Source organism: Coniosporium apollinis, assembly GCF_000281105.1.
Source record: "Coniosporium apollinis CBS 100218 chromosome Unknown supercont1.54, whole genome shotgun sequence".
Taxonomy (NCBI): domain Eukaryota; kingdom Fungi; phylum Ascomycota; class Dothideomycetes; genus Coniosporium; species Coniosporium apollinis.
In genome coordinates this window covers 1-66,986 of record NW_006913316.1, presented here as the reverse complement: position 1 = coordinate 66,986, position 66,986 = coordinate 1, and the positions used below count along the sequence as shown (strand labels likewise).

At 52.5% G+C, this 66,986-nt stretch overlaps 21 protein-coding genes across 21 annotated transcripts; 10 read left to right on the top strand and 11 right to left on the bottom strand.

The window, feature by feature from the left end:
- Positions 1–6,710: 6,710 nt before the first annotated feature.
- On the top strand, positions 6,711–7,594 carry W97_08308 (uncharacterized protein; the record flags this gene model as incomplete). The annotated part of the gene is made up of 4 exons (XM_007786249.1): positions 6,711–6,896; positions 6,947–7,270; positions 7,330–7,435; positions 7,494–7,594. 4 exons carry the CDS (start codon positions 6,711–6,713, stop codon positions 7,592–7,594), a joined length of 717 nt encoding a protein of 238 aa, XP_007784439.1.
- Positions 7,595–10,099: 2,505 nt separating this feature from the next.
- On the top strand, positions 10,100–12,401 carry W97_08307 (glutamate-cysteine ligase; the record flags this gene model as incomplete). The annotated part of the gene is made up of 7 exons (XM_007786248.1): positions 10,100–10,110; positions 10,163–10,235; positions 10,287–10,352; positions 10,404–10,552; positions 10,600–10,725; positions 10,779–11,361; positions 11,415–12,401. The coding sequence occupies 7 exons, from the start codon at positions 10,100–10,102 to the stop codon at positions 12,399–12,401; spliced, it is 1,995 nt and encodes a 664-aa protein (XP_007784438.1).
- A 918-nt stretch (positions 12,402–13,319) lies between these two features.
- Positions 13,320–15,257, top strand: W97_08306 (uncharacterized protein; the record flags this gene model as incomplete). The annotated part of the gene is made up of 4 exons (XM_007786247.1): positions 13,320–13,452; positions 13,658–14,404; positions 14,467–15,054; positions 15,121–15,257. The coding sequence occupies 4 exons, from the start codon at positions 13,320–13,322 to the stop codon at positions 15,255–15,257; spliced, it is 1,605 nt and encodes a 534-aa protein (XP_007784437.1).
- Positions 15,258–19,037: 3,780 nt separating this feature from the next.
- W97_08305 (uncharacterized protein) lies at positions 19,038–19,661 on the bottom strand (the record flags this gene model as incomplete). The annotated part of the gene is made up of 2 exons (XM_007786246.1): positions 19,038–19,463; positions 19,560–19,661. The coding sequence occupies 2 exons, from the start codon at positions 19,659–19,661 to the stop codon at positions 19,038–19,040; spliced, it is 528 nt and encodes a 175-aa protein (XP_007784436.1).
- Positions 19,662–20,772: 1,111 nt separating this feature from the next.
- Positions 20,773–21,243, top strand: W97_08304 (uncharacterized protein; the record flags this gene model as incomplete). Its single annotated transcript, XM_007786245.1, has 2 exons — positions 20,773–21,002; positions 21,102–21,243. The coding sequence occupies 2 exons, from the start codon at positions 20,773–20,775 to the stop codon at positions 21,241–21,243; spliced, it is 372 nt and encodes a 123-aa protein (XP_007784435.1).
- A 660-nt stretch (positions 21,244–21,903) lies between these two features.
- W97_08303 (uncharacterized protein) lies at positions 21,904–23,389 on the top strand (the record flags this gene model as incomplete). Its single annotated transcript, XM_007786244.1, has 5 exons — positions 21,904–22,086; positions 22,139–22,282; positions 22,344–22,397; positions 22,463–22,757; positions 22,818–23,389. The coding sequence occupies 5 exons, from the start codon at positions 21,904–21,906 to the stop codon at positions 23,387–23,389; spliced, it is 1,248 nt and encodes a 415-aa protein (XP_007784434.1).
- Positions 23,390–24,880: 1,491 nt separating this feature from the next.
- Positions 24,881–26,419, top strand: W97_08302 (uncharacterized protein; the record flags this gene model as incomplete). Its single annotated transcript, XM_007786243.1, has 2 exons — positions 24,881–25,171; positions 25,226–26,419. 2 exons carry the CDS (start codon positions 24,881–24,883, stop codon positions 26,417–26,419), a joined length of 1,485 nt encoding a protein of 494 aa, XP_007784433.1.
- Positions 26,420–27,018: 599 nt separating this feature from the next.
- W97_08301 (uncharacterized protein) lies at positions 27,019–29,058 on the bottom strand (the record flags this gene model as incomplete). The annotated part of the gene is made up of 1 exon (XM_007786242.1): positions 27,019–29,058. The coding sequence occupies one exon, from the start codon at positions 29,056–29,058 to the stop codon at positions 27,019–27,021; it is 2,040 nt and encodes a 679-aa protein (XP_007784432.1).
- Positions 29,059–30,150: 1,092 nt separating this feature from the next.
- On the bottom strand, positions 30,151–35,281 carry W97_08300 (CMGC/DYRK/DYRK2 protein kinase; the record flags this gene model as incomplete). Its single annotated transcript, XM_007786241.1, has 4 exons — positions 30,151–31,401; positions 31,468–34,561; positions 34,898–35,108; positions 35,182–35,281. 4 exons carry the CDS (start codon positions 35,279–35,281, stop codon positions 30,151–30,153), a joined length of 4,656 nt encoding a protein of 1,551 aa, XP_007784431.1.
- Positions 35,282–36,325: 1,044 nt separating this feature from the next.
- W97_08299 (uncharacterized protein) lies at positions 36,326–37,962 on the top strand (the record flags this gene model as incomplete). Its single annotated transcript, XM_007786240.1, has 3 exons — positions 36,326–36,555; positions 36,617–36,754; positions 36,810–37,962. 3 exons carry the CDS (start codon positions 36,326–36,328, stop codon positions 37,960–37,962), a joined length of 1,521 nt encoding a protein of 506 aa, XP_007784430.1.
- A 71-nt stretch (positions 37,963–38,033) lies between these two features.
- W97_08298 (GTP-binding protein) lies at positions 38,034–39,933 on the bottom strand (the record flags this gene model as incomplete). The annotated part of the gene is made up of 5 exons (XM_007786239.1): positions 38,034–38,857; positions 38,918–38,949; positions 39,010–39,103; positions 39,305–39,594; positions 39,866–39,933. The coding sequence occupies 5 exons, from the start codon at positions 39,931–39,933 to the stop codon at positions 38,034–38,036; spliced, it is 1,308 nt and encodes a 435-aa protein (XP_007784429.1).
- A 590-nt stretch (positions 39,934–40,523) lies between these two features.
- W97_08297 (uncharacterized protein) lies at positions 40,524–40,931 on the top strand (the record flags this gene model as incomplete). Its single annotated transcript, XM_007786238.1, has 1 exon — positions 40,524–40,931. The coding sequence occupies one exon, from the start codon at positions 40,524–40,526 to the stop codon at positions 40,929–40,931; it is 408 nt and encodes a 135-aa protein (XP_007784428.1).
- A 449-nt stretch (positions 40,932–41,380) lies between these two features.
- Positions 41,381–42,876, bottom strand: W97_08296 (uncharacterized protein; the record flags this gene model as incomplete). The annotated part of the gene is made up of 4 exons (XM_007786237.1): positions 41,381–41,945; positions 41,998–42,604; positions 42,657–42,710; positions 42,762–42,876. The coding sequence occupies 4 exons, from the start codon at positions 42,874–42,876 to the stop codon at positions 41,381–41,383; spliced, it is 1,341 nt and encodes a 446-aa protein (XP_007784427.1).
- Positions 42,877–44,214: 1,338 nt separating this feature from the next.
- Positions 44,215–46,251, bottom strand: W97_08295 (uncharacterized protein; the record flags this gene model as incomplete). The annotated part of the gene is made up of 1 exon (XM_007786236.1): positions 44,215–46,251. One exon carries the CDS (start codon positions 46,249–46,251, stop codon positions 44,215–44,217), a length of 2,037 nt encoding a protein of 678 aa, XP_007784426.1.
- Positions 46,252–47,176: 925 nt separating this feature from the next.
- Positions 47,177–48,794, top strand: W97_08294 (uncharacterized protein; the record flags this gene model as incomplete). Its single annotated transcript, XM_007786235.1, has 3 exons — positions 47,177–47,292; positions 47,434–47,728; positions 47,784–48,794. The coding sequence occupies 3 exons, from the start codon at positions 47,177–47,179 to the stop codon at positions 48,792–48,794; spliced, it is 1,422 nt and encodes a 473-aa protein (XP_007784425.1).
- A 59-nt stretch (positions 48,795–48,853) lies between these two features.
- On the bottom strand, positions 48,854–49,890 carry W97_08293 (uncharacterized protein; the record flags this gene model as incomplete). The annotated part of the gene is made up of 2 exons (XM_007786234.1): positions 48,854–48,999; positions 49,056–49,890. 2 exons carry the CDS (start codon positions 49,888–49,890, stop codon positions 48,854–48,856), a joined length of 981 nt encoding a protein of 326 aa, XP_007784424.1.
- An 888-nt stretch (positions 49,891–50,778) lies between these two features.
- On the top strand, positions 50,779–51,618 carry W97_08292 (uncharacterized protein; the record flags this gene model as incomplete). The annotated part of the gene is made up of 2 exons (XM_007786233.1): positions 50,779–51,235; positions 51,293–51,618. 2 exons carry the CDS (start codon positions 50,779–50,781, stop codon positions 51,616–51,618), a joined length of 783 nt encoding a protein of 260 aa, XP_007784423.1.
- A 292-nt stretch (positions 51,619–51,910) lies between these two features.
- W97_08291 (uncharacterized protein) lies at positions 51,911–52,927 on the bottom strand (the record flags this gene model as incomplete). Its single annotated transcript, XM_007786232.1, has 3 exons — positions 51,911–52,141; positions 52,197–52,613; positions 52,709–52,927. 3 exons carry the CDS (start codon positions 52,925–52,927, stop codon positions 51,911–51,913), a joined length of 867 nt encoding a protein of 288 aa, XP_007784422.1.
- A 792-nt stretch (positions 52,928–53,719) lies between these two features.
- On the bottom strand, positions 53,720–54,805 carry W97_08290 (uncharacterized protein; the record flags this gene model as incomplete). The annotated part of the gene is made up of 1 exon (XM_007786231.1): positions 53,720–54,805. The coding sequence occupies one exon, from the start codon at positions 54,803–54,805 to the stop codon at positions 53,720–53,722; it is 1,086 nt and encodes a 361-aa protein (XP_007784421.1).
- A 1,203-nt stretch (positions 54,806–56,008) lies between these two features.
- W97_08289 (uncharacterized protein) lies at positions 56,009–57,779 on the bottom strand (the record flags this gene model as incomplete). The annotated part of the gene is made up of 5 exons (XM_007786230.1): positions 56,009–56,350; positions 56,398–56,714; positions 56,782–57,008; positions 57,066–57,400; positions 57,459–57,779. 5 exons carry the CDS (start codon positions 57,777–57,779, stop codon positions 56,009–56,011), a joined length of 1,542 nt encoding a protein of 513 aa, XP_007784420.1.
- A 6,019-nt stretch (positions 57,780–63,798) lies between these two features.
- W97_08288 (uncharacterized protein) lies at positions 63,799–65,610 on the bottom strand (the record flags this gene model as incomplete). Its single annotated transcript, XM_007786229.1, has 1 exon — positions 63,799–65,610. One exon carries the CDS (start codon positions 65,608–65,610, stop codon positions 63,799–63,801), a length of 1,812 nt encoding a protein of 603 aa, XP_007784419.1.
- Positions 65,611–66,986: the final 1,376 nt, after the last annotated feature.

The following is a 66,986-nucleotide window of genomic DNA, read 5'->3' as shown; positions in this document are numbered from 1 at the left end:
GGACCACTGGCAGCAGCCATGTTGGTGCGTGCCATAGACGGCGCTCTTTCCATCAACGAGGACGTCGAGCAGCATGCGCAAGGCACGGATAGGTCAAGACTGAGGCTGGTAGAAAGTTGAATGTCTTACCAAAGACAGGGAATCCGAGGCTCACCACCTGGCTCCAAAGGGAATGGATCAAACCAGTTCGGGGCCGCTGGAGCTTCCTCCAAAGGAACCTGCAGCGGTCAGCCTGCAGGGTCACTGTTAAGGTCTCGCCATCCCGCATTCCGGGGAAGACGGGTGAGTCGACAGGCGAGTCGGAAGGCAGGCGCATCTCACCTTGACGGGAACCGCAGGGCGCGCCTAATCGATCAACCGGGGATGTCGGTGCGTTTGCCAGCAAGAGGTCGGACAGGAATCTTGGATACGAGTAGGAGGGTTGGAGCTGGGTGGTGTGAGGAGTGGCCTGACTTTCAGGGCCCCGCGCTGTGGTACCTTTAGCACTTAAGTTAAGCTTTGCGGCGAACAGTGCCCGCAGTGGGTAACAATACAGAGAACAAGGAGGGCCGCTGGTAAGAAATCCCCGGTTCGCAGTAGCGCGCCGTCTGAAGGGGCTAAGTCGTTGCTCATTGGGGAATGGCGCGCTAGACAGGGGGATAGCCGCTCATCCGCCCAAAATACGCCACGCTCTCCTTTGGTTAGCCGCACAGGGTCTGGTTGCTAGGCAAGTACTCCTAATTGCACGTACTCGTATGAGTACAACCACAACGTCGATACCAGCAGCATGCGTAGACGGGCTGGAGATATTGTAGAAAACACTCCGATGGAATACATGTAGCTCAGGGGTGCAACAGAAGTGAGGGCGTAGTGATGTTGGTGATGACAGCACGATACTGATTCCAGATGGTGAACAGGATGCTTTGTTTACTGGTTGAACGCTCTGGTGCACTCCACGAGTATTAAACGGTGTTAAAGTAACACAGCTTCAGGAGTACAGGTCCAGCTCGATTCCAACTCTACGTAAGATTGGATTTAGAATAATCGTGCGACTGTCCAGTCTGCTCCCGTCCTTTGTAAAGCTTCAAGAAACATTTTTGCTTATGTACAGCGGCACTGCCTGCGCCTCGAAGACCTGGGGAAGAGATCCGCCCAAAACATAGCGATGGCATGGGTCGATCGTTGCTTTCATGAGGTGCGGTCGAGCCCTCATCTCAGCAGCAAGAGAAAGGTACAGCATTTTCCGGCATTCAGGCTGGAATAAATTTTCATGGGACGGCTGGGGTACTGAGGGTAAACCTCAGAAACGCAGCGTGATGTTGAAGAGAAACCTTGGGACGGGTTTTGCTAGTTAGAAGGCGAGAGAGCAGTGCTATCGAACACACAAGCACGATGCCGGTTGAAGCAGGAGACTTGGTGATGGAATTTACTTAGTGTGAGAATAGCAAGGTCTCTAGGTGACGAGTATATATTGCAAGCACCGTCCGACACCTAGAAGCCCAAGATTGTGGTATTGGCTTAGCAACGCGTTTCATGAATACCTATCTCCTTGTTGTTGTGATGTGAAAATAAGCATCGACTGGCGTCGAAGGCTTGCAGAGAGCCTCCCTCAGGGGATCAGATGTGGTAGGGAAGCAGGGACAGTCCGGCTTGTCCAAGCCATCAGGCATTGTTTTACAGCATGGGTAGTTGCTCTCAACGCTGAATTGGTACTCTGTAAAAAGTTTCAGCATTCGTTTGTATTCACACCTCGACTGATGCAATCGGAAAGGGAGAGGTTGCCCAAACGCACGCACAGATGGCTATCAAAAGGCTTCACTGCCATATCTTCGCTGCTAGCTACATGATACTACGTTCTCATTTGAGCTAGATTCCTGATCGTGTTAAGCAACAGAGGCGATTTTAGACGATAGGGAGCGCAAGATGCTCAGCACTTTGGTTCTTCACTGCGTTGATCACCTAAGGTGTTTTCCATTTGTAAATTGTGTTTAGGTTGTCCAGCTCGATGTCCATGAATAGCACTCAAGGCGACAACGAACTATTTGGATAGCGCCTTGGCCGTAAATATTGTGTCAGGAAGGGGCGATTGCAGCACAACATCAGACTACGATGTCGAGTAGTTGAGCATCTTGTTAACGATGTTCTTTAGATTTGTAAATCCTGGGACTCCGCGGGCGAATATTGTAACGCAGGGTTCGCGAGAAACGGTTTGATCCGGTTGCGATCATGCTTTGACGCAGGACGATGCCACAACAGCGACAGCGCATGTAGGTTTGATTCATGGACACAAGCATCCTTGTCAACGGTCATTCGTTAAAGGATAGATGCATCTCCTGAGAAGATACCTAAACATGAGACCGAGGGATAATGTCTTTTGCTCGCGGCTCCCCACCCGCGCCTCGAGACTACCGCCATGGTCCTCGAGGGGAAGCCGTGCATGATACTCAACCAGAGCACCTACATCAAGTGACTTGATAGTTGTTGTACTACCGGGTATGTAAGTATGTACAGGTGTCGTCTGCTTCCGTGATCCTAGATAGTCTTGATCGCAGAATCCGAAAGAAGCCCATAGTCTCGTCGTGAGTCTTTCCATAGAACGAACTTTCGGGCTGAGGCATCTGTGGAAAGAGAGCTTGAGGCTATCATCACTCAATACTTTTCGGCAACAAGCTGTTTCTTTCACGCCCGAAGATGAGTAACAGCACAGTTCGATCGTCGATCTCGTATTACTTCGTAACCAGATCCGGGGCAAGAGAACTTGCAAGTCTACCGTGATTACTTGCCGTGAGCATTTCAATTCCCCAATATGTCTCCCTGTTGCCTAGACGTTTTCCCGAAAATGTAAACGGGAACGGGCACCATGTGATATCTCACTGTGGTTCAATCATCATACAGTAGCCGGTTAGGGTCGCGGCAATCCGTGCTTAGCCGTATATTTGCGAATGCGTTGAGGACTTGAAAGCAGACCTCCGGATAAGGATGAAGATTAACTCCTTTACAAGATATTTTGAGCTCTTGACTGCAGCCGCTCATACTCATCCCACTGCTCCAGAAGACGATTTCTAAAGATGCTGCAGCGCTCAATCTGGTTGCCTTTCGTGCGTCATATCTCCAAGAATGGTACTTGAGGACGCGGCGGATTTCAGGAGTTTTCTGGGCGTGCAATGATACCGCCCAACAGCGGCTCAAACGGGCTCTGCTGGGAGCCTGGTGTCTCCGCGGACGCGGTGTTTTCACTTATGTTCTGCAGAAACATTCAGATCTGTGCAACCTGCTGACATTAAATGTTAAGATTTCCTCCTGCAAGCCGTTTCGAGAGTTGGTGTTCCTTCACTCACGTGACGCGTGCGCGGCGTTTCCTTGGAAGGTTTCCCGCCGGCCACTACCCTGTGCCCCACTCGTGCTCAGATCGCGAGACACGCGAAGAGAGATCGAGATCGAGGACTAGCGAGCGCCGGCGTGTGCGCCAGACGGCTGCCCAACGTTGTAGTCCAGCGACTAGAGCCCGACGAACGAGACTGGGTGTGCCGTGCACTGCTGATGGATCCTGCTACGAACTCTATGCTGAAACAAAACATTAAAGAAGATTTTTTCTAGTACATGAGGAATGTCATTAATAATGTCCGTGTTCTCACAGAGGCTGAGGAGATGAATGGGGCCGCGCAAAGAAGAGGTTGCGGCGCCCAACTTGCTTGCGTTATCTGCAGCAGGGCTTAAGGGCGCATTGACCGCGTCATTGAAAGCCTGTGAGAGGTCGGCGGTGAAGCATTGTACGGCTAGACTTGCTGCTCGAAGCGTCCGCTGCTTCGCCGTTGCAAGCCACCGATCGTGATTGCAGGGGCCCCAAGCAGCCCCCTGCGGGATTAGCGAGCGAAGCGATGAGTCCAGTATCAGTGGCCTCTCTGGATTCTCGTCGATCCATTCGAGGTTCCCCGTGGTTCCCAAGATGCTCCACGATAACTCGGATGAGATCGACTTAGTGCCTGGCGCAGCATTGTCCACACGGAAGACACTACTGGCAGCAATCTGCAGCATTGGGGGACAGGGAGAGGCGAACAACCCTGCAGGGAGTACGACGGAGTTGGTTCCTTGAGGACTCAACAACCTGTCGGGGCTAGTTTCTTCGTGGCCGGGTTTAGAGATCTGCGGCATCTTTGGCACCAACGGAGCTCCCCGACTGAGCTCCTGACTGGGCTGCCTGTCCTTTTCCAGACGTGACAGCGGCTGCACACTGGGTTACAAAAGCCCCAGCACGTGTCTCGGCAACGTTTGAATCTTCCATATCGAGATGCTCCTCGCATGAGTGCTCTGTCGACGGCGCTGACGCAACCGTGTCCTCCAAAGACAGATATCGTGCTACACGCCCGATATTGCAGCCACTGGGCCGGGATCCCGCTTGCGGGGACGGCTGCAGCAGGCAGAACATCAGGCCATAATGTTGACTTCAGCGAGCGGGCGTTACTCGACCACGGCGCTGCTGTCAGACTGGCCGCTATGAGCCTGCAGTGGTAGAAGAGTCCGTCGGAGGAACGGCGGCAAGGCCGACTGTTCGATTACTCGTCGTATGGATACGAGTAATGATGGAGCACGTCAGAGATCTCAGCGTTGCTGGTGTGATCTGGGTGGAGCGAGGGAGATTCCCGGCGGTACCGAAAGGAGACTACTCCATTCGCCGGTCTGACCAAGGGTCGTCCGGGCGAAAGGTGCCATGGGCGAGATCGAATGGCGCGCATCTGACAGCCATCATCCTGGACCCTGTCGCTTGGCTGGCGACGTCTTCTCGCAGGCGTGGAGTTGGATCTTGACTTCCAAGGCGTTGCATCGTCGCTGTTCGGGGGGGAGGGGGCGTCCATGGAGAGGCCCGCTGAAGCCGTGGCTGGCGCTGTGGACTCGACGCCTTTCCCTCCACTCTTCCTGGCCGCGGAAAGGGTCCTGCGTCTCTCTCGCTGCGTGGCGGACGGGAGTAGGGGACGCTGGGGATGACTTGCTCTTGTCCAACGCGCTAACGTTAGCAGCACATGGAGGGCAGCTGGGCGGCTTTTCGCCTCTCGCTTGAGGAGGAGGGTGGCCGTTGGCCTGAGTCGCCCAGCGGCCTCGTGGAAACACTCAAGTTAGGGCAGGTCCTGAGGAGAATTCGGTTAGATTTGAACCGATCGCGATCTGCCGTGTTCCAAAGGTGGTAGTGCAATCTGACGAGCTGGCTGGTTGTCACCACGCCTCGCACCCCCGTTCCCCTCTCTCACCGTTGCCCGGCGCCGCGCCGTCCACGGTCACTGACAGAAGCATTTCTCGTCTGTCGTCCATCACCATCACCATCACCATCACCATCACCACCACCGTCACCGTCACCGTCACCAACACCACAACCTTCTACCCATCAGAGTCACGGGACTGTCCGCCATCACCACCATCTCGCCACAGCTCGGCCAGCGCTGCGATTGCTGCGATTGCTGCCAGACGAACCCGCCGGCCAGATCCACGCCGCTGTCACCCTGACTTTTCGCACCCGCTTGTCCCTTGACGTTCTGTGCCACGCTTGGATCCCAACGTCAACCACACAACACGCCGTCCATAGCGATCCGCTCGAATTCCATCGACACTCCGTTCGCCGGTCGCTCTTCACGACTTCCCGCCGCTGACAGCTGCAATCGCGAGCGTTCGGCGTCGCGGCGAGAGCTGCTTGTTCCTTGCTGGCGCTAGCATCGCACCTTGCGTGGAAGTCCCAAGGGCAAACCATCCGTCTCGGGTCGGCCGTTGTATCGGGAGGCTACATAGTCCCGCGGGACTCACGACGCCCGACCGACTGCGCAGAGTCCGCTCATTTGAATAATTAAAGAACCTCGCTGCCATTACGGACGCCGTCCGCGATGGATTCAGTGGATGCCGGCAGCAGGCAAAGGTCCGTGTTTGTCGCCGTCGACGGACTGCTCACTCCTGTCTCTCTATGGCTGAACGTGTTCTAACCGCTCGATAGTGCCTCGCTTCCTCCACTCAACCTTCTGGACGTGGAAAAGCTAAAGAAGGACGAGGCGGAATACCAACGCACGCAATCAACCACAGCCATGATCAACCCGTCTTATCCATACCCGGGCCCTCCGCCGCCCTACAGCCAGCAAGCTGCTGCCAGCTCAGTGCCAGGTGGGTGGTCAAGCCTAATCTCTCCGCCTGAGTCTCGTTGCACGTCTGAGAACGATAAAGATCAGGCACAGCCGCCCAAGCACACCCTTCCGTCCATTCATGAGGTTGTTGGCTCAGATCCGTCGTTCCCTCCGCACATGCAAGCACCGCAAACATCTGGTATCCAGCATCATCCATCTTATCACGCCGAGCCACCATCAGATCCTAGTCGGAGAGCCTACGCCACCGACTATCAATATCAAGCTCCATCGAATCCGTACCCGCATCCAGCGCCGCAGAGTCCGTACATGAGCCGACCGATATCTGCGGCGCCCGCACCGCCCGTCCCGCCAGCACGATATGATCCGCATCCAAGGTCATCGTTCTCTACCGCACCCAGCTCGAAACTGCCGACATTACATCCAATCCAGACTGCTCACTCGCCCATCCAGCGTGCTCAGCCCGGCCTAGGTCATCAGTATGCAGCCACTCAGTCTCCGGCTGCCTATGCACCGCCACCTCCATCATCTAGTTCTGTCAAGTCGCCCTTCGGTTATCAGTACCCCTCTGCGCAATACCCTTACTCAGCACCTCCGCCTAGCGCACCGGCACCCATGTACCCTCCTGCATCTCATCAAGCTCCAGTAGCCCGTTATCCTCCCACGACATGGAAGTCAGACGGAACTGAAGTGTCTCGAGCAGAAGAGAGCAAGAGGGCTGGACGTGTCGTTGGACCCGCATATGGCGAGTCTGTCAAGCGACATCTAGAGAATTTTGATCTCGAAGCCTCTTTACTCGAGGTAAGCCTTGCCGTCAAAACGTTGATGGGCCGTACTCACACTCAACATAGATTACAAATAGCAGCAGTCAGCTGTTAGACTTCACCCGCCATTATCAACAGCGTGCGCATCAGACACAGAGGAGCGGGCCTGTGCCTGGATCCATGCCAAACGTGGCAGAGGTTGATGAACTCCTTGACCACTCCGCACGCATTGAAGAATCATTACGCCGAATACGCGATGTTGTCGTCACCCATCAAGTAGCTATGGCCGAGCAGGCGCAGGACCCCCGCTGCAGGCCTGGATCGTACGAGTCGGGTGATCCCAATTCCTTCAATGACGACTCAAAGGGAGCCGGAGGTTTTGCAGGACCTGACTCAAAAAAGAGGCGGGGTGTAAGTTCATCCTCACAGTGTACCAAGACAGGGGTTGAACAAGTGCTAATTCTTGTTAGCGAGCTGCACCGCCTGGTCGGTGTCACAGCTGCAACCGTGCGGAAACGCCAGAGTGGCGCCGTGGCCCTGACGGCGCACGCACTCTCTGCAATGCGTGCGGTCTTCGTGAGTCTCACTCCAGACCTCTAGACATAGCTCAAGCGACTAACATCTAGACCTACAGACTATGCCAAGCTTACCCGGAAGATGAATGGCGAGAGGAAGTCTTTAGGCGGGTCCAATCTCCGCCCCAAGTCGATTGGCCCGGACGGTTCCGGGGCATAGATCTACCTGCCCCTGGCTTTCATCCACTCCGGCAACAAAATGCAACCGACACACTTCCACGCCTCACTTATCGCTCAAGTTACGGGATACGAGTCCCCGAACTGAAATCGAGCAGTTCCAGTACGACGAATCTCGCACGACTGGATCTTCTATCGGCCACAAAAGACGAGGCAATCTCCTGCTCGAGCCCGTCTCACATGCGCGCTTCTGTCACCACTGGAGCACCCGTACGCGCCGGGAAGACTAGAACCTCTTTCAGGAGGTCACATGCTCCGCAGGAGCTAGTGCTTACTTGGCACTCTCCCAAAATCAGGGCACGATCGCTTCTCCTTGTGTCCATCCTTGGCGTTAAGGGCTCACAGCCTGGGCTACAGCGGCGCATTGCATCTCCGCACACCGGAGTACTTGCTCCGCCGGCCTGGGATCGTCTCCAAAAAATTTCCTTCCACTGCATAACGAACTTGTTGGGTTTCACGAACTACTTCTAACGGTCACGTTGTTTCTTGTGTGTCTTTCTACGGGCCCGGGTTTCAGCCCGGTGACGGCGGCTTTCTGCATATTGGGCATGTACAGGTTTTTTTTTTTTTTGAGAGGCTTGCGTGCATCGGCAGCGGGGGCTTTTAGGTCCCCCTTTTCCCACCCCCCTCGCTGAAGGAGTTGGAGGAAAACGTGTGTATTTGATGCGGGATTTTCACGAGGATACCGATGGCGTGGTTGCCCGTCCAGGCCGGATCTCTGTTTCGCGTATGTATGGCGATTGATTGGGGAGGCTCACACTGTAGAGTAGTAGGATGAGTGAAAAGGGTGAATGATGAAGAACGATTTCTAGACAACCTGTCTCTCTCTTGTCCCCCGTCTGGGGACTGCGGCGGTGGGTTGACTCTCACCAGCTCCCGCGCAGTGTATCACCAAGCGCCCGGCTTCCAATCGGTGTAAGCTTCGTGCTTGAGAGCCCCGGCGCAATTTGGATTCACGGACAAAGGCGTCTCTGGCGGAAAGCAAAAGATCCGCGCTAGGATGTCTGCGTCCGCGGCGCGCACGAGATGGCTGTCAAGATCGAATGGCGTCTGTCAAGATGCTTGCGCCCTACCTTCCGTTTCCTGCCGAGCGCCAGCCGCGCCACCATCGTGAAGTCGCTATTGCGTGCGACGCCGCTGGCAGCTGCCCAGATGCGGCTATCCGGTGTCAATGAATCGGGTGTAAGGTTTGGGGAGGGGGGTTTTGGGTAACGCAGAGGCCCGAGCTGGGCTCTGGGAGGACAATGTGACACGGTGAGTAGACATCGCCCGATGCTGACAGCGAATGGGGGGACCGGCTGATGTGCTTTTGTGCGATGGGTTTGGTATCACAATCGCATGGCGGAACCCTGAGAAGGATGTCCTGGTGTGAGTGCTGCCAACAGATTCTACGATCAGCGCCAAGGTCCTTAAAACAGCAGTGTAGATGCCCATTGTACGGCTTTGCGGAACTGTAGATTCTTTAACGTACAATGGACTGAGAATGGTAAGAGGATAGAGACTGCGGATGAAGATACGAGCACGACCCGAAAGACGGTTATACACTAACACTGTGTACTGTTCTTTGCATAGACTTGAAGAGGATTTTGCATACTTTCCGGCGAGGGAAATAAGATTAGCATAGCAGGGTGCACCTGCTGAGATCAATGTCATGCGCTTCGCCGTAAGGTTTAACGCCTGACCAGATGAAATTTTAACCGAGTACTTGCAGCTCCAGAGAGTCGGAATGAACGGGTTGTCACTTTGAGACTCGATGTTGTTCGCTCTACCTCCCCGAACGAGGAGAGCCATGTCCAGGTGCAGAACATCGGGTGTTCTGCAAAAGCTGGGTTTAGAGTAAGATGCCGCGAGTGTGATAGAAATCGCCGGACCCCAAAATCACCAAGATTTATCGTCTTCACTATGTTTTCAGAGGTCTTTTGATCTGACCGTTTCACCTCTAGTCACAGCTTGAACATGTTTGTAAGGCGATATTGACTGCCTTGCGCCTAGACTCCTAGCTTAGCACTATTATTATGTTCAACGATGGAGCCTTCAAATGATAGTAAACGCAGTGTCCTACCAGTTCGTGGTTCTTTGAGTCCGGCGATTTTTGTCACCACGGTGAATGCATCCACCTTCGGCTCAGCCTTATCCATTTGTGGACATCGCGTCATCTCTTGCGCTGAACCTCCACGGAGATTTATCAGCAGAACCGATCCACCCGCACAAGATGTTCACCCGCAGCAATTTCAACGAGAGTACGGAAAGACGCATTCGCAGCGTCGTGAACCGGCAAGCCGACAATCACAACCCAGATTGACATCACCATCCGCGCAAGGGTCCTTTAGTCCGTACCTGGCCCACGATCAATCACCCGACTACTTTACAGCCCTGTGCATACCGCATTGCTGCATGCGCCGCCCCTCATATCGCGTACAACAACACAGCCAGCGGCCAGCGCGCACCTGACAAGTGTACATCTGGCCAACAGACAATCAGGAGGGGAATGGGTTTACTGTACGGTAGCAGTCCGCTGGAAGCGGAACGTCGACTGACATTTGCTCGACAGAGCAATTGGGACGCCGCTGGAGTGGCCAGAAGCAAAGAAAGTAGCAAGCCATGTCCGGGAATGGGGCATTGAGGTACACAATTTCGGCAGATAGAGACAGACCATAGGCTTATTGGCGAAGTAGCAACTGCTCGCTACATGGCGCCGAGCGAAAGGGAAGGAACGCGATGCGCTGCTGTGGGGAGATGAGGTTCACCATGTCCTCGCCGTGCTTCTCACAGGTGTCTGACGGGACCCATAGGTCGAGTACCTCGTGGTATGCTATGATGACCAGAACAAGAAGGTCCGGCTCTCCCTTCGACAAGCGGATATCTTGGCAGCGCTCGCATCAGACGAGAAGCTGTTGAAGCAGGGTGGTGGTGTGCCGGACGTGCAGCGCGGACAAGTGAAGTGGGCGAAGAGCTTCCCGGCCACATACCCATATTAATGGATTATAGGGAGGGAGAGACTGCTCCAGTGTTCCATCCTGAATTTGGCCGCTTCATGCTTGAGGCCACTCCTGGAAAGCCATGGGGCATTGGCTTTAAAGATCTGCTTGACGTCGAACCGAACATGAAGTGGCGGTAGGCCATACTGTCAACACGCACTTTAGTGCACTGTGCTGATTCTTACGCAGAAGGAAGATTGCCAAAGATCACATGGATCCAACCGAATACCCCATAACTCTAACCACATTTCCCCGCTTAGGCTGTGGAGATTGCACAACGCCAACTTACCCCGTGTCAGGCGAGAAGCTGCGGTCACAGTTTCTGCCCGATGAGATCGCCAATCCTCACATTCGCTTCCCTACGCTAGCCGCCAACATCCGAGCGAGAAGGGGCAGGAAAGTGGAGGTCAATGTGCCTGTGTTTCATGACAAGAACACGCCGTGGCCCTTCAAGGATCCCACGGTCAATTATGACCTTCACAACTGGCCCGAAGATGACGATGTACGCAACGGTGCTGCCAAAGAGAACCATATCTACATGGATGCGATGGCATTTGGCATGGGTAGCTGCTGTCTACAGATCACGTTTCAGGCAAAGAATATCGAGGAAGGCCGGAAGATGTACGACCAGCTCAGTCCCCTAGGCCCTGTCCTCCTCGCTCTCACCGCTGCAACCCCGATCTACAAGGGATTCCTAGCGGACACGGATGTGCGGTGGAATCAGATTAGCAGAGCTGTCGATGACCGGACCGCAGAAGAGCTAGGAGAGAAGGTAGGTGACGTGTCCGTAGACGAACAAGGAAATCTCTAACTAACGGACAAAAGCCGCTCGAAAACGATCGATGGCGGATACCCAAGTCTCGATATGCGTCCAACTCGACTTATATATCCCAAGATCCCCGGCTACGAAAGGAGTATCTGGACCCCGACTTGGTCGTTGATGAGGATCTCAAGAAACGCCTGGTAGAGGGCGGGATGGACGATCTGCTAGCCACGCACTTCGCTCATCTGTTCATCCGGGATCCGATAGTAGTCTTCAATGAAGACCTGAAAGAGCTAGATCTGAGCAAAGTCGACCACTTCGAGAACCTGCAGTCCACGAACTGGCAGCACATGCGATTCAAGCCGCCACCACCAGGTAACGACACCGGCTGGCGCGTAGAGTTCAGGCCGATGGAGATTCAGATCACTGACTTTGAAAACGCCGCGTTCTCCATCTTCATCGTCCTCATCACCAGGGTCATCCTCAGTTTCGACCTCAACTTCTACGTGCCTATACAACGGACGACCGAAAACATGGAGACCGCCCACCGCAGAGATGCCGTCCTCAGCGAAAAGTTCTATTTCCGCAAAAATCCGTTCCCTTCCCGCCCCATTAAAGCGACGGGCTCGAGCGCATCAGGATCAACAACGCCATTGCCAGTCAGCCGCCCGCCATCGCCTGTCGGCCCCGTCGAGGACGAGTACGAGCTCATGACCGTGGACGAGATCATCAACGGCCAGCACCCTGCTGCCGACGGCTTCCCCGGCCTCATACCGCTGGTAGAGAACTACCTGAACAGCGTCAACGTAGACGTCGAGACGCGCTGCGACCTTGCGAGGTATCTCGACCTCATCCGGAAGAGGGCTGACGGCACGCTGTGGACTGGCGCGAAGTGGATGCGGCATTTTGTTCGCGGGCATCCGGACTACAGGTTTGATAGCGTTGTCGACGAGCGCATCACGTATGACCTGGTTAAAGCGGCGGAGCAGATCACGAGGAACGAGGCGAGAGACGGACTTGGGGCTGAGATGCTTGGCCGGAGGAGGTAAGGGGGATTTTGTGGCATGAGGTCTGGGATAGTGGTATTGCATGTGAGCATGGGGAATAGGGTAGGGGCTCGCTGGATTCCGGAAGAAATGTCGTGTCCTGTTGTGCGCTGCAGCTGGATATAGAGGGCATCGGAAGCCGTTATTTCCAAAGCACGGTTACTAAATACTGTAAAACCCAAGCTCTTACTAGGTAAATACTCCCTAGCTCTCAATCAACACCGTGTGAATCTGTATGGAATCACCGTCGATCAATTCGTCATCGCCTTGGGTTCAAGAGCTCTTGAATATAGTAGTACAATGATAAACCCCGTCGTCTTCACTCTGACATGTAAATATGAACAGGCTACCGTTACCTATCTGCCTAGCTTAACCCAACCTCGACTCGGGTACATGTAGATGGAACTATTCCTGTGGCCTACCCTTTTGGACTTCACATCGCGCGACTCGGCGGATAGTTACTCAGTGTAGCATATTAGGACTTTCTTACTCGACGAGGACTAGGCGACTAGGCGTGGTCACCAAGCTTCCTCGCGTCATGGGCCATCGAATTGCTTGTGCGAGCATCTCAACGGTCGATAACCCTGAATTATGCCTCTGCCGTTACTTTACTCCGTTGCCATTGGCGGGCCATTGTCTTATCGGCGAAGGAAGCAGCCCCCGAACCATTCACGCCCGGTCTGGAAGAGCTGTGGCTTGGGCGAGATGACGTTGCCACGTGCCCCGCGCCCCCCGCGGTTTGAGGCCCGCGCAAAGAGAGGTTCTGCAAGTGAGGGGCACGTCATCTTCCACTCCTCGTCCATTCACTCCCCCGCAAGCTGTCGTATTTCTTGCTTCAACCTCGCAGACATACCTTGTTAGATCCGCATCCAACATAGTTATTCTCTCCAACCTCCCCAGATCTACTACACATACACCACAATGGAGTCGGTGAAACAGACAGCGAGCAACCTGATGGGCTCCGGCAACACGACGCAGTCCGGGCAGGAGCCTGTTTCAGGACAGACTGGCGCTGGCACGGTCAACGAGCCGTACGACCAGGGAAACCAGTATGGTGCGTATCGGCTCCTGCCTCCTCTGCCGACGGCATTCCTTCAATGAGGGCGCATCCTGCTTCGGCCAGAGCCCTCTCACACCCGATAATCCTCAGCCGGCACACGATCCACGAGTCGCATCTTGCCTGGAGGACGGACAGATCTGCTCGCGAATTTCTTTTACCTTCTTACATTAGCTGATAGCTGACACATACCCCCGTATAGATGATCCCGCCAAAGGTGGAGCAGCCGCCCAAGAAGGTGCGTTCGCCCAAGAACACCGTAGGTCAACCATCCCTGAGATACCAATACCTGAGCCAGAGCTTCACCCGGCCTCCGGAAACCACGGGCCCCATCCCACTTTCGCCGGAAACATGCTCGATCCGAGAACTGGCCCTGCGGCGTACGAGGAGACCTTTGGCCAGGGCGCAGCGCGACTTGAGCCCAAGTCGGACAAGTACGTCGTCGGCGGCGCCTCCACAGGTTATGGGGGCATTGAATACAGCACGACTGGCGAGCCCGAGAGCGGTGCGAGTGCTGTAAGCACTGGAGGCGCCGCGGCTCCCATCAGTAGCTATGAGAGCACCACAGCTCCCGTCAGTAGTTACGAGACCACCACTGCTCCTACAGGCGGCTATGCGAGTACCACGGCTCCTACGGGCGGCTACGAGAGCAGCACCGCTCCTGTGGGTGGCTATGGAAGCACTGCTCCTACCAGTGGCTATGAGAGCACTGCCGCTACCACGGGCGGTTACGAAAGCACCGCGGCTCCTGTTGGCGGATATGAGAGCAGCACTGCTCCTGTAAGCAGCTACGAAGGCACGACTGAGCGATCTACGGGCGGATACGACACGACGGATCGATCCATGAGCGGAATTGGTCCAACGGATACATCCTCGAGCAACCTCGGCACTGCTGAGCGTTCTACGAGCAACATCGGACCAAGCGGCCGAACGTCCAACTTCCCACCCGGTACCTTATTTTAGTTATTTTTGGTCTTTCTTGTCAGCTTTGCTAACAGCCTCTCTTCCCAGGCGGCGATACCTCCGTCGAGTCTCGGCACAGCGACACCCTCAGCGGCTCGACCACGGCCGGCACAACCGGTGGTGGCATAGCCACAGGCCAGCCCCGCCCGGAGCATGAGACCGACAAGACTGGGGTGACCAGCATGCATTCGAACGACCCCCACGGGTCCGACGTCATTCCAACTGAGCGCGACGAGGACCGCAAGAACTACAACGTGGGCGGCTTCGGCGTTGCGGAGCCTTCAGTCGGCGCCGACCCCATGTCTGCCCAGAAGCCCGACCAGAAGCACCAGGGTGGTGACAGGCCGATGGAAGAGCCTTCCGGTGAGGAGGCGGCGGCGGTGTCCGGGAAGAAGGACGAAGCCGAGGAGGCTCTCAACAAGAGAGACCCAGACGACCACTCCGGCGAACCAATGAAGGTGCATGGTGGCTCCGAGGAGGACGAGCCTGACCGCAGCAAGAGCATGGGCCAGCCGGGTGGCGGCGAGCACGGCAAGGTGTATGGCACTGGCGAGAAGTGGGTCAAGACGTCGGGTCTGGCTGCCGAGGGCGGCGACTTCGATGCTACGAAGCCGGGTGCTGGCAAGGAGGCCACCCGTAAGTGAACACCGTCTCCCCAACTCCTTCTATTCAAAGACAAAAATCCTAACACGCCCCCCCTAGGCCTCATGGAGCAGAAGGGTATGACGAAGGATTCTCCATCCGATGCACCTTCAACCACGTCGACCACCGACACGGGCGACAGCTCCAGCGGGGGTGGCATCACCAGCAAGATCAAGAGCATGCTCGGCGGTTCTTAGAAGGCTTGCGGTCGTCCTGGCGCTTCTGGAACCTCGTCTTAGCGTACATGGTACCTGATACCTTCATGACCTCTTTTCTGTAAAGTAATCAATGAACTCGGCAATGAGATCGAAACATGATGAAAGAACATGCATTGTCGCCATAAGTTGTACTGAAAAGCAGCGGGAGTCCGAGAAAGCACATATACAACGCTTGAGGATTACTTCGGAAGCTGAAGTCGTGGCGCTCACTGTTCTGCAACGACTTGGCGATTGTCACGTGACGCATACCGACCTCACCTCTGCCATCGGCGGATGTTGATGCCAATATTATAAGATTGGTGTTGAATCCAATCAATTCAAAAACCTCCCGTGCACTTGAAACGCAGACTACATGATGCTTACTCTACCAAGGTTGCACAGCTATGTGGCTGCCGGTATACTTGGCGGGGGATCCTCCAGCCTCGTCACAGCCTTGCCTCGCACGCCTCGCTCATGGAGAGATATAATGCGTAGCTTCCGCTTCTACTGGCGGTGGCGTCTGTGAGCACTCGTCTGACTTACTTTCCAACATCTGTTTGTTACTTTTCCGTCAGAGCTGCGCGAATCTTAGAAAAATGACATCCGAGCCCGCGAACAACCCCGAGAAACGCGAAGGGGCGTCTACCCCCTCGAGCGAGAGCGAGCTGGACAATGACCCCACCGTCCTAGAACCTGATTCTCCTAGCGGTGCCTCCGGGCCTTCGAGCAACAGCAAGCCGAGTCGTACTGCTCCACCAATCCCTGGGTTCTGCGACAGATGTAGAGCGATCGTTATCGACGTCGAGAACGAGGGCCTTCACGAGAACCCTTGACAGTGGAGAGGTCGTCCTTGAGTGTCCGGAAGACTGGAAGCTCGTGGTAGATTTTGGGCTTAAAGATACTTTTCCACGTCTTCCGCACCTCACAGCCTCTGCAGCAAGGGGGTGCGGCTTTTGTGGTTTCCTGAAAGAGGAGCTTGTCGAAACACTATCAAACGAAGCCATAGCCCAACAAGAGAATACGCAGGAGCAGGAACTCAAAGTACAAATCGACCAGCTCACGTATCATTGGTACGGTTGGCAGGTGAATGCTCAGAGCCCCTTCAAAATCGGCCTTGTTGAGCTGGATGTACCTGTCGTCCTTGATAAGATCGCCCATTACACGCTTCTATTCAACGTCGTGACTGACTCCGGTAAACGGACCTCTCACTCTTACTCCTTGTCAGGTTGATTAGAGCGAAGCTGATGTAATCAAGAAACGACAGTGGCCCGCTTCCTAGGAATACATCGGCGACCCGTGGAAGCAATTGCACTAAATCCGCGAACCATGCGATTATGTGGTGAGTGGCTTAAGGCCTGTACTAGCGACCATCCCGCTTGCAAAACTACTACAACGCCGTTCGTACCGACGCGACTCATCGATTTAGGAGACGCTTCATGCCCGGATCAACTTCGCCTGCTCTCCACGAACTTAGGACCATTGGGCACAGCCCACTGTACGGATTCTGACTTGTCTAAGCTGCCCTTTCGCGGTCTGGAAACTCGATATCTCGCCTTCAGCTATTGCTGGGGCTCCCTCTCATCTACTTTCATGCCTTTCAAAACTACGAAAGATAACGTACATCAACGGAGATGCGCTATATCCCTCGAGGCGATGCCCCAAAGCTTTCGGGATCTTTTTACTGTGGCACGCGAGCTAGGGATCAGATATGTGTGGATAGATTCATTATGTATTGTTCAAGACGATCCTGAAGATTTGGCGAGGGAGATAGGACTTATGGGTAAGGTGTATGGCCAGGCTTATCTCACTGTAGCATCGGCGGTAGACAGCTCTCCCTATGACGGCATCTTTCATGAACGGAACCGTAGTCGTCCCGTATTCAACGTTCCCTTCGTTACTTCCGAAGAACGCTCGGTCATCGGATCGTATGGCCTTTTCCGGCACCTCAGTACAATTATTTGTTCCGATAACGATTTCCTACTAGATATCGACCTCTCGATATACAACAAGCGTGGATGGACTTTCCAAGAGCGTTTTTTGTCTAGAAGGATTTTGTATTTCGGCCGGACTAAGGTCTACTACGATTGCCAGGAAGGCCGACGTACAGAAGATTCAATAGGATTCCGCAAAAGGGGCGAGCCCAGCTGGTGTCCAGAGCAAACCTTACATGAACGTGGCCCCAACGCTCAATACATCATTTGGTACCGGTACATATGGGAGTACTCGAAGCGACACTTGACATACAAATCCGATAAACTGCCTGCTATAGCAGGGCTGGCGGCCACCATGTGGGATGAATTGCGGTTGTTCGGGATCCAGGATACATATTTGGCTGGCCTTTGGAAGCGCGATCTTGTTAGAAGCTTGCTCTGGACCCGTGCGTACGATCGGTGCAGCCTGTGGCGAAGATCGGATGGCCGTGCGCCAAGCTGGTCCTGGAGCGCGTTCGATGGAGTAGTGTGTTATCCCCCAGGCATTGTGACTGGACGATTGGAACGCCAGGTTACCATCATTGATGTCACGGTATCAACCAAGGAGACACACCCTTTTGACTGTGTCTCTGGAGGCCAGCTGCAGGTGAAGGGACGTTTAATACACGTCGACTCAGTGCAGCCCAATCTTTCCGATAACTACAGCTCGCTCTCGATCAATACGCATCACGAAATCCTCAAAGATGACCGAATCGTCGCGAGCGGTAATATTGACTCCCAGGGATTATGCAAAGTTACCGGTTGTGCCGACTGTGAGCAGCGTATATCGTCTGGAGAGTATCATGAACCAACGGAGGAGCACAACATGTGGATATTGTTACTGGCGAATGCCCGTCTTGACTGCCACCCTGCAGATACCACGCCTATCGGACTCGTCCTTACACCCATAAGTTCCTCCGAAGCAGCGGCCGAATACCGTCGCATAGGCATATTCTGGATACCGGTGGAGGATGGTAGACCGGTGAATGGTGATCCGACTATCTTTGACAGTTGCGAAGAGCGGACGATTACCATAGTCTAAGTCACCTGTAAGCACCAAAAGAAAAGCCGTTGCCGCGTCTTTGTTCCAGCTTGTTCAACACCAGATTCACAATCAAACTGGATTCATGGTCCTGTCAATAGTCAAGCAGCTAGACCAATGTCATACGGCAGAGGGTCAAAAGCGCTTAGCAGTTTAGCTCTTTAATGCATCGTCGCCGTAGGTGTCTTTAACTTGTGAACTATGCGTATGCTCTTCACCTTCAGGGTTCTGAGTAGCACTCAATTTCAATGCGGCAACCAAGTCTTCGGGTAGCCCTTGCGCGCTTCAAGCGCCATCGGAAGGTCACGGAGCAGCACGTTCTCGTAAGATTCTGCGATTCTGGCCCTGGAAAGACGTGGCTCGTACGAAGGACTCTGACAATTCTCCTATGGACAACATTTACTTGGACTTTAGCTTACCGCTGCACCTAGTCGTAACCTGCATGCCTTTGAGGCAATTAGTCCACCAGCATGACCCTAGCCGACTCCCGAGGTCACACGAGAGCCTTCCCCTTGTGTCAATCCTCGATGCCTCATCTCCATGCCCGATAGAATGGCCAAAAGAAACTGGAGCCGACTCTGCGAACAGCAAGTCACACTCTCTGGCCTTGGTCACACAATGCGGAGCAAAGACAACGGCGGTACGTAAGAGATATCAGGTTTGTATGGGTGCTACAGGGGATATCATCGCTACCATCATCGCATCAAGTCAAGCATTCCGCACTCATGGCTGCCTCTACCGCCAGCCACCCCCGCCAGGCGCACGCCCTTAAGACCTCGCCTGCTTATCCAGATCCGCCTCAACGCCCCTCTGCAGCGTCTTTCCCTTATCATGCTGCTCCTGCGCCGCGCGCTTCTGCTGCTCATTCCCGGTCAAGCCCGCGACAGCACCGCCCACGCTGCCACCAATGCGATCGCCAAGGCCAGATCCCAGATCGCTGAGCTGGCCCTGCGCCTCGCGCGCCTTGCCCGCCTGGTTCTGTTCGGCTCCGGACTGCTTGAGCGACTGGTTGCCGATCAGGTTACCCAGCGTCTCCTTGCCTGAGCCGATTGTCTGGTCCCACGAGCCTTTCGTGCGGTCCTGGTTGTCGGCTGCGACGCCGGAGGTGGTGGCGGTGAAGGGACCGGCTTTGGCGGTTGCGTGGGAGAGGTCGTCTTTTGCGTCCGCTTCGGCTTGTTTGCGGTTGGCGGCGGCCTGGGCGGGGGGTTAGTTGGAGGGTGTGGAAGTAGAGAAGGTAGGGAGGTGGGAGATGGAGAGTTGAGAGTCGGTTGGAGGTGATAGGAAACGTACTTTGTCGCCGGTGTTGCCGGTCAGAGAGCCGATGGCTGACTGCACGGTGCTTGAGGCAGAGTCGACTAAGGACTGGAGGGTGGAGGTGTTCTTGTCAGACATGGTGGATGCTGTACTGTTGCTTTGATGGGAGTTTATGTGCTTGTAAGTCTTCGAGAGGTGTGTTCGTGTGTTTGAGAGTGCGATGCAGGGTGTGGTGTTGATTTGGGAGAGTGGAAGCTTTTTATGGAGGGGTTGTTGACAGGTGGGGCTGTCACTGGCTCTTTCCCATGTGACGGATGACGCAAGGGCGGTTGCCAGGGTTCAGACAAGCATGATCATGCAGGGTCTAGCGCACGGGCCGGAGCGCAAATTGAAGCTCTCAACACGTGACCATCGCGTTCAAGGCTGTCTTCACTTCATCGAAGTCTTCATTGAAGCTAGATATAACAATCATCCTGCTGTCGAACACGCTTGACACGTAAACCCAGCTGCAGGCTAGAGGGAGCAGCATATTGTACTTCTGGCACAGCAAGATAGTAGCCTGCGGCGAGGCAGGCACAGTCTCGCAAGCAGCGCTTCGCACAGCCGTGGCTCCAACGATGATGCCTCGCACATCCCACATCTCGTCGCATGAAACCCGCCGGAGCACGCACCAATTCTTGAGCGCTCAGCTCACCAACCTATGGGATATTTCTGGACACTGTGGCAGTGCCAAGATCCTTCAGGATTCGCTGTGCCGCATAATCTTACATGCATAGCGGCTATCATACCCACAAAACTGTGGCCTTCTCCGCATACTCCTACCATTCTCCTAACAATCTTTCCACACCTAGAAACTGTCTCTGTCTAATTTCCAGCTAGCTAAAAACTTCGCTTCCTTTTCTCCCACTATGGCTACACAGTCTGAACGACAGGATCTCGGCCGATATTGCCTCCAGACAGCCTGGCTTTTCCAAGCGCTCTGCGCGCTGCCTACGCTCTTGATCTTGGGTTTTTTGGCATTTGCACAGCTTTTCGAGCCATACATCTACCTCTATGATTTCATGTATGCCCGCCTTATATTCCGTTTCATTGGAGATCTTCTATCACTCCTCGTCGCACGGACTGGACGTTAAACTTACCTCGTAAACCAAACATCATGGACATCGGGATCCTCAAGAAAGGTTCATAGTAGGGAACGGTGCGCTAACACTACTCAACCCTTGCCAGCGAAGACGCCTCAACCGCCATCATGGCCGCCGGCATCATCTACATCGTCCTCATCCAACGCCGCGCCCGTCCGCACACCTCCGCATCACTTACCCTTGCCTTCGAGATTGGCAAATTGGTTTTGGCATTTGCCTTATGGCTTTGGCTGATCCTTGATGCCGCGTTCGGTCCGTGGGATCGGTATTATCGTAACAGACCGGAAGCTCGCCATAGGCGGATTGTGAGAGCTGCGATTAGTCACGTCTTGATTTGGTACGTCTTTTCCCAGTCTATCTGGTTTGGATTAAAATGAACTGCGGTGGAGAAGTAGTTGGTGGAGGTTATGTTGTGCTAATTTGATGGTTTGCGTAGGATCTTATTCGTGCCGACAGTGGCGTATGCTGCGTATATGTGGAAGCATGACAAGGCGAGTGTAGAAGACTCGACACGAGACGAAGAGGCCGCAGGTGAGGGGGAGACCCCGAACGAACAGTCGCCGTTGTTAGGGAGGTAGACGAATTTTTTTGTGATCTGTTCTCCTTCCACAGGCTAAGTCGTTTAAAGGGATTCTCGTGATGTGCTCCACTAGAGGATACCCTTATACTTCCAATGTAGTGCGTGTTTTCCTTTGCACATTCAGGTTATCGCAGTGTTTCAGCGGAATATAGAGATGGAGGTAATGTCAAACTCCATTTCGGTATAAGACCACGTGTAACTCTTGACGCATTTCTTCGGCCTCAGACTACTATTAAATGTACATGCAACACCCTGAACGAATAATGCAGAACTCCGTGCGGCACATGAAGCAGTTACTGTTGACCTAGCTCACACAAAATTCGCTTCAGCTCGCGCGAGCTTAGAGCGGCAACACTCGCCCGCTAGAACGGGAATGGAATCTTTAGAGGCTCGCAGATAACCCATCGGTAGGTAGCCGCATGAAGGCGGACAGGCGCTTGGGACGAGGCAGTGCTTATCCAAATTACATGTCTTCACCTGATTTGTTTACCCGACTACGCCGCTGCATGAATTTACCATGCGGCACGGCGCTTCCATTCGATTCCGTAACTCAGCCTCAACTGTTGGTTTTGCCTTTAAGAATCCTCCAAAGCAGGCGACAAAGCCAGGCGACTGAAGAAGTAGAGAGTCTTGATCCTTTCGTTTGTCGCGAACTCTGATGGGGAACGCCAACTCTCATGTGCAGGATGGTGCACCTGTAACTGCGAAATCGGAATGCCAATGCGAGAACAGTGTCCCGCTTCAAACAGCTGCTACCAAAACGGTCGAGGACACACGCTGCTACAAGTGTCGCCTCAACGAATGGCATGAGGCCGAGCTGCGAAAAAAGGCCCTAGTCGAGGTAAGCATCATGAACCTACCGGGAGGAACCTCATACTTACAGACCGATCCAGGAAATGATCCAAGAGTTCGAAGGCACAAAGCACGAGCTGCGGAAGGCATTATCAGCCATCCGGGCCCAGCGTGATGCTCACCAGCGACTCCAGCAGAAGCTCCAGGAGTTAGAGAGGCTGGGAGAGCAGTCTAAGGTCTCACTGGTAGCAGCTACTTCCTCTTCCTCGGACCTCCCACCGCGTACTCTGACTGACCGAATCGAAGGATCGCAAGCCATATGTTGTGGTACTTCTTGATGCGGATGCCGATGGATATGTGGTAAGCGTCCCGTCGTGATCAGACGGTTATCGAGCCCTACGAGTCTCACTCACATCTCGTGCCAGTTCAAAGACAGCTTTCTCGGTCATGGACAGTCTGGCGGCGAGAAGGCAGCGGACGAGTTACTCGTCAGCGTGCGGAGACATCTGCAGCACAATTTTGGAGGCTTGATCGACGCCGACATCGTGGTTAGGGCGTATGCCAACGTGGAGGGCCTGGCCCACGCCCTCATAAGAGACGGCAAGATGAAATCCGTAGCGGAGTTTCGTGCATTTGTCGCCGGTTTTACATGCCGCCAACCCTTTTTCGACTTTGTCGATGTTGGTTCCGGGAAAGAGCGCGCTGACCACAAGATCCGCGGTAAGTCTGCTCCTATACCACATCAGCAGTTCACAGAATTAACGGTTTTATGGCTCGCAGACAACCTTGAGTTCTACATTGGTAATTGGCAGTGCAAACACATCCTGCTTGGTTGCTGCCACGATGCAGGCTACGCGCCGTTCCTCGGGCGATTTGCTGGCGACAGTCTGACATCTGAGCGCATATCCTTACTGGAAGCGGATGTTTGTCCTCCTTCGATCAGAGACCTGGGATTCAGGCACACCGATCGGTTTAGTAACGTATTCGCAATCACGTCGGACGTCGGCAAGGGGGCAACTTCGGCCAGCCCACCAGCACGATACAAGAACAAGAAAGTACAGGCCCAGAGACTGGGGCCGATTCTCTTGGATGAAGCCGGCAAACGCTACGACAGACCGTTAGATGTGCGTTGGAAGCTGGTAGGAGACTTGAAGAGCGCCAATTTGTGCAACTGGCTCTATTTGCGTGGCGAGTGCAGCGGTTGTCCCCGCAACCATGCACGCGCTGCGTTGAGTGACGAAGAGTTTGATGCTCTTTGTTTTGTGGCTCGTCAAGGACGTTGCTACAAGGACCAGAAGGGTGGCTGTCCAGATCCGAAGTGCATTTACGGCCACGGCCAGTCTGTTGGTTAACTCAGGTTGAGTCTTCTGTCTTCAAGAAGTAGCTGGAGTGTATCCAAGGGGTAGTCATGGACGAATACAGCAGGCGATGGATATGTACGAGTAAAAAGAGTCTGCTGAATAAAAAGCATAAGTTTAGCTCTAAGTTTACATTCGCTTTGGAAACGTTGATGCTCTTTGTTTGTGAAACGTATTGCAAAGCAGTCTCTGTTCTTCGGTGATTCCTGGCAGTGCCGATATAACTCTTGCATACTGTTCCTTCAAGGTTATCAAGTCCGTCTTAGGAAGAAGTGGCCCCGGTGACACAGTGTTTCTGCATGCAAGCAAATCACAGTGCAGGACATGACGCCATTGACGATCTGCCGCCACTCTTGTCCTGACTTCAGCTCATTCTCAACCCCATCTTCGAAATGTGCTAATGAGCAATACATCTCGAGGGAGGTACTCAGGAAAGAACCCGCCATTAAGCAGATACGCCTCCCGTGGTCAGCCGCCATATTTTCACCTATCTACGAATAAGAGAGCTCCATTGCACTTCCGCGGCGCCATTACGTCCATGATCTCGTCGGAGAATCGTCACAGATCGTTCTAGAGAACTTCCCGCCCACGAAAGATGACCTCCCGCACGCCAGGGTCTCAGCGGCCAACGGCTTTCCCGCCGCGCCATGACTGAGGATCTCGAGAGCCTTGACCTCTTCGGTCGCCGTCTGCTTCCGCTGCACCTTCTCCTTCCGGATACTCCCGCGACAGGCTGACCTGCTGACCAACCTTGCGGACTGGTTGACTGAAGCTGGAGTTGGAGAAGCAAGCAGCTTGAGAGTGCTCCAGCCCTGATGAATCGTAGGCTTTGGGGCGATGGTGCACACTGAACATCCCCTTCGAGCGACCCTCACGGCCGATGTCGGTTGGCGGGGCTCGAAATTTTGCAGGAACCAGACTTGGAGGGGCAGCCGGCCCTCCGAAGCCCAGCCTTTCCACCAGGGTTCACCTGCATCTCACTCTATTTCTCAGCAAAACCACTAATACAGGCCTTTGGGCCGCTACTCTCTTTCCATCGAACCCGTTATACGTCTAGCTCTATCTTCGCTTCTTCTTTTCCGCTAAATCCGTAGTAGTGCACACGATCCATTATTTAATACTAGTACTTGTTAGCCTTTACGCCACATCCTGCTCTTCCTTTCCGCCAGACCACTATCCTTCCGCACACCCCCACGGACCTTGCACCGATAGAAAAAGACTATATTCGACAGCTCGTACACACTCTAGACGCCTTGCTGCCTCTTCTCAGTCGACCTTCCATAGATTCATTCATACTCGGTAGATCCTTACCTAACACCAGCCTGTACATCCGCTTCTATCCGAGCCACGCGCACGCGACCTGAAGACCGAGACCACCAGCATACGACACCCGCTGACCCAAGCCTAGACGAGCGAGTCTGTCCTTAAAAGCTATTCAGCCTGCAGCATCGACTGCTCGGCCGTTGCGTGCCTCACAAGTACACAATGATCCGCGACATTCCGCAACCAAGCGACTACGACGTTTCCACGGTCAATGGCTTCCTTCCGGCCGAACTTCCGCTTGAGATTCTTCCCGACACATACTACGGACGATGGGAGAACATCGTAAGAAACCTACAAGCTTTGGTGCTAAGCAAGAGGCTACGCGGGGTAGTGGATAGCCTTCCGGTGCTGTCCACGGACTACCTGCGGACGGAGGCCGAGTGGCGTAGAGCATACTTGATCCTAGCCTTCGTCTCGCACGCATACATCTGGGGAGGAGATGCGCCACTTGATGTAAGCGACTGCTTGTCCCCCAAAGTCTGTGACGGAAGCTGACAGCCTTGCCAGCGTGTACCGCCATCGATCTCGATACCGTTCCTGGAGACTTGCGCGCATTTAGAGCTGCCGACAGTAGCGACATACGCAGGCGTTGTCCTCTGGAATTGGAAGCCGCTTTTCGATGGCGAGTCGATTGACCTCGAGAACCTCTCCACACTCACGACATTCACGGGATCGCTCGACGAGTCATGGTTCTACCTCGTCTCTGTAGCCATAGAGGCCCGCGCAGCTCCCAGCATACCATTAATGCTCGAAGCCATCAGGGCAGCCCGCTGCAACGACAGCCGGACCGTGGTCGAATGTCTCCGCTCCTTCGCCGAGCTGCTCGATGAGCTAGGCGCTCTCCTCCACCGTATGTATGAGAACTGCGATCCGCATGTCTTCTACCACCGCATCCGACCATTCCTCGCCGGCTCAAAGAACATGGCCGAAGCCGGCTTACCCAATGGCGTCGTCTTCGACGACGGCACCGGCACTTCCGACTACGTCCATTACGCCGGCGGCTCCAACGCCCAAAGCTCCATCATCCAGTTCTTCGACCTCGTCCTCGGCATAGAGCACCGCCCCACCGGCGAGCAGCGTCCGGCCACCACCCCCAACGCACCCGGCAGCGCCCCGCCAGGACCCTCGCACAACTTCATCAAGGACATGCGCACCTACATGCCCGGCCCGCACCGGCGCTTCCTCGAGCATGTCGCCAGCGTAGCCAACCTGCGCGACTACGTCACCTCACACAAGTCGAACCGCGCACTCACGACCGCCTTCGATGCCTGCCTGGCCATGCTGCGCGCCTTCCGCGACAAGCACATCCAGATGGTCTCGCGCTACATCATCGTCAAGTCTCGCGAATCGCGGTCGCACTCGCGCTCGCTCTCCCCGCGCGCCGCTCCGCCGTCAACGCCGGCTGCTCCAGCGAGGATCAACATCGCGCGGCCCTCCGTTACCGGCAAGAAGGAGGCTAAGAACCTCAGAGGTACGGGCGGCACGGCGCTGATTCCGTTCTTGAAGCAGGCTAGGGATGAGACGGGAGAGCCGGCCATCGATGCATGGGCGAGAAGGTTGCTGACGAACGGGCCGGCGGACGCTAGTAGTGGAGCCAGGCTGACCAAGGTGGGAGAGGGGGCGAGTGGCGAGATGGAGATTGTGGGGTTGGCGGGGACGTGGAGCGTGGACGATAGCGAGGGAGGGATCTGTCATTGGTAGGAGTTGATATGTCATCTTCTTGCGCATAATTCTTTGAAAGGCGATCTGGCGTTAGAAAGAAGGGTAAGAAGAGTTCTGACTGGCTTATCTTTTGGTTAAAACGGGACAAGCCTCGCGGCATTGTAGGGTTTTCGCTTTGGAGGATCTGTATATAGGATCGTTGCATACCCGTACAGTCACACTATAGTTCCCATACTCAGTTTACTATGAAGGACTACACCATCTCTACTAGGCTTTCATCATTATCCGGCACCTCTAGCATGCATGGAGAGGTGCTGTGATTGTGATATGGACAAACGCATGCAAAAGCACCGATATGAGATGGCAAATGAGCAAAACGATGAAAGTGGATCTATGGATATCTCTAGTCCCGCCTTGAAGGTAGAAACGAATGCAATAATTCAAGGCCTGTGGCAGCCTTGATCTCCAAAGGTCCTCCCCCGGTGGCACGGAACAGTCCATGGACCCATTATCGGACCCCTTCCCCCGGGTAGCGGTCGAGCGGGCGATCCAACACGGCTTCCATCCAACAGCCTGCAAGCTAGATCCTCGTCTAGAACTGTGCTCTAAAGCCAAACTCGAGTTCAACATCCCGCTTCCTACGTGAAGCCCTCGATCATCGTCCTCTTCCGAACCGGACTTCCCCGGCCTCCCGCACTACTGCTCCCCGCCGAGTAGCCCGAGTCCCTGCTCGCGTCCTCGTGCGCACTAGCATTATCGTAATCATCATCGTCTATGTCTATGTCGAAGCTCTCTTCCTCTTCTTCTGCTTCCTCTTCTCCTTCACCATGCACACCCTCCTCCCTCTCTTCTGCTCTCCTGCCCTCGCCCTCACCCCACCCCTTCTGCCGCGCACTCCGCGAATTCCACCTTAGCGTCCTGCTAATCGAATCGAACCACTCCGTCGGCTCCGCCAGCACAGTCGGGAACGGATACGAGCTCGCGGATATCGTGACGGCGTCGCCATGCCGCAGCTCCAAGCGCGCCTTGCCGTCAAACGCGCAATAAGCCGTCGCCCTGCTCCGCTCGGGGACTTTGACCTTCAGCAGCATGCTGTCGCTCAGGATCATCGGCCGGAACGACAGCGTGTGCGGACAGATGGGGGTGAGCAGAATCGCCGGTATGTCCGGCGCCACGAGTGACCCCCCCGCGGACAGCGAGTAGGCCGTCGAGCCCGTGGGCGTGCTGAAGATGACGCCATCCGCCGCAATGGTGGTGAGTTTGTGGTCGTCGCCGTAGAGCTCGAGGCTGGAGACGTAAGGGCTAGGGCCGCGGTCGATGACGAGTTCGTTGAGCACCTCGAACTGCTCGGCTTCGGTGTGGCGCCGGGGGGAGTGCGGCGTCAAGCCGGGCGAGGAGCGGTACACGGTGCAGGTGAAGCGCATGCGCATGTTGACGCGCATCCCGGCCGAGGACATCACTTTGTCCAGCTGCTCTTTGTAGCGTGAGAACTCGAAGTTGGTCAGGAAGCCGAGGCTGCCGAGGCTGAAGGAGAGGATTGGTGGCACGATGCGCTGGAAAAGCCAGGATGTGTACAGCACGGTGCCGTCGCCGCCGAGGGTCAGAACAAGATCGAATTTCTCGGGGGATGTCCAGCAGAGATCCGGCGTCCAGAAGCGCAGCATGTGCTCGAATCGGGAATCCTTGGCCAGAAGCCCCTCCATATCAAAGCGCTTGGACTTGCGGAGCTTGGCGTCGACGTAAACGTTCACACCGGCGTCTGAGCCGTAGCGCGGCGTCGTGAGGAGCCATTCCGTCAGCTCGCGCGTCAACTGTACAAGGTGGTTGTCTCGCGCTTTCGTCACGATCATGACATTGCGGACTGTGATCTTGATAGGCCTGCGCTGGAGCTGGCGCGAAACTTCGCGCACGCCGGTTGCCGTCTGCATCAACCGGCTATGCGACATGCCCTCGCACGATGAGTCCTGTATCTCCTCGAGGACCTTGTCAATGTTTACGGCCTTGTCGAACTTCTTGTGGAAGAAGCAGGGCGAGGCTAGCGCGGCCATCTTGCTGGCGGAGAGCGAGGTTGAGCTGAGGGAGAGACCGGCGAGGGCGGCGGAGAGGCGCTTGGATGTGATGGGCTCCTCCCGAGCTTCGTTCTCGTCTCTACTGGCCAGCAGTTCGTTGATTGAAGAAGCTATGGAGAGGTTCGAGGGCGGTGCGCGAGACGCCAGGGCCTTCATGATGGTCTGGCGGGGCAGGGAGTCGATTGAGTGGGCGTTGTTGCGATGGCGACGGTCGTAGAGGGATTTCTGGGCGCGAGGCGGGAAAGGCGACTGAGGGAGTGGAGGAGAGTGTTGTTCGGGCTCCGAGGCCGTGATAGCACTGAAAGTACCGTTGATAGCAGATTCGATGATGTTATCCGCGGCCCTGTTGGACGGCTCCGCAAGATCGCTGACGTTGGGAGCTTCTAACACATTGCTGAGACCAGGGGGAATTGGCGTGTCAATGCGGTCGCAACATTGGCCTCTCAGCGCGTTATGAGGCCTCTCGAGATCGGAGGCGGAAGCAGATGAAGAACCATGGGCGGAGTTATGGGAGACATGGCCTCGGTGGTGGTGGACGGGACTTAGGTGCGGGTTGACATCTGGGGTGCCGACGGTTGACGGAACCATCTTGTCTGCGCCCACATCCATGTCTCGGGATTCGGGCGGAGATATCTAAGCGGCCCGAACCATTGGCGGAATAAATATAGCTTGCTGAGTAAGGTACAGTAAGCAGATGTAGAAGACGTGCTGGACGTCTGCGGAGAGCGAAAGGAAGGCCGATTAAGTACTCGGAGTGCGGTCGTTCGGAATGAGAGCCTGCTTGAGGGGATGGTTGTTGATTATGGCGGGGTGAACTCGAGGTGATGTGACGGTGGCTGACGCTCTCCAGTTCCATACGAATGGTTTCGGCCCGTTAGCCGACGGCGTGACAGTGACTTGAGTGACAGGTGAGGTTGATGCATCGAAGGATGAAGCTACAGAACAGGGCTGAATTCTGTCCAGCTTCCATTGGGCGGTGATGTGACGAGTCGTGGAGGACATCTAAAGAGGGCAGAAACGTGGTCGCGAGAGCGAGCATGATGGGTTAATCTCCGCCAGCAGGCGTTTCATCCATGTCTGTGACGGTGATGCGAAGCGCAGGACCATACAGGTTCGAGAAGTTGGAACGACCCAATCGACACCAATTCATACGGATGAGAGTGTTGATTGCTGTGTGTTCATGAGTCGTGGGATAGGGGCATGACGAGACCGTAAGCGCCGAACATCTCAAGAGGTAAAGATGTGGAAGGTTTAGATCGAGACATATGGGGGGGCGCTCGGTCAGCCTGTTGCGCCGAACTGCGACGTTGTCCGTGTACCACTGTTCCAGAAGCTGCACATAAAACAGTACCAGGTGTTGACCTTATGCATAACAATCTTCAAACCCTTCCGGTGCCACTAACGGCACGGTCCGTCGATGAGACGGCTCCACAACGAAGTAAAATACGCCTAGTAGAAGAGCCTTGATGTGGAAGCAGAAGCAAACAATAGCCACCCACGACGATACATGCAGCGCTCCTGCAGCAAGCACCAGCAACAGACCCAAGGATATCTCTTCTGCCCATGAATGCTGAATAGCGCCACTTCAGACCGCTCCTAGGTCATGCACAACAGACCCAACCTCCCAAGAATGTAAAATGCCTACCGAATATGCTTTGATAAACTCCCAACGCCAGTCCATGCCTTCTCTTAGCTGCTCCGTCAGTACCTTGCATCAACCTGCCCAATCCTCCTCTGGCTAGCACTAGCCACAACAGCAGCCGCACTCGCCATGTCCACCGGCTGCCTAGCGCTAAAACTCCTCCCCGCCGCCGTAGCTCTCGGTAACCCGCTCGTCCCACTCCCTGCCCCTCCGACTCCGTTCGCTACTCCATTAGCCCCTCCAGCAGCAACCGGATTGCCACCACTCGTCCGTTTCACGCCCACAGTCGGCTGGATTAGCGCCGCATTCCCGTGAACCGTCTCCCTCCTCTTGACATTTCCCTTGACCGGACTGGCATTCGTGCTCGAGACGTCCCTCCGCTCCGTCGGGCCCAGGTTCCTGAGCGACGTGACCGGCGCCTCAGGCAGAGGCCTGACTCTCTGTGTCCCAGGGGTCGCTTGGGTGGTATTAAACCTCTTCATCGGGCTTGGCCTCCCATCAGCCGTCCCAGCGCCATTGAGGTGCGTGCCCGTCGCCGTCCTGCTGGTAAGTCTGTCCCTCACGGGCGGCCGCTTAACACCCGTCACAAACTCATGCAACACCGCCTCATCCGGCCTCATCCTCCTCTCAGGATCCCACCTCAAGCACCTCGCCACAAAATCCACAAACGCCTCGTCCTCGCACTTGAGCGCCTGCGCCAGCGTCTTGGAGCTCGGTCTCCGTCTGCGTCCCTTGCTACTGACCGTGATCCTCGGCTTGCCCATGCTATCAAAAAACAGCTTCTTCCTTGAGCTCTTCTCGATAAGGTGTTTCTCCGGCGGCCCAAAGATCTCCATGATGCACGCGAGCTGCTCCTGCTCGTTCTCGCCGGGAAAAACGGGGTAGCCCGTCAGCAGCTCCGCCAGAATGCAGCCGAGGCTCCACATGTCAATACCCAATCCATACGAGCAGCCCAAGATAACTTCCGGGGACCGGTAGAAGCGCGATTGGATGTAGGTGTAGACTTTCTCGTCGACGAAACAGCTGCTGCCGAAGTCGATCACTTTGATGTCGGCTTTGAGTGGGTGGGCGAGGAGGATGTTCTCGGGTTTTAGGTCACAGTGGATGACGCGCTTGGACTGGAGGAGGACCAGAGAGGAGAGGAGCTGGCGGGTGAAGCGGCGGATGAGGCGAAGGCTGAAGCCTCTGAAATCGTGGGCTTTGATGAACTCGTAGAGGTTTATGCCGAGGAGCTCGGTAGAGATGCAGAGGTGGCCGCGGAAGTAGAAAGACTGGGTGAAGGAAATCATCGAATGTTTAGATTCGGGGTCCTATGCGGGTGTTAGCATCTCCATGCCTGGCTCATCTCGAGTGTTGGATCGTCGACGGATGCTTACCCAATCCTTCAGCTTCTGCAGGATGTTTACCTCCACCAGAGCCTGCTGATGGAACCGCTTCTTATTTCTGATGATCTTGATCGCCACCAGTCCGCCAGTCTTGTGATCGACACACCGAACCACTTGTCCGAAACTACCCTTTCCCAGCAAATCCACTACCTCGTACCTGTACGCAATATGATCTCCGAGACAGATGTTGTAGTCGCCCCTCTCATCATCATACCCAAAGTTCTGCGCCTGCTGCGACAAATCGCCCACATGCTTCTTCGCGGTCTTGGTACCGCAGAAGTAGATCTCCTTGTAGTCGATGATCTCGCCCCTTTCGAAGATGTTCAGGTTCACCATGTCCAGGGCCTGGGACGGAGATACACGCTGCATTGGTTTCGCACGCCGCTTCAGCTCGTCCAACTCACGGGCCGCGATCTCATGGTCTTTGCGTCTAGAGGCGAGCTTCTTCATCTCTTCGTCTGCTGCAAGATCGTCGCGGTCGGGAAGCGGCTCGCCGTGGCGCTGTTTGAGCGGATGGGAGGAGGGCTTCGTGCCGAGCATGCGGTGCATGGGAGCCAGGACTGAGGAGGATGTAGATCGAGAGGCGGACGGAGGGTGTTCCGTGTGATTAGATGATTGCGTGCCGGGTACGCCGTTGATCTTGAGGCCGTTTGTACGCTCTTGATCGACATTGTTAAGGAGTGTAGTAGCAGAGCTCTTCCTTCGTCCTGACTCGAGCGACGGGCGGGGATGAGCAGAAGAGGCAGGGCTCGAAGGGATTGGACCGCTCCATGTGGCAGAGGCAGGCAACTTAGGCGGAGGCATGTCGTTGTGTTTCGGCGGCAGTGGCGCCATCTCATCTTTAGCCGCCTGCTGCGGCTGAAGGTGGGACGCCTTTGAGGAACTTCTCTTCCAGCTCATACTCAGTTTGCGACGTAGGGACGAAGCTCCTGAACTGGCGGTCTCGTACTCAGTCGATGTCGAGGTGTGTGCGGAGGGAGGGTCTTTCTTTGCAGGTACGTGCGAGAAAGTGCCAGTAAGACCAAAGTCATTGTATTCAGCGGAGGGTTCGGTATGCTTAGACTCGCCACTAGGCCGGGATCTCAACTGGTCGAGATCATCATCCTCTTTCGGTAAAGAAGCGGATGCGAACGGAGTAGCGACTTGGCGCTGGCTGTCGCTCACTTTCGATAGCGGCATGCTGGTGGATGTCATGGAGTTGAAGAAGTCTCCAGTAGTGGGTCTGAGGTTGTAACGAGACGAACTGCTTCGAAAGTGAGATTTGACCGCAAAATCCTCGTCTTCGAGACGGTGCTTGGAGAAAAAGGTAGCCTTTGAAGCTGTCATCGGCGTGCCTGGAGTCTTCGTGTAGCTGCGCTTCGGAGGTGGCGTGGCTTGCCGGCGGTCAACCTCCTGGGAGGGTGCGGGAAAGGACGCAATCCTCGCCGCAGTTGGCGTACCCAGTGGAGGGAGGTTTAGGGGCGGCAGTCTCGAAGGCTGCAAACTCTTCTTGTTGACGGGATGATAGGTAGCCGGCTTGTCAGCCTCAGCACCTGTACCGACAGTGAGACCCCTCTTGTGTCGCACGCTGCTTTTGTCGACATGTTGCTCCGAGAACACTCTTTCGGACCTGAAAGTGTCGAAGGCAGTAGGCCTGGGAGCAGTCTCTGGCTCGACCATAGAGAAACTCCAAGGGTCGTCCGTTATCGGACCCGGCAGTGGCTTCTGGTTGCTGAAGAATGGCTCATCAACCTGGTCTTTGGGAGACTCATAAGCTTTCGGGATAGCGGGCACCGGCGGCACTTCTTCCTCTTCATGGCCACCTGCGGCGCTGTGCACACTCCTAGGTTTCGGCGTAGGCAACCGTGATGTGGAGAGGAGATGGCTCGCTCTTGGCTGTAGGGTAGTGTTCGATGCACGGAGAGAGTTGAAGCTCGAGCTTGATGATAACGACAGTCCGGAATGCAGAGATTTGCGATTGGTTTCAGGTGTATCGCGAGCGGATGATGGTGTTATACTTTTACGAAAGAGCATGGCGGGAGAACGAGTGGCAGCTCTGGCGTCTGACAAAGCATCAGGCAGGGGTAGATCAGGCATCGATGCAGACGGTGTTTGAGGCATAGGTGGCGGATTCTGCATAGTGGAGAGGCGCCTTAGTCGTCTGGCATCAGTAGGACTGATGGTGCGTGCACCTAGCCCACCGACATGGTGAGTATGAGCGGTTGACTGCCTCTTTCCTCCCGAGGACGACGGAGTCTGGATCCGTTGACCAGGCGATCGACCAGGAGAGCGTGTGTTGTGTATAGACGATCCGGTGCTGTGGTCTGGCGTCCTCGAAGGCGGCAATAGATGTTCCTGGCCGGACTTCACGGTAGGCTGCAGCGATTTTGTCTTGAGGTTCCGTGCAGTGGTCGAAATACGGGGTACCTCTTCCACACTAACACTGGGTCCAAGAATGCCGCGTCGGCTCGCTTTGCCTAGGGACCCATTGATACCAAGGCTGGGCGGTACAGCTCCGGTTGTAGTGTTTGTCGCTTCAGTTTGCCCACCCTTTGCTTCAAAGGATGTTGTAATGAGACCGGGTCCGACAGACTTCCGCGGTGGCCGTGCTGCAGGGTTCCCCGGGGCAGAAGCAGGAAACTGACTCTGACGACGGGTACGTACAGACAGCACGCCGGGTGGCGGCATGGTGGCGGAGTCTGCAGAGCTCTGGCTCGCCTTGCGCCGTCCGTTGCTAAGGCGACGAATGAGCGACGCGGTTCGTGTGATAGGAGCATCGGCTATATCCCGCAGCGTCCCATTATCCACTGAGATCCTCGCTGGAGGTACTGTCGATTCGCCGTCGATATCTCCGCCACGCGCAGACTCGCTCAGTGTCGTCTCATTCGAGGTGACACGAGCGTGAAAATCGTCGAAGTTGACCTTGGGAAGGAAGTCGAAACAGCCGCTCTCCGTCCGGTTGCTCGACGAAGCTTGCGACTGTCCGAAGCTGAAGCGGGGGTTGGAAGCTTTCCCAGGTTGGCCGAAGAGGGGTTCATTTGTTGATGTAGGAAGGAAGGAGCGGGTCGTTGCATTATTAGAGGTAGCGTTCGCAGTGTTGTGGATGCTGTTGGTCGAAAAGAGTTGTTAGCATAAGTACTGATTCACTACTCAAAACGCACGGGGAGTTCTTTGCAGATACTGCGTTGGAGCTTTCAGTATCCAAAAAGGCCGTCGCAGCCAGCACAACATTCTATCACCGTTGTCTCAGATGCCAGGGCAACTGCACAGATATGGGGACGTCTGCACACGTAGCTTCTCAGTACAAGGAGAGCCTTCCGTGAGCCACGAGTATTGCCCCTGCCTCGTTTGAACAGTATCAAGACCTTGTTGCAGGGCTTGCTCTTCCAAATCTGGTGCGGCCACACCTGCTATGACCACGCATCCTTCGAACTGCGCTTACCTCTTCGATGGGGAGCGGTCTAACGGTCTTGGACCAAGCGGTGCCGCTTTCTGATCTCTGTTTGTGGACAGCCGCCGACGCCCTACGAGGCTTGCGTTGTAGTCACTTGGTATCCTATTGGGCGCCGAAATACCGGACTTTCGCAAAGACAAAGGGTGGTCGTTCTCGCTGGCATTGACTTTTTGGAACTTCTTCCGCGCTCGGCCTTCCGCTACAGTATCACCTCAGCATCTGTCTACGACTGCATGTGCTGCGGGTACCCGAAAGGGAGATCGATCGCATACCTCCCGAACCGCCCGAATCTTCAGTCAAGTCACCTCTCGGTAAGGACAGTGAAGGGTTGAGGGTCCGCCCGTGGGCTATTGCGGCTGCTTGAGTCGCCATTCTTGTGGTTGGACGTGTCTGAAGGGAGCGGTCGTTGAGATTTCCAGGCCACTGTGGACCGTATAGAGTTGTCTATTGTCTCACCCGCCCGTCGACATCCAGTCCAGAGCTCTCCGGTTCCGATGTTCAGACTCCGCAGCCCGGAGTCAAGGGCAAAAGCGATTCTTGGGCATCTCCAGGGATGAGACAGCAACGCCGAAAGGTCGTGAGGGCGGATACGAGGACTGCTGGAAGCTGGGTGCTGCCGCAAATCCGACTTTCAGAGTCTACCGTGATTCGATTGACTGCGAGAGTCTCTGTGAGCTCAGAGGCCTGAAAGCTGTCTGGGAACACAGTTGGGGGCCGTGCTTGGCTAGCCGGGGCAACGAGTTGGAGGGGTGTTTACCTGTCGGGCAATTGGCGATAGTCGAGAGCGACAGTGAGCGTTTGGAGCCGGGGAGTAGCGAGCAGCAGAGGACGTGTTAGAAGTTAGAAGTTAGAAGTTAGCTAAGTGGACGTTGGGTGTGCTGCACGACGGTTCGTCTCAGGGTCACTAGCATTGAGTTGGTAACTTGAGGCTGCCAGTTGCGGTGCCCTGTGGCCAAGCTTTCAGCCTCTTTTGATGGTGCCGTCTCCTTTCCGATCAGCGCCCCGGCGACTGGCATTTCTGTTCCTCGCCTTGTGCCAAAGCGGCTAGACTCGGATGCCACTCGACAAGGGTCAAAGCCACAGCCACAGCCACAGCCACAAGCCTCCACAGTCACATGCTGCAACACCACGCTTTACCTGATGCTGCACTCTGCCGGTACATTACATTACCGTAGCTGCCCAGCCGCAAGAATTGTAGTCCTGTTCCTCTCAGGGTCGCATGAATTATATGCATCGAGGTACTGGCTGTACGCGTCTCACTTAGATGGTCCTTCTCTGACGGCTCCGGCGCATTCCTCGCTGTCGTCCCAAGCAGCCATATCTGCATTAGAACAGTCGAAGAGCACCGGATGCATCATTGCCATCTTCCGTCTGGCCTTCGCTTCGCTTGGAAACTTGACCGAGGAGGCCGCCGCGATGGACGACACCAACTATGGAACCCTCGCAAACCGGGATAGCCCTATCCCCACCGTCTCCGTCACAGGCCCTCAAGGCGATACACCCTCGCCAGCGAGCAGCGAGCGGAGACAGGGCAAGCGAGATGCACTCAAGCAGTCGCTGTCTTCGTCAAAGTTGAAAGAGAAGCTGGAAGGTCTCGAAGGTCAGAAAGCTGAATCGAGTAGCTTGCAAGACCGCGTGTTCACAATGTACGGCTGCTTTCGAAGCTCGGCCAGGGTACTTGCAAGGTTCCTCGACTAACAAGACAAGGCTTCTACAACAGGTTATCCCGTCGCAAGAAGGCGACGAACAGGACGAACCCAAGGACAGAAGATCGAGGAAGTATGTCGAACGTCCCGGCTTTAGTCTACCGACAATGTCGAACAACTTTCGGCGCTTTAACGCGAGGTATGCTATCCGATTACCCTGCTGTTGTACCTAGCTGTTAAGAACGTGTATATAGAATCGGCGTGGCTTTCATCTTCCAGAACCGCCTCATCCGCCTCTTCACCTGGCGCGTCCCCACCCACACGCTCTCCTTCCTCGCCATATACAGCTTCATCTGCCTTGACCCAAGCCTTCTGGCAGTTGCCCCTCTCGCCTTCTGCCTCTTCTTCGTCATGGTCCCCGCCTTTCTAGCCCGCCATCCACCGCCCCCCTCTCACACTTCCACAGAGCTCTACCCCTTGCAAGGCCCACCCCTAGCGCCCCCGCAAAGCATAAAGCCCGCGGCCGACCTCTCCAAAGACTTCTTCCGCAACATGCGCGACCTGCAGAACAGCATGGACGATTTCTCGCGCCTGCACGACCAAACCATCACGGTACTCGCTCCACCGACGAATTTCTCCAACGAGGCGCTGTCTTCGACCATCTTCCTCATCCTCTTCGTTCTCTCCTGCGTAATGTTCATTGCCGCACACCTGCTGCCCTGGCGCGCCATCGCCCTAGTCAGCGGCTGGGCATTCACATGCGCCAACCATCCCTACTTGGTCGACCTCCTGCACTCCACAGACGCCGAGGCCCGCTTCGAGAACCACGAGGCGGAAGCAAAGTCCTGGCTCCTCGGTTGGTCGAGCAAAGACATCGACTTGTCCGGCAGCCCTGAGGTCCGCGAAGTCGAGACCTTTGAGCTGCAGTACCGTCCTTACCGCTATCCGGCCGCCGAGTACGAACCCTTTGTCTTTGGGCCCTCGCCTTATGTTCTTCTCTCCCCGGCTAGGATCGCAGGCGACAAGCCCAAAGGGACTCGCTTCTTCGAAGACGTCGCCGCGCCGCGGGGCTGGCGCTGGAGCGACAAGAAGTGGACGCTTGATCTTGGGAGCCGGGAATGGGTGGAGGAGAGGTGCATTACTGGTGTTGAGGTGGAAATGGAAGGTGAGAGATGGGTCTATGATATCGACTATGATGAAGATACGCCGATAGTGGAAGGGGAGACTGGACGTAAGAGGATGGAAGGGAAGGGGAAAGGGAAGGAGGTCATCAAGACGTGGGAGGAGGGAGACGGGACTGGTAGGAGGGGCCAGTGGAGGCGGAGAAGATGGGTTAGGCTTGTGGAGAGGAAGAGCATGGGTGAGAACGCGGCGAACGTGGCCAATGTAGCGAAAGCGCAGCGGTGAACGCATATAAACCGCTTGGGATTTCTTCGATATCTGCGATCATCCCGCTGGTGACATTACGCCTGCTCCTATCAGACGAGCCGAGTCATGCCCTCCCAACCTTGAACGATAAGATCTGCCAGAAAAGTCAGCCCGCCGGTCTTGAGTCTCGTCCTGCGCACCAGTAGTCTTACGTCATTCTTCCCGACCGCGACACTATCATCCTCACTCACTCTTACACCTCCTACAGTCTCCGCGTACGCCAGCGGTGCATCCCCCATGACTTTTCTAAACACGTCACCCACCGTCGAGCCCCTCTTGACCAGCACGCAGTCTCTGAATACCGCACTCCCCGCCGATCCAGAGGAGAAGTTATGGATATTGCGAACCGGAAAGACGGGGACCAGTCCCAGCAGCTCAGCAGCACGCGAGAGTACCTGCACCACCCCGGTGCTCCCAAAGCGATACAGCACCATATCCCTCAAATTCTCAATCCTCGTCTTCAGCTTCTCATCCATCTCCTTCAATCCCCCACCGTCCGGATCCCCGGCTTCGATGAGATCCTCCCTCGTGTCCACGAACTCGGAGCCCTCAACATAGCGAATAAAACCCTGTTTCGCGAGCTTCCGCAGAAACACCTCGCTGATGGCGCTCGTCAGCACCAACGTCTTCGCATCGTGCACCTTGGCGATCTTGGCAATGTTCTTGTCTGCGTCGGGGTGGTCGATCTTGTTCAGAGCGATAACGGTGGGGAACTTCTCGTCGATGAACGCGTTTACAACACGCTCGATCGTCGCGTCGGACCAGTTCTGGAGGGGCTCTTTGAGGGCTAGCCGGTCGAGGCAGCGGGCGATGACGGGTGGGGTGGAGCCGTAGCCGGAGAACTGATTCTGCAGGGTTTCGACTGCTGTGGCTTCTGTGGTGGGTGTTGGTGAGGTCCTGTGAAAGGGAGGGGAAGAGGGGTGAGGAGACTCACTTACAGCTATGTGTCGGCGCTTGATGCCGCCCCTTTGTGGCGTTGGTCAGACAGGTCCTGAAGACAGAGTGATGCACGCAGAGCGTACCTACCACTTCTCCATCAGATTGCCCAGTATCCAGTGGACAACTTCAGACCGTAGCCACGCGATATCTTGTGACGGGTCGTAACCCCGCGTTGCTTTGCCTGAGGGCTCCAGACGTTAGCGCAGCTCTTGCTTCTCCTTTCGTTGCCCCCTTTCCAATGGTGCGCCACGTCCCGAATGCCGTCCTCTCAAGTGCCCCCTCGGTCCTCGTATCCCGCTCTTCCCCCCAAATCATATAGCCCGTCCCTGCTGCCGATCGCCGAAGCAACCCTCCACCTCGCACCAAGGAAAACACAACTCACCCTCCGCATCCGTACACCCACTCACATCGACCACATGCACAAGCGCATCCGCATGCCTCAAATCGTCGAGAAACTTATTCCCGAGCCCCTTCCCCTCGTGCGCTCCCGGCACCAAGCCCGCCACATCCAGCAGCTCGATCGGCACGCTCCGCCTCCCATCGACGCAGGAGCCGTAGTTCGGTTTGCAGCGGGAGGGGAGGTCGGGGTGAGTAGCCAAGAGGGAGGGCCGGGAGCAGGCGCATGGGATCTGGAGGTAGCCGATTGCGCGCTGGGGGTCTATTGTTGTGAAACTGGGGGGTTGAAGGGAGGTGTCAGAGAGGGTTTCCTGACTGGATGGAGGGCGAGGGGGTGGAGGTTGGTCTGGTTTCGGGGGTGGTGAGGCTTACGGGAAGTTTCCTGCATCCACAGGGCGTCAGCGCTGTGTTCCTGGGGGGGGTTTTGGAATATGGCGGGAAAGCGGAAGCTACACACCTACTTTGCTCGATGCGTCCGTCAAGCTGTGCCGCGGGAGATCTGCCTTAGCCGGTCGTTCTGGGCAGAGGTGAGATTGGGACGGCGCACCTGTTTAGGGTTGTGGATTTGCCTGAGGAGGGCTTGCCCACGAGGCCGATGAGGGGGTCGCGCGGCATGATTATAGCGGACTATGCATGTAGTGCTGTACGGGATAATTGCTTGTTCGACCGTCAGGCTGGGTGAGTACTGTGGACAGCTATCAGAATATCGACAACTGCTGTGACTTCGGACTCGCGACTCTGCGCTATCGATAAGGCGGACTTCCGATGAACGACAAGCAAGGGCGACCTGAAATGAACGCGGCGGGTTCTGACATGAGCCTGTCTCAGCCAGTTCTGCAGAAGAACGGAACTAGCCGTCCAGGGCCAAAACCCGCCGTGTTCATTTTAGCTCGCCTTGGAGTATGCACTCTCCCCGCTCTCCCCGCCCTCCCCGCCGATGAAAGGTGTACTCGAGTATGGCTCTTGGGCCTTTCATTCCTCGTGCCTCGTCTTGCATGATAGCCAGTTCATCAAGTTCCATCTGCCCTAGCCCTTGATCGTGACATAAAGACAATACGGAGGCCTGAAGAGAGAATTTCCACCCCATCGCAGCACAACCACCATTCCTCGAACACCATCCAGGTAGATTACCGTGTGTGCCCTCTAACCTTGGGGAACATCACCTCTTGCTAAATCTCCAAAAGACAAACTGCGGAACTACCAACATGTCCACCCTCAAATACCTAAACGAGGAAGGCGCCGGCCAACAGAACAGCGACCAATTCCACTATTCGCAAGTCGTCATCCTCGGCGACATCGTCAAATGCGCCGGGCAAGGTGGTTGGGACACCACCGGGGCGCTCGACGCCAACGACATCGAGGGCCAGGTCGATCTCGCATTCCAGAATGTCGACCGCGTGCTCCAGGCAGCGGGCCTGCGCGGCTGGGAGGATGTGTATTCTGTTAGATCCTACCATGTCGATATGGACGCTTCGTTTCAGCTTGTCGTCGATAGGTCTAAGAAGCGGATTCCTGACCATCGACCTATCTGGACGTGTATAGGTGTAACGAGGCTGGCGCTGCCGGATATGCTTATTGAGATTGAGGTCGAGGCTTATGCCAAGAAGGCGTAAATCAGCCCAGCAGCAGCTGTACACAAGCAGACATTGGACACAGCATCCTAAACGGCTTACAAAGCTGTTGTACGATCTTCATGAAGTGTTTGGTTGACTATGGGGTTGATGGCCATGAACAAGGTGTTATTGTAGACCGCAGGTGAATCAAGTTGCTCCACTTCGACTGGAGGCGGCCAGCGTTGGTGTAATGGGAGAGGCAAGCGCACTCATATCACACCAAGCAGACTAAGTGAAAAGGTTTGATGTTTCTATGTGATATGTTTTGGATCTAGGCGAACTCCAACCCCATGTAAAAATAGCAAACCCCAAGATGCATCTCCACAAAAGAAAAGACAAACATAACCCCACACCCAGCAAAATGCTACAATTCTCCAGCCCTAGCAGCTTACAGTGTACTTGATTATGCGATATGTACTAGTTTGCAGGAAAAGAGAGTATTCAGACAGCTACAAGAGAGAAGCACCGAAAGCAGCGGACACGAGCGCAACCAGCCCGCAAACAAGCGGCGCGGCATTGAAATCTGGCACGCGGAGAGATGCACCGGCGCCCGTGCTCGCGGTGGTAGTGGCCTGACCAGAACCAGCCGTCGCAGTGCTTTCGCTTGGTGTGCCAGCGTTCTGGGAACCTCCCTGGAGACCAGGACCGGTACCAGCGCCATTAGTCATGTACTTCTTGGCACCCTCGGGGATAGCAGGGAGTCTGTTATCCGTGTATGGTGAGATGTCCCAGTTGGCGGATGCAGCAGGGCATTCGGAGGCGCCACCGTTCGGCTTGTACCCGCCGTCACCGGAGGGAACCGGCACTTCAGCGAACTTCTCCTTGAGAGGCTGGTAGTCGTCAAGCTCCTCGACAGTGCCATCGGAGTTGACCTGGACAATGCCGTAGCCAGCCTCCTCCTCGGTGTACTCGTAAACCAGACCGCCGGAGTAAACAGGAGTCATGTCGTCACTGTAAAGGGCATTGACCTCGTCCCAGGTGCGATCGGTTTTGATACATCCGTATTCGGAGAGGCTAAAAGCTGTTAGTTCGGGTTTGCTGACAAGTCTCTATCGAGGTGACTCACAAAAGAGGGATGCTGTAGTTGCCGTATTGCTCAACCTTCTTGCTCCAGCCAGAGGTTGTGTAAGAGGATGGATTGCACCAGGAGTAGTCGTTGAAAGCGAAGAAGTCGCTTCGCTCGTCGTCGGTGCCGCAGTTCATGTAAGTGGCCATCTCATAGCGGTTGGCGTCAACATCAGCAGCGGAGTAACCAACAGGGATACTGCGGTAGCCGCGGTTGCGGATGTATTGTCTGATATCACGAGTGACAGCCTTGACGTAAGGAGCACACACAGGTGTCTTCTCGTCGTTGATAACTTCGTTGGCCGAGTAGAGAAGAAGAAGGTTCTCGTAGTTCGCAAAAGCATCGACAGTGGCGAAAACACTTTGCAGGTAGACATCGTTGTACGAGGGGTGGGGGTCCGCGCGGTTGATGGAGTAGTTCGGAGAGTTGACGTCCAGTGCCAGGTAGATGCCCGCGTCAGCCAATGCTCTCATGCACTCATCGTGGTTCTTGGTGTTGTCAACGGTGTATACGCGGATGGTGTTGATGCCCAAGTCCGTGAATTTCGCAATGTCGCGCTTGCATGTCTCGGGGTTGGCGAGCGGGTCCTCCTGAGCCGAAGCAGCTCCTGGAAAAGCCTGTCAGAAAACGGGCCTTCGATATGAACTGGGAAGTCTAACCTGGCTGGTAATCAACTCCTCGAATATAGAAGCGCTTTCCGCCGGCAAAGAACGCTGTTCCGCCTGTCAGCGTTGCCCATTTGACGTTTGTTCACCACAACGAACCATTGCCTCGGACCTCAACAGCAGGGGTCTTGGAAGACTGCCTCTTTGCTGGAGTTGCTGACGCAGAAGCGGACAGAGCCGCAGAGACGGCGACGAATGCAGCGACGGCTTTCATTGTGATTGCAGGTCGGATGACGCGGCCTGATCAGAATGTGCAGAAGGGTGTTATGGGTAGACTAAGCGGGTGCGAGGGGTGTGGAACGTGGCAGAACGTAGCCAAGAGGGGATTTGAAGTCTCGAAAGAGTGAGAGACTGTCAGAGAAGTAGCGATTAGTATATAGTAGAAACGATTGAGGCAACGACGGGTGCTCCAGAAATGGTGGAGGAAAACAAAGCGAAAGTGTTTGGATCTTGAAATGGGGAGGGTTGCGGGCTGGTTGAGGACGGGAAAGGAGGCGGAAAGCGCAAGCCACCATGCCCATCAAAGGCAATCAGGGCTAGTGCGCCACGCAATGCTCGCGCTCTCGGCAACAGGCCCTTGGGACCGCCAGCGGCGACCAGCGAACAGCCGCCCGTTCGCACCCCTGAACTTCAAACATCGAAACGGCGATCGATGCCCACATCAATCTCCTGAAACCCTCTTCGTCAGGACCTCTACCACTCACCTCGCAATTTCCGCGAGAAAGCGAGGTCTTGGTGAGCGACTGGTTCGGCAACCGAAGCAACCGAGTCTTACTCGCCATCAGAATCCAAGAAAGCAAGAAGCGTCTGCCTATGCTCAATCTCCGCCACATCAATGATAGCACAAACGCGCCGCCCTTGGACATCTTGGCTGCCAATTGTCTCAGCTTGGCTGAGAGAGCCGCAAGGACGATACCCTCGGTGTTGTCCCTTTGAAGTCAGAAGACTACCCAAGAGGTCCTCATGCTAGATACAACCAGCTCAACCCGCAGCCGACAAGACTCAATATAGTAAAGCGTGGCCGTTTCTTAGTACCTTCTAGTACCGAAAAGGCGATCGCGACTTATTATAGTGATCCTTGCGAGCAGTCTCCAACAGGTACAATGATATAACATGGATGCAACACGAGAAATTCTGACATCGGTATAGCTGTGTCATCATTGTTGTTATTACGAGTTTGGTTTCTTCCGCTGCCTGACTCGATAAAACACAAGTTCCGAGTTCACGTCCACGCATGGTGGCTTTGTATTTCCTCGTGTTTTGGATATACAGACAATGCTGCAAGGGATCCTTAAGGACTTGAGTGAGCCTCGAGGGCATGCTTCCTTGACTATACAAGATACCGCGTGAACAAGATCACTCGTAGTACTGCCCAAGCGTGAAGTCAACCCCGAACGTGGTAATATCGGATACAGTTTCTCTAGGGAGCTCGACTTCCGGATGTAGATTCCACGTCAGCGCGAAGTGATGCTCAACCTGAACACAAGCGCCAGGAAATGCAAGCGGTTCAGAGATAGCGCTTACTTTACCCACTGCTGGAATTCAAACATCCCTAACGACCCTCGCTCAACTCCCTCTCCTCGTCCGCCCCATCAACCTGCCCCCGTCTCCGCTTAGCCCTCTTTTCCAGCGGGGCAAAGACATACCCCCTCAGTTCCTCCAGCGTCGCTGGCTTCACTCCCATACCCGGCACAAGCGGCGCAAAGAACTGTCCCCCCTTCACACTCCAGCCCTCCGACTTCAACCTCTTCCACTCCCTTGCCACCCTCCATCGCACCAACTCCCCCGCCTCTCGTGCATCCTCCAAGGAGTCATGGCCGGCAGCCCCTGCAGTCTGGATGTCCTTGTTCAGATGTTGTTTGACGAGAGCACGGAGACCGTAGCGGACGGGAAGGCCGCGTGGGTGTGGGAAAAGAAGCACAGTGTCGATGATTGTGGGATGGCAGAGGCGGATGACGTTGAGGTCGTTCTCCAGCGCGTGGCCGAGGAGCGGGGTGGAAGGTGATATGTAGGAGCAGAGCAGCGTCCGGGCTACGTCGGGTGAGGCAACTATTGCGAGCGTCGGCTGAGAGGCTGCGGTTCCTGTTTCCGCGGTAGAAGGTGGTCGGCTCGGTAAAGCCCCGGCACCAGGATTAAATGGAGGAGCGTTGAAAAAGGCTTCCGGCTGGACGCCGGAGAAGCGGGTATTGAGGTCTAAAATAGCACCAAGCGGCCGGACCAGAACGTCTATAAGGGGGGCCCGGTCCGGCCAGGACGTTGCGGTGAGGCGGATCAGCTCGAGACCGTAGACTGTATAGCCCATCTCACAGTCGAAGGCGACGGCTCTGTCCGTCCTAGCCCTTGGGTTTTCCGGCGTCCATTCGAATGGTAACACTGCGGCCAGCCGCTTTGCCTCCGAGATCTTGAAAACATGGGTCTCGCCCACTGTACAGCCTGGAGTCCCGATCTGTTCCTGGCAGCAGGTGTATTTTGGCTCCCTAACGCCTCTGATGGCATCAGCTTTTTCACGCGGCGGTCGATATACGCGGCCCCAATGGTAGGTGCATGTGCCGCCGGAGGTGAGAGCGCCGTCTTCTCGTCTGTCCGGGAAGACTTGGAAGCGAGTACTGCAGCGGTCGCATGTCTCGTAGCCGTGGGCTGCTTCGACACCCTCCTTGGCGGCGGCTATGTCGGCCTGTGTCGGTGGCGATGGCACGTAGCCGTGTTTATCGAGCCCCTCTTGATTTCCAACCAGTCGGGGGAGTATGAGAAGTTCTTCAGTGGGTAAAAGCCCCGTGTCGAGTGGCGGAGGTGGCTCGGCCTCTTTGGCCTTGCCTTCCTTGCGTGCGAGGTCTTCTCTTTGTAGCCTTACCCACTCTTCAAGTTTCATATTCTTATAAGCCACTACGCGAAGTTTGATGATATTGCCGTAGACAGATGTTTTGCCGTTGGCAATATCTTCCTCTTCATCCAACGCAAGCTTGATGAGTTCGCCACTTGAAAGATGCAATACTTTGACGTCCGGATCTGTACTCTTTGATACTACATCGTTCAGCCGGACCATGCCTTCGTGCATTTTGCTGAGATACAATCTTCGGAGTCCATGTCCCGCCGGATCGATCTTCACCAGGCGCGGGTTTAGCGTTTCGACATGGTTATTCTGGACTGCTTGCTTCTGAGTAGCTGGCGCCACCTTCACCTTCTCGCTTCTCGGCGGGGGAGATACCGTTCTTGTAGCAGTCTTCAGGATCTGGGAGGGAGTTTTGACAGTACTTGTGGCCCCTTTGGCAGTATCTGCAGTCGCAAGTGGCCGCGTTGGCTCTTTCGTTGCTATTATGCCAACGAACGGCTTTTTAGAAACATCGTCTTTCAAACGACTGTTGGCAGTTGGGATTTGCTGGTCTGTTCCATCTAGCTTCCGTCTCTTCGCATCATGGCCGGCGGGTGTGCTGCTGCTGCTTGATACTGCAGCACCGCTGCGAACAGACAAGGCTTGCTGTGTGGGTCCATCGTTGCCAGAAAACTGATGGGAGAAGATACAGTTCGGAACTCGACATAGTGCGCCTTCAGGACACCGAATGTTTTTGAACAGGCCGGCAGCAGAGAACATCTTCACAAAGATGCGATTGATGGAATTCCCATAAGTTGGTCGAAGCAGGGCTTCGCAAGTTGACGTTTCGAGTTCTTGTGGTTGGGGCGCCCTGTTGACACAGATGATGGCGTTGTTTCTTCTGGCAGACTTACGGTAGCACTTCGACTAGAATGAAGAAGCCCCAAAACACCGGAACACGAGGAGCATGGAGGTGTCTCCACGCTATTCTGGGTTTCAAAGCGAAGCGAGAAACGAAATGCGTGAGGCTAACAGGAGAATCCTGAGTACTAGCCAGCGTTGCCGTCTTAAAGGAGAGACTGTTGTTTGGTGCTGACCCAGAGAGAGCGTCCGGTAGATGGATATAGGTTTGGTACCGTGTGAAATTTCCGGCTTCGTGTTCAGCAGCCTCAGGCTCCCCGACACTGGCTGTTTGTTCAGCAACCACACGCCTGCTCTATTGGGGTCTGTTGTGGAGTGGACGCCCTTTCGCTTGATTGTCAGGGCGCGAGATGCCAACATGTTCACCGAGGGAACGAGGCTCTGGACTGACCTTGTGTCTGTCTCACGTGCTGCTCCCAGGCAGGGCAAGATACGGCCAAGAAAAAACTCTTAGAGAACGGACGTGCTGTTGTGATACCACCTGCACCTAACAAGTCGTTGTTTCCCCTCTACACTAGACTCAACAGCCTCAACTCTTCGAGAGCCTTTCACTAGACACTCAAACGACTCTCGACCGAACCGTCCTGCAGTCACAGCGAACCGACTGTGGTTGACGTTAGTTAAGGGCCTGTCTTGTGGCGCAGGCGCTGGGCATCCCCGGATTTATCTGACGATCTTCCCGTCCCTTCGTTCAAGGGGTCCGCTGCCAGCCGCGCGGAAAAGCCGATAGCAGCAATCCCGATACCGTACCGGTACAGTACGTCAGCCGCCGCGGCGCTGTCCCATGCTTCCTTTCTCCTTCGCCAGCATCGACACCACCGTCCTCAGCCCGCTCAAAGGAATGGAAACCGTTGACTCTGCGTCCGCGACTGCTGACCACCTCTGTGTTTTGGTTCATGGGTAAGCTGCGAACAATGCGGGGTGAGCAGGCCACCGGTGAGGCATCAGCGTCTCTAGCACCGGATGAGCTGCCTGACGACTGTACTCTGGCTTCTCCGGCGCATGAGGGCTCCAGCGGCAGGCGCTAACGTAAAGCCATAGTCTGTGGGGCAACCCTTCACACCTGAAGTATCTAGCGACAGCGCTACGGGAGAGCCACCCTGAACTCCACGTACTTGTCGCCAAGCGCAACTCGGGCAGTTTCACCTACGATGGCATCGAGCTCGGCGGAGAAAGGGTCACGAGGGAGATTGAGGAGACACTGGAAGAGCTGGCGAAGAGCGGACAGACTATCAAAAAGCTGAGCGTCGTCGGCTACTCTCTGGGTGGACTGGTCGCAAGATATGCCATCGGCTTGCTTTATCACAACGGTTGGTTCGATAAGCTCGAGCCAGTGGTAAGTACCCAGTCGATGGTGGATCACACGGCGCGATATCGCTGACGTTCTGCAGAACTTCACCACGTTCGCAACACCTCATCTGGGCGTTCGAACACCCTTGAACGGATACCACAACCATATATGGAATGTCCTCGGCGCCCGCACTTTGTCCACCTCTGGCAGGCAGCTGTTTACCATCGACTCGTTCCGAGATACCGGCCGGCCGCTACTATCAGTCCTCGCAGACCCAGATAGTGTCTTCATCAAGGCGCTCGCCCAGTTCAAACACCGAAGTCTTTACGCCAACGTAGTGAACGACCGTTCGGCCGTCTACTATACAACCGGCATCTCCCGAACTGACCCTTTCGTCGACACCAGCGCCCTGAGGATCAACTACGTAAAGGGCTACGAGCCTGTCGTAATAGATCCGGACAACCCAGTTTCCGCCAAGGAAAACAGGCTTCTTCCCTCATTCACTCAACGGCTTGCCGGGACATCCAAGACCGCTCTGTCAAAGGTGCCGCTTGCGGCTTTCCTCGTATTATTCATCCCGGTTGGCGCCGTCCTGTTCCTAAGTAACAGCCTCGTCCAGTCTTTCCTCAGCCGGAAGCGTATTCGATTGCACGAGGAAGGCAAAGCAGGAATTGGTGCTGGGATGTACCGTATCCCGCTCATGGCGCGAGCAGAACGAGTGTTTGAGAATATGAACCATGCTCAGAGCTCCGAGTACCTCTCAGCGGGTGGCGAGGGACTTTCTTCATCAGCCAGCTCTCCACAGTCTGCCAGGCGTCAGAGGAAGAGTTCGTCACAATCTGTGGAGAAGAGTGCTTCAGCCGCTGAAGATGGAGACGCCTCTGCTCCGTCTCCAACACAAACGCAGAGATTGGAGTTTCCAACGTTGGCTCTGACAAAGGAGCAGTTCGAGATGATCGACGCCCTCGATACGGTTGGATGGCGGAAGTATCCGGTGTATATTCACAACGTTGCACACTCACATGCTGCCATAATCGTAAGGAGACAGATGAAGATGTTCGATGAAGGGAAGATTGTTGTACGGCATTGGTTAAGCGAGTTTGAAGTTTGAGGATTAGCGAGCGTGCTGTTTGTGCTAAAGCGCCTCTAGAATCTACATAAATCTTTCTATCACTGTCCGAATAGGAGCGTGAAAACGACAACAAAATACACATCGCCACTGTTGCGGTTCTTGCACACAAATCGCAACACATGAGTCTTGTCGTCGATGTAGTCTAAAACCGAAATGGAGAACCCAGGCAACTTCAGTGCAAACTCTGTAATCAGATCAGCTAAACATCACTTTTGCTACGCTGTAAGGCAGGTCGCTTACCATTGAAATCTATATACGGATTGAAGAAGTCCCCATGATACAACCGCCCTTTCTCAAGAACAAACAAATCCCGGTTGCTGTTCGCTAGGAAGAACTTCTTCCTGTGCTTTGAATCCCCGGGAACTCCGTATCTTTCTGCCACCAGAATTCCATCCCCGTCCGCTCCATCATGCAACACCTTGTGGTCTTTCCCTTGCGGCATCTTCACCTCTCCGCCGCCGCCAACCTTCTCCCCAATCCGAAACGCATCCCAGGCACTCAGCGCTGGCGAGTACATCCACGGCCTGTCCGCATAAGCATCGCTTTCGATTCCGGGATCGATAAAATTCTTCACGATTCTCACTGCCGTGTTGAACCCCGGTGGTAACCTGTCTCTCACAGGATGGTCAAAATCCGGTCCCCATACCACATCTCCACCATTCAGATCCGTTTTAGGCACAAATGAGAAGCTAATGCTCCAACGGTCCTTCTGGTGCAGAGGGTCATCGAAGTAGGGGCTGTTTTTTGGTGAGGAAGCTGGCAGGCCGGTATAGTCACGAATCCGGACCCGAACTTCCGCAATCATGGACCTGTTGAAGATTCGCACGGCACTCTGGCTGTTGACTTGGACAACTTTGTGGGTTGAGGGGTCATAGGATGGACCGGCCGTTACGCGCAGCCTGTATCTGGACCCTGAATTACTTTTCGGTGCTGGCGCAGGGCGAGTTGAGCCGCTCGGGCCATTGCTTGCGCTGGGTGTCGATGGTCTCCGAATGCTTGGTGCTGAAGTGTCCGCTGCATGGCTGGTGCGATGTGCTGCTTTGTTTACGGTCTTTTCCTTGATCTTTGAAGCCATGGTGAGCAAGCTGTGACGTCGCGGTGTATCAAGCCTGCTTCTTGCTGAGAGCTTCCACTGGCACCGCGTTGCACAGAATTATCGTGTCATCTTTAAACGAGGACCGGTTGTACGCGTACAAACATCCTCGCCATTACGGACGTACTTCGCTCAACAACGTGCTTTGGGCGAGCCAATGTTGGCAACGGGCCTCGATTCAAGGATCACGCTGACACTTGACATAGCCCCAACTACGCAAGCGCCAAGCCCAATACGAGGATGGCAGGGTAAGAATATACAGGATCAGACTGCAACCTCCAGTTGAGTCAGTCCATACTACGGACGTAGATGATAACAAGGCTATCGAAGGGACACATCATGCTCACCTTCGATTGTAGTCGAAGAGGTTGACACTTACATACGCACTGTGACGATGTCAGAAGAAACATCCGCCGTGTCCGACGCGCCGCATGAACGGAACCCGCTTCAGACACGGAAGTCAAGGAGAGGACACACAAAATCTAAAAGAGGATGCTTTCAATGCAAAAGGCGAAGAATCAAATGCCAAGAGCTGCTTCCGCAATGCTACAATTGCATGAAAGCTGAGCTGCGATGCGAATATCCTGTCGTGCCGGCTAGACATCCGCAGCGTACCGAAAGTCCTCGACAGCATGTTTCATTGCAACCAACGCCCGGGACCTTTTCCATGTCTGATATGAGACTGTTCCATCACTTTCTCATGGTAGGGTGGCCCCATCTACCTGTAGGAGCCGATCGCATTTGGACGACGGTAATTCCGGCTGTCGCTCATCATGTGAGTACACCTTACGTCTATCATTCAAACTGATGCTGACCAACTTGTGGTATGACTATCTCATCCATGCACTGCTTGCCCTATCTGCATCGCACATGGGAGCCCTCTCGGCAGAGCAGACTTCCGTGGCTGCGTTGTCCCATCGCACCGTTGCAATCAGGCTCCTGAATTCGGCATTGTCGAAGCCTGCTGAAAGCCGGGGTGAGAGCGATGCTAGAGTTGCCACCGCTCTTGCCCTCACGTTCCAAGTCACGCATTTCCCGGACGGGCTTGGGGAGTTTCTGACCATGATTCGTGGATGCCAGCTTATTGCAACTAACGACAAGCTAATGGATTCAGACTCTGCATTCTACGCCTTCCGCCCAGAAGCCCATTTGGCGACCATGATGCAAAGGCTGAATGCTGCTGACGTTCAAATCGATGCGAGATCCCTTGATGCCGCTCTTGCATCTATTGATGCTGTGGGGGCTCTTTGCGTCTCGGACCTAGAGCTGGAGTATCATCAGCGTCTCGAAGAGTCGGTCCGGCTTGCGTACAACAGCCCTGGTGAAGGTATGTGTCTTGGCTCACTTGGATCGGCGGCGTCAATCTCTGACAAGAATGTATCAGCGTACAAATCCTTTACCGCTCTGTACGGTTGGCCAGGTAGATGGTCACAGGAGTCATTCCAAGCCTTTATAAGTCCGGATAATCGGGTTGCTCAAGTCCTCCTTGCGCACTTTCTCGTGATTCAGGTTGTCTTGGGTCCTATCCTTATTTACGAGAGGTTGGGCTGCGAACAAGTCTTTGCTCCGTCGGCGATGTTAAACTGGTTGGATAACATTCAGAAGACCGTCGGGGATGCATTCCAGCCATACTTGGAGTGGCCCATCGCTGTGTCAGAGTGGATATCCAACAAGGTAATGCCTGTCTCTGAGATTGAAGATCACCTGTGACCGCAAACCTGCGATGTGCACGCAGCATCTGGACTTCCGACAAGCAAGCGTACGAGTCGTTCGCTGAGCAATCTACCACGGTGCTCCGCAAAGTAACTAACGGTATCTGATCATTAACATCCCAGTAAATCTTCGCGCACATCGGAGGTAACGGAACCGAGCTTCTGAATTACTACAAATGATTCTTGGACAACAAAACCAAAGACCGTGAAACAACGAAAATACCCAGACAGCCTATGATGTAGCGCAAACCGGATGTGCAGAGCGCTACTGGTTCAACTCCGGAGAATTCCTAGGCGACTTCAGACTTGTTGGTCAATGCTAGGTCGGAGACCGGATCCGAGCTCTCTTCCTTCTCACGCCCTCCATGGCTTCCAAGACACTCTGCGGGATGGAACGAACAGAAGACCGCAATAGCAGGCAACATAGGAAGCGATTCGAAGATGTAGAACATCCACTCATGCGTGAACGGGTAGCCGTCGATACCCATTGCGAACTCTACCACACGATACACGCAACGGACCTGAGCACCACGTCAGCAATCTGCTACACTCAAACTGCGGACTTGCGATACGGACCATGATCAGTGTAGACGAGATGGATATGGCAATGAAGATCCTCTGCCATCCCCGGGGCACGCTTCTCCGCGTATGTTGGACTGTCTGGGCGTGGAAGGACGCCAGAATCAGGAGGAAGAACGCGAACGTTGCTACCTGCGCCGCCAAGCCACTGATCAGGACGTTGATCCCCGTGGTTGCCGTGTCACCTTCCCAGTCCCCCGACGATGCGAGCCCAGAGCCGGACACTTGAATCAGGAACGAGATGATGTCGCAGATGACGAACGTTCTGGTGATCCGATCAGCTCTGATGCCTAGGATCCGATGCTTCGACGGGAGGAGGACCGCGCGGATAAGCCGGCCGATCAGGAGGTAGTTTCCTGCGGCTATGAAGATGGGTGCGAGGATGACAAGGCTGCTTTGTACTGCGTAGGGTGGCTGGAATCCAACGGTCAGCCCTATTCGCGGCACTTCATGGTCTCCGACTGCTTTCTGGAGACTGGAGCAAGAGATGGGCTTAGGGGTGTACGTACAATCTTGTCAACCTGGCGGGTGGACACCGCCCGCGCGATGTAGCCTCCGACCTCCAAGCCGGAGCCGAAGACGACGCAGGAGAAGAACCAGCTGCGGTAGCGTATCACAGTCTGCCAAAAGAGGATGCAGGTGGGCACAAGGTACAGGACGGCGGCCACGATGGCGAGGACGGTTGAATGGTCTGAAGGCCAGATGCTCTCGGTTTCATTGCTAGCCATGGTTTACAGAATCAGAAAAGAGTGTTGCAAACAGCTCCGATTACGTGGTGAATACAGATATTGACTCGGCCCAAGATTCTGAGAACTCTTGTCTTAGCCATCGCAGCAGACGAGTGTCCTTTATAAGAAAGTATGTCCGCCGCGACCATCGTATTGTGCGTATTCACACGTATCTCGCATTTGAGAACCATCAGCCTTGACCCGATCGTATCAAGTTTAGCCTTTTACGCTTTACGCTCTCTCAGCACTTGGCGCCACGAGTGCAAGAGTGCGAAAGCTTGCATATACCACCTGCGAGGCCCCCGATGTGTGGTTGCTCCACGACATCGCAATCGTTAGTTTGGAAGGCCGATGAATCGGGTGTTTGGTGATAGGACAAGCCGGTACTTTTCGCCCCGCTTCTCGACCTACACCGCTCGACGAGTTTCACTCCCGTCTTGTGGTTCAAGAGCTTCAGGTCGCAAATCAGGCTCTACTACCAGAGCTACAGGCGTTGTTCATCAGACCTTGACAGAATTCATCTGACACTACGCGAATCTGGTAGTGTGGACTCTTGAGAATGACGATTGTTGTATAAAACCGAATTTAGACCGTTCCATAGGTCCATCGTGAGTCGAGATGAAACGGCTTGTGGCTTATCCACACATACCCCGCGAGGCTTGCTGCCAAAATCATGACTACTTGCAGCTGCTCAAGTGTACAAGCACTTTTGATAGCGACCTCAATGCTTGAAGACCAAAGAATCTCGATTACATGCAAAGTCTAACAGCACAAGACTAGGGCAATAAGCAATCAAAGGCTATCCACAAACCGCTTGATATCACTGATAGTCATTTTATAAACCTCCGGAATCGCCTGTCGCATAATCGAATCTGCAGCATGCGTAATCCCTAGATTCACTCTTCCAATAGCTTTCACATCCGCCTGCACTAACTTCCTCAAATACTCCCTGCCCTCATCTCTCAGCGGATCCAGCTCATCGACGACCACAACATGCGGCGGTAAGTCCGCCAAATCCTCTTTTGAAGCACTCAGCGGCCAGGCCAGCGGATTACTCGCGTGCTCCGCCGTCGGATCATAGAATCCAGTCATTACCTCCATCTGCTGGCAGTTGAGGAAGTACCCATTGCATTCGACGAGCGATGGCAGATGGGCCAACTTTCTCTCCTCATCCCAGCCGTATGCACCGCTAATATACGGCACCATGGCGTACACACCGTCGATCATACTCAGTTTGCCGTCCCGCTTGGCCTTCAGCATCGTCGCACAGCAGAGATTCGCTCCGCCAGACTCGCCCTGCAACACGATCTTTGTAATACCAAGATCCTTTCTATGAGTATCGATCCATGCGACACCGCTACCGCAATCATTCAGGCCAGCGGGATATGGATGAAGCCCCTCGTCCGTGTACGCGTTGCGGAAGTCAATGGCGATGAGAACCAACCCCGTCAGAGCGAGGTCTTCGCACCAAGTCTTAGAAGCGCGGTTTTCCGTCTTGATAATCACCATGCCGCCGCCATGGATGTATACTACGCAGGGCAAAGGCCCCTCCACTCCTTCGGGGCGGAAGATGTGCAGAACGATGTCGTTATTGTCGGTTCCTTTGATCGTCTCTGTCCTGTAATCGACCTTGCCCCGCTTATGATCATCCGGAAGGTCGTTAGGCAGCGTATTCAAGAAAGCGTTAAAGTTACTGTTGACATTTTTGACGTATTCAAGCTTTTGCTCGTGGAGATCGCTGTGGCGAATGGGAGGGTCCACAGCATATGCGTCCAGGCCGACAGCGGCCAATGCTTTGAGAAGTTTGGGATCCATTCGCGGATCGGTACGCAGGTCCATATTGGGATCGCCTAGACGGCCTTCTTGCTTTGTAGTCATTGTTGAGCAAAAGCTATCAGAGACGATTTAGACAAAGCGTGTCGTGGCAATGGCAAGCGATATCAAATTGAGCAGACAGTAGCTACAAGAAGGATGCTTGCTGTTCAGTGGATTCTGTTCGAAGAAGCCTTTTGATATCCAAAATAGTATACTGAGTTGGATTTGAGAGCAAGAAAAGCATTCGAGAGATGACCAGCGATTTAATACACGTACCAGCGGGTTGTTGCACACATGACCCCGCAGCTAATGGATGATATGGCTTACTCGCAGAGATCATCACCTAAGCCATCGAGCTGCGCAATCCTTCGCGTGGAGTCTAGAGTACATGGACCGAGGCGCGGAGTTAGAAGTCATGCAGGATGCAACTCACCTAGACCACGCTAAAAGCTCGGCTGACCAACGCGCTAGTGCGTGCCAGGAGGCACGCGGGAAGGCACGCGGGGAAAAGAACACTGCCAGTCAGTAATGTCAGTGTAGGATCTCGTGCAGGGACGCGAGAGGCAGCAACTAATGCGGGTCCGTGGATTTTTGTGGGCAAACAACGACGGTTAGAAGGGCGGCGAACCACCGTGACGGTGAAACGAGGACCTTACCGCAAGCACGACGTGCATACCTTACTGCCGCATTAGAGCAGATCTTAAGTCTCATTCTCGGGTTTGTTACCGCCACAAGATGCAGAACAATGCTACGGCTTTAGCAGCCGAGATCTGTAGCTATTTTAAGACAATAATATCTACCGCGGCGCGCTGTCTGAACCGCCTCGGAGGGCTAAGCTAAGTACCGTGAATTTCCTGCCCGCATGAGTCGAAACCCAGCTCAAACGCCGTTTGTTGAATGTGGGTGTACGGTTATGACACACCCAGCGGAGTATCTGGATGAGAACGCTTGATGTCCGGCTTCGGCCATTCCGACGTACTCCCACTTTTCATGAGTAGGCACCGGATAGCCGAAGACGCGTTCCGTTGTCAGTCTACAAATTCTCAAGACAAAAGACGCCGGATGCCCTTCTGTCCGGTATCACCAGCTGTACTGTCTAGCAGTCCACTTGGCCGGCCTTATCCCTTGACTCCGGTATTCAGGCTAAGCAAGTTACGCAGGCGATGCAAAGACAACAGACTGGCTCACTGTCTGCATTCGGCTATAGGTCAATAAAACAGACGTTCGTTCCGGGGTATCACTATCGCGGTTTCTTAAGCTCCACTCTCATTGCGACACCGTGGAGCTCATTGTAAGGACGATAAACTTCACTATGGCGTGCTCATCCTTCAACGGCGTCCAATGTGTGACAAATCTCTCATCGCCTCTGAAAACAGCCGAACGACGTGTCGACAGGTGAAGATAGAGAGAGACCGGCTGACCAGCTCTCAAAGACGCTTTGACCTGGGACTTGTAGTCTCGGCTCACGGTCGTGGCGTGGTGGGCGAGGAACTTAAAGGCATCTGTCCCGACGAGCTCTTGGCCGGCCAAATTATTGGGGTCGAGCACATCGATGATGCCGGCAGAGTAGAATCTGATTTGCAAGCTGTCATAGCTCAAGACAAGATACTGTTCGATGTCAACATTGTCCGGTGGCAGTAGGAGGTTGCTCTTACCTTCGAGTAAGCGGTATAGAACATCTGCATCTGTTGCTTGAGGTTCACCTTCCCAATTTGATTCACCACTCGCTGTTCCATACCGGCTTCTCCAAGGGTAGCTGCTTTTGTACTGCTGTGACTCCTGAAAGCTTTGAAGAAACTCTTCTTGACTGTGGAGGTGGGCGCCATTGCCGGCACCTCGTCCGTCTCTTCAGCGACGTCATCAGAGTGGGATAGTATTCGTAGGACATCTGAGTAATTGTGAATAGTTGTTGAACAGTTGATCTGTCCTCCTAGGAAGAATGCGACATTCCCGTCAGGATTGAATAGCGGTGCTGCACGCCAAGTCAGCAGAGTGCCCACAACATGATATTGACGCAGCAATGAATGATGTCGACCTACTGACGTAAAGAAGGTTCCAGAAAGGCTCCCCGCTCTTCTTGTAGTTGAGAAGAAGCTCCACTGACTCTTCCCTGCCGGCAATCGCGGCCTTGAGCCGCCTTACAGGAGCCCGATCTGTGTGTGTACCTTGCAGGAACCGGCAGTTCCGCGGAACAATTTCGCTTCGTTGATATCCGGTAACCTTCACAAACCCGTCTGATGCGCACACGATTGGGTTGTCCGCCTTACTGAGTATAGTCAGTACACAGTAAAGTGAGAGGAGACGCTCTAGTCAGGGACTGTACCTAGGATTCGTCAGGCAAAAGCAGTCTCCCAAGCCTTGGTATTTGCGACGGTCACCAGCTAGTGCTTTTGCGGCGCTTATCGTGACTTGGTGCCTGACAAAGCGAGGATAGATGTCTGTATACACCAGAGACTCGATATTGTCTTGCGCCTCCGTGAGTATGGATTCCAATTTTGGCAATGTTGTCTGGATGCCTGTCTTCATGTTCATGCGTAGATCCTTAACCACCGTCTGGGCAAGGTTGATCTGATTCGGTGCGTTGGGCGAGATGAAATTGCGATGTATGTCCGATAGTGTCTTCGACAACTCGTTCAACAGCTCGGTGTATCGGTCCACCTAAGCTGGGTTTCAACATTACTTCCCTAGCTTGAAGTCTTGTCACGCGCGTGCTCACCTTGTCCAAGAATTCCAGATTCTCCGCACAAAGCCGAGCTTGGGCAAACTTTAGCATCTGGTGCGCCGTTGTCGGGTTGTGGAGAACAATCTGGAAGACGTCATTGCCGAAGAAATCGGCAAATTTGTTCATCGATGTTCCGCTCGCCATGGAGCGTTGAGAGCGTTGCGACACCGACTCGATAGGTGACAGCGGACGCCTCTGCTCATCCTGAAGGATTTCCTTGGTGATGGTAACATCGTCGAGGCTGAAATCGTCGCGGAAGGAGGTGTAATCGTGGAACTGAAAACGCTGCGAGTTCATCGCTTTGTCACGCTCCATTGTGGTCATTGTCGGCGTAAGAAGCTGTAGATTGGGTGCGGTCGGGAGGGTGCGCGTGTAAAGCGGGCGGGGAGGATTCGCGCGTTATTTGATGTGGAAATCACTGGCCGGACCGGTCAAAAAATTAGGGTCACTGCCAACCAAGCTGCTCAACGCATTAAATCGACATGTGCAGGGAGTTCCCTAGAAAGGCTGCAGGGGCGTTCCGTCTAGCGTTGTGCCTCTTGCAGAAGACGCACACGAGATGTCCAACGCTAGATAGGATGCAATTAGCCGGAACCCTGATCGATACGAACAGCAAGGTAATACGTACTATATGCCATCAGTTCCCTTACCACCGTCGACGGGAAAATGAGCCGGAGGGTTAACTCTCCGATAGGCAGCTGCCGAACGTGGAAATTGACATGGTCTGTTGATTTGCTAGGGTCTGCTGTGGCTGTTTCCCCAGACAGTTTACCGAACGCGACACGCTAGTGGGACGCACGGATGGAGTAGGTGCGCAAACGTGTCCGCGACGCGATGTTTGCCTTGAATGAAAATCCGCAACCTGACCTGTTCGGGTTTCTTCCTTTCTTCCTTGTTTCCTTCCGACCGCCGAACGTTGCTCTTAACTTAGTGCTAGCGAGCTGCCGAAACAAACATTGACAATGTCCTTTCACCTCCCTCATCGCGGTCTGTCCCAAGAACTAAGGGACATGATCTACAAGCACGCCCTCTGCCCGTCTGAAGGCATTACCGTAGATATTGATGGCTATTGGCATGAGCCTGCCAACTCGAAATTCAAGTGCATCCCGCCTGTCGCATCGGCTCTCTTGCGTACGGAACGCCAGGTTCATCGCGTCACATCAGCTATTCTGTACAGCAGAAACGTCTTTTCTCTAGATATGGGCTGCTTGCACGCATTACAGTTCCTACAATCTCTACCCAACCACAGCCGGCTGCAGATCAAAAGCATTAGCCTTCTAGACTACCTTCTAGTAGCAGACGACTATTCCAACCGAGATTATACTCAAGAGCTCTATAGATTTCTTGTTAAGAACATAGCCTTAGAGACTACAACTCTAGTCACACTAGATAATATAATAGTTGAATTAAAAAGAACGAACGAAGGCTAGTATAAGTAGATTCTATATAAAGGCTTAATTAAAGTATTTAAGAATAGTCGATTCTATAAGATAACGTGTATCTATTTTATATTAAAATAGTTTAGAGTCTTAGTAAAGAGAGTTTAGTATACTTAAGGTTTTTAGAGTATATCTTTTCTTTTAAATATCTCTCTATATTTCTTTTTCTTAGATATAAGAAGTATTCTCTCTATTAAAGTCCCTCTAGTTATCTTTATTCTATAATTCTATATATAAGAGATATCTTTTTCTTTTACCTAGTTTATATTTTCTATTAGTTTAATATTCAGTTAATTTTCTAGTTTATTTCCTAGTATATCTCTTAGTATATATTTTAGTTTATATCTTAATTAATTCTTTTAGTTTATCTTTTAGTTTACTTTTTAGTTTACTACTTAACTTACTATTTAATCTACTTTCTAGTTTTAGTCTAGTCTAATATTATAGTAGTATAGAAGGTTTATTATATAGAACTTAGTATAAATTAGGTGTACGAGCCTTAAGGTTCTTTAGATAAGTAATTACTAGTTATATTATAATAATAACTAGTATTATACTTATTCTATATACTATCTAGCCTTATCTAATCTATTACTATAGTCCTATTACTATCTTAATAGTTCTACCTCAATATCTTACCTCTATGGATATTATAAGAACTAGAGTGAGGCTTTTCTAGTTCTACTAAGCTAGAACAGGCGAATAGCTTAGTAATATCTTAGGTAATTATAGGCCGAGGTTATAAAGAGGTTATAAAAGTACTAGTAGCCTTTTTAGGGCTAGTAGATTATAAGATAGAAGTATTCTCTCTATTAAAGTCCCTCTAGTTATCTTTATTCTATAATTCTATATATAAGAGATATCTTTTTCTTTTACCTAGTTTATATTTTCTATTAGTTTAATATTCAGTTAATTTTCTAGTTTATTTCCTAGTATATCTCTTAGTATATACTAGGAAATAAACTAGAAAATTAACTGAATATTAAACTAATAGAAAATATTCAGTTAATTTTCTAGTTTATTTCCTAGTATATCTATCTCTTAGTATATATTTTAGTTTATATCTTAATTAATTCTTTTAGTTTATCTTTTAGTTTACTTTTTAGTTTACTACTTAACTTACTATTTAATCTACTTTCTAGTTTTAGTCTAGTCTAATATTATAGTAGTATAGAAGGTTTATTATATAGAACTTAGTATAAATTAGGTGTACGAGCCTTAAGGTTCTTTAGATAAGTAATTACTAGTTATATTATAATAATAACTAGTATTATACTTATTCTATATACTATCTAGCCTTATCTAATCTATTACTATAGTCCTATTACTATCTTAATAGTTCTACCTCAATATCTTACCTCTATGGATATTATAAGAACTAGAGTGAGGCTTTTCTAGTTCTACTAAGCTAGAACAGGCGAATAGCTTAGTAATATCTTAGGTAATTATAGGCCGAGGTTATAAAGAGGTTATAAAAGTACTAGTAGCCTTTTTAGGGCTAGTAGATTATAAGATATTAGAAGAATTGTTACTTGATTATCCGTTTTCCTCTTCCTAAGGGAGAGGAAGGTCCTTATATAAATGTAGAAGGCTATCTAGAATCTTCTATATAATTAATAAGTATTACTAATATTACGCTATATATAGAACCTTCTAGAACCTTATAGAATCCTATAGAAACTAATAGAAACTAATAGAATCTTCTAGAATCTTCTAGAATCTTCTGCTTATAAGTTAATCTAGTATAGTAAATTAGGTTCCTAATAAGTCTTTCTAGCTAGCTTATATAATATAGCTTATATAAGCTACGCTATTCCTAAATAGGAAAGCTATAGAAGCTTATCTAATTTAAGGAAAGTTCCACTTCCTTATAATTCGCAATTAGGTTTAAAGGCATAAGAGCTTCTCACCTGCTTCTATTATTAAAGTAGTTAATTAGCTTATAAAAAGTAGTCTTATAATAGCGCACAAAGTAGTATTAATCTATAAGAAAATAGCTAAGTATTAATAGGCAGCTAAGGTAGTAACATAGCGTAAAAGCTATAAGAGGAAGTATATTTAGAGTAAAGAAACGCTAATAGTAGGCGATTTATTTAATTTAATTGCTTCTAATAAAGCTAGTAGGTAGAAGAAGAGTAAGAGGCCTATAAAGAAGGCTTATATAGAGAGGTACTATAGGCGTTATAGTAAGACTAAATATAACTCTCGCTCCTATTAAGTAAAGATTATAGATATAGAAAATCGCGAAAATCTTAAATAGCCTAAAATAATTGCAAATAATACTATAGCTTTATTATAGTATTAAGTTATCTACACGTAAAGGCGTATAGCTTAGAAGAGTGAGTAACTCGCTTAGAGTAGGCGACTTGCTTGTAAAACATATTATTTAAAGAATTTAAGATAAAATACTAATATAAACGGCAAGCGAGTCGATTACTCTACTAAGATTACGCGCCTCTCTACTTTTAACTACAATATCTTAATAATATAATATAGAATCACTCCCTTATAAAGATAAAATTATCTTAGCTATTTAAGTAATAAAAGAAGATACTTCTCTAAGCTAGTAACGTGCTGCCGCAATCTATAATATTCCTTAAAGTACTATTAGTAACTAACGCGCCGGAACGACGTTACAACGCAATTCTTAAGCTAATTTATTAAGGCTTACTAGGTACGAAGACGAGGTAGTTATTTAATATATAAAGAAGCTAGATATATAAGGGTTTACATCTACGCTAGCTTATTTGCGTAATATAGCTAACTAATTACTTACTATACGCGGTAGTAGCTAGGTTAGTAAGAAATAGGCTTATAACTTTATTTATTATAGACTTAAGCTTAAATCTCAATTAACTTAATTGCATAATTACTAGAGAGTTCTATATAGTAATCTAGAGGTTATTAGCCCCTAGTTTAACCTAATATAGAATATAAAGAGAAAGTATAGTATTCTAGATAAAGATACCTATAACTTTAACGAGACTAGCTTTATAGTAGGCGTTATAGGAAGTGTAAAAGTTATTACTACTTTAGAGAGACGCAGTTAGCTATTAGGCGTCTAATCTAGTAACTATAAGTAAGTTATATTAATTGCACAAGTTAACGCAAAAGACTAGGTAATTCTACTCTTCTTTATCTTTAAAGTAAAGAACCACAATTAGTTCTAGTACTATAATATACTAAAAGACTAGCGTATTAGGGTTAGTAATAATAGCTAGATAATAAATAAGCTTAGTTTAGCCTAGCTAAAGCACTTTATTAAGTATATAGAGGGCTGTATAGTAGGTAGCTATTAGCTACTTATAATTAATAGCTATAAGAGCTATAAGTTACTTGCTTTCTAGGATCTTTATAAGGAAAGTTAGATTATTACTCTTTATATACCTCTACATATGTTGTATATTCTATAGCTATCTAATATAGGGTGTTTTTTACTATTAAAGCAGGTATATAGAAGAGAGATTAGAGGCTTAGTAGAGAGTTATATTAATAATATTAATAAGAAGGTATTCTTAGCCTTCTTTAAGAAGGGTTTTAACTAATTGTTTTTAAAGAAGAATATGTAATTAAGCTTCTAAGTAACTAGTTTAGTTCTATATAACCTAGAGGCTATATTATTAAAGCTTAAAGTAAAGCCTCGCACGCTTATACCTCCTGTACTAGAAGGTACTAAATAGAACCCTAAAATACTAAGTAATACCTATAAGATAGAGGCTTAATTAACGCTTATTTATAATTAGATTTAAAGATATAAGAGCTCCTCGCTTTCTTCTATTATTAAAGTATTTAATTAGTTTAAAAAGAATACTAAGATAATATTATATTTATAGGTATTACTAGCGGCTTGAGTTATAGATCTTAAGAGAGTAAATAAGGCTATATTAGAATATAAATAACGTAAAAAGAAGCGGATTTAGAAGAGAGAGATTCTATTAAAAGTAGAGGTAGATAGATTACTTACTTAAAAGAATATTAAAGTATAACTTAAGGGAGAAACACGCGAAGGTAGGGCCTGAATAGGTGCGGGTAGAGGGTGTAAAAGGCACTATAAAAGCTATAGGGAGGTAGAATACAACTCGTATACATGTAAGAAAGATACTATAGATACTAAGTAATATTTTAATAATCTATAAGATGTAGTAGCTTGTTATAGTAATAAGTTATTCGTATATAAAGATGCGTAACCTTAGTAGGATAATCGGCTCGCTTATCTAATCGACTCGCTTGCTGTTTATATTATATAAGATAACCTAATATCTTTAAAGACTAGTTTTTAGTAGAAAATAAACTTTTTTAACAGGTTTTATAGGGCTTAATAAACTGAAGAGAGGTGCGTGTAAATATTTATAATTATAAAGAGAGTAGCTAGGGGCTAAAGGCTAGAAAATAAGTGAGCAAATTAGAGATTAAAGTGAATAGGGTATAGGCTGAGTGGATTCGCGCATGTATTTCTAGGTGGAGGTATAAGGAAGCGTTATGAAAATAGGTGGGTGGTTTTATAGAATCTATAGGAAAAATAAATGGGATACGCGCGACGCGTCGTGAACGCACGGACAATTTCAAGGAATCAGGCGGAAAGTAGAAATAAAACGGGGACGAAATGAGGCACGTACGGGCTAGTTTTTCCGTAATCTAGGGGAAAACGGGAGAGCATACTTGTAGTAGGGATAACTCCAGTGGAATTATCCCCTTCGTATTAGGTAAGGTCTTAGAGGTAGAAGGTGTAGAAAAGAAGGTGCATTAACCTATAATACGTAGTAATACTAGATCAGATTCAGAACTAGACATCCTAGGTTTTACTATATCGGAGCCCAAATCTGCGCGTTTGATGACACCTGCTATAACAGCCTCCATACAACTTTGAGGTATCCAAGACTCGCACTGGCTATAGTTCAGCCGGCAATTATATGTACCTCAGTGGTACCGGTCCCCGTATACCGCTTCTTGATGGCAACGAGATCTGCACGTCCAGTCTTATCCCAGTCGGCCACCGCAAACTGAAAGTTTTCCGCTGTTTTATGCAGGATTGTTCCAGACTGCAGGATAAACTTTCCGAAGCGCAGCTGGCCCGAGAGGACATGTACTTCCGTGTAGTTGGTGTCCGTTTCGGTTTTCTTGACCACCAGGAGGTCCGGTCGGCCGTCTCCGTTCCAATCAGTCATCATGAACTCGAAATTGTCGTCCGTCTCGTGCAAAGCTGTCCCCGTCTGGACAAGATAGTTCTGATACCCTGAGGCGCCGGAGAGGATGTGGACTTCGGTGCTTTTCGTGCCGGTGTTGCGCTTCTTAATGGCCACCACATCAACGCTTCCGTCGCCTTTCCAATCGGTGAGCGCGAACTGAAACGTGCCGTCTGTTTCGTGCAGCACCGTTTTCGTGTGCAGAGAGAAGTCCTGATAATTCTTGGCTCCGGAGAGTATGTGCACTTCGGTGGTCTTCGATCCCGTGTTATTTTTGCTGATCGCTATCAGGTCCGGGGGTTGATTTCCTTTCCGTGCAGGCATCAAGAACTCAAAGCTATCGCCAGTTTCGTGCAAGGCGGTTCTTGTATGCAAAATGAACGACTGGAACTGCGATGCTCCGGAGAGAACATGAACCTCGGTCGTGCCCGAGCCAGTTCCGCTTTTCTTGATCGCTACGAGGTCGGGATGCCCGTCGCCGTTCCAGTCAGTCACGATGAATTGGAAGGTACTGTCGGTCTCATGCAGCCCCGTTCCGGTCTGCAGAAGGAACTGGCGGAAATTCGAACCGAACAAAGACGCCCGGGTTCCGGCAAGGGTTGTGTTTATGCGCTCCACCTGGCCCTTGGTGAACATTACCCTTACGGAGTGGTCGCTGTAGTCCATGTGGTTCATGAAGAGATCACCATTCGGTCCATTTCCGCAGGAGAGCTTTGGAAAGGTCGGGACGCCTGAACTGGGCCCAGCTTGGTTTGGAGTATCGTTGCATGAATCCGAGCCGGAGCATCCAATGCCATCATCTCCCCAGATATGAAAAAGGTTGAGCCAGTGACCGACCTCATGCGTGCCGGTACGGCCTAGATTAGTTCCTGCAGCAGCCGTCCCAGTTGTCCCAAACGACGTGTGACTAATCACAACGCCGTCCACGGCAAGCGCGTTTGTCCCAGGAAAGTTGGCATAGCCTAAAAGCGGCTCAAGGCCGCCTTGCTTGCACACCCAGATGTTGAGGTACCGATCAGTCGGCCAGGGATCCGCACCGCCTTGGGCTGCAGACATGACCCTTTGGTCTGGTGGATCGCTTTTAGAGTTGTGGTCAAATGAAGCGATAGTCGTCTGCGTTCTTGTCACGCCGTTTGTTGCGTTGCCGTGGGGGTCCCTTTTCGCTAGGAAGAAGTTGATGTTGACACTTCCCACGAGCGGTGCCCAGACTGCCGGGAGTTTGCTTAAATCTGCGTTTGCGGCATTGAAGTCCTTGTTGAGCACGTCGATTTGGCTTTCAATCTGCGCCTGGCTGATATTCTGGGCCGGGGTATTGTAGACAACGTGAACCACGACAGGAATCTGCGCAACCCATGTTCTCGGTGCTGCGGACGGAACGGCAAGTAGGGCGAACTGTTCAACAAACTGCCTTGCGGATCTGAAGCCGGGCACTGTGGCGAGATTATGCTTGTGTAACTGGGTGGCCCCACACCAGCTTTGAACTGGTTGTTCTGAGCCGGATTGATCTTCTGGTGGACGACACATATTGATAACACGAGACGCCAAAGAACTCCTCTAGCAAGATCGGAGATACTTTTCGAATGTGAGAGAGAAAGGCGCCTCAGCTTCCAGAGCCTTGGGGCTACGGCCATTTATACTACACTGATTAGAGTATTGGCCGAATAGATGCCCTATGCAGTCGCGCCTGCCTTGGCAAGTCACCTTGGCCCTGCAGAGTGCCGATATTCCTTATACCTGGAGACTGGGGTTAGCTATTTGCAATCTTTTCAGCCAAAGATGCTATGGATAAAAGCTACTATAGCGCTTGTCGGCAGTCACAGTTGGCTGTATAACTCCTCAACACCTCTTTTACACGAGGATTCCCATTCAGCTGCGGCTGATGGGCTGAATAGCTATTCAGCTGCGGCTGATGGACTAGTGGGGCTGATTGTCTTGATTATCAGCTCTCTAATGTCTATACTAGTACTACGAGTTACGCTTAAGGCCCCCTTGTCAAGCCGGCTAGCGACTGCATGCTGAGTGTAAGGCACTAGCATTCGAATTTAGTCTATTAGGTTCCAGCTCGAAGTAATAGTCCAGGCTAGTTTTCAATAAGGTAATAAGGTATCAATTTAGTATTAGTATTAGTATTATATTGAACCGACCTGCTAATACCGATACTTTAATCGATACTTCTTAGTATTATAGTACGTGCATCGAATAGCTTAATTTGAAGGGGTGCCACCTCTATAAGATTAAGACTATTGAAGTAGCAAGACCACTAGCTAGTATATAAAATAGGTAGAACCCTTAGCGTATCTGACTAGATACCTATATATAGGGTAATCTAACTGCCGTAGTTTGTTCCATGCTAAGAAACTACAAGCTATATCGAATAAGGCTTAGTATAACGAAAGCGTGTGTCTATAATATAGTTAGAAGCTATTAGCTAATAAGAAGTATAGATATTAGCTATACACGTAACTTTCCGAGCTTGTTGAGCCGTATGCAAGGAAGTAAGTATATAGTGTATAGAATGTTAGTAGGCCTTAGTAGACTAAAAGGCCGCTTTATACACCTTACCACTACTATATTTCATAATATGCTTCGTCTAGTAACTTAATTAGACACTTAATAGGCTCTTCTCATCTAGCTAGACTAGCTCGAGGACTTATAGTCCTTAGTTAATACCTCTATTGTACTATCTTCTATAACTACAGCTTTCTAGTTCTCCGACGACTTCTATAGTACTAGCGCTAAGTGCGGAGAGCTACTTCCTACTACTCAATCTCGCTTTAACTACTCCTAGCTTATACTAGATGATTAGTAGTATTCCTTAGGGTTAGGGTTAGGGTTAGGGTTAGGGTTAGGGTTAGGGTTAGGGTTAGGGTTAGGGTTAGGGTTAGGGTTAGGGTTAGGGT